This window comes from Nycticebus coucang, chromosome 12 (genome assembly GCF_027406575.1).
Source record: "Nycticebus coucang isolate mNycCou1 chromosome 12, mNycCou1.pri, whole genome shotgun sequence".
In the NCBI taxonomy this organism is placed as follows: domain Eukaryota; kingdom Metazoa; phylum Chordata; class Mammalia; order Primates; family Lorisidae; genus Nycticebus; species Nycticebus coucang.
This window is the reverse complement of record NC_069791.1, coordinates 52,148,619-52,220,707: the sequence shown is the minus strand read 5'-3', so window position 1 is coordinate 52,220,707 and position 72,089 is coordinate 52,148,619. Positions and strand designations below refer to the sequence as shown.

The 72,089-nt window shown below is 37.2% G+C and overlaps 2 protein-coding genes and 1 pseudogene across 2 annotated transcripts; 2 read left to right on the top strand and 1 right to left on the bottom strand.

Annotated features, from left to right (window-relative positions):
• The first annotated feature begins 6,705 nt into the window (after nt 1-6,705).
• LOC128561738 (Krueppel-like factor 10) lies at nt 6,706-8,143 on the top strand (annotated as a pseudogene).
• Nucleotides 8,144-40,480: 32,337 nt separating this feature from the next.
• Nucleotides 40,481-46,318, top strand: CLEC4E (C-type lectin domain family 4 member E). Its single transcript, XM_053556630.1, has 6 exons — nt 40,481-40,682; nt 41,504-41,596; nt 42,226-42,315; nt 43,300-43,451; nt 44,323-44,438; nt 46,014-46,318. The coding sequence occupies exons 1-6, from the start codon at nt 40,646-40,648 to the stop codon at nt 46,162-46,164; spliced, it is 639 nt and encodes a 212-aa protein (XP_053412605.1). The 5' UTR covers nt 40,481-40,645; the 3' UTR covers nt 46,165-46,318.
• A 2,849-nt stretch (nt 46,319-49,167) lies between these two features.
• On the bottom strand, nt 49,168-59,127 carry CLEC4D (C-type lectin domain family 4 member D). Its single transcript, XM_053556777.1, has 6 exons — nt 59,100-59,127; nt 56,679-56,768; nt 53,368-53,472; nt 52,450-52,601; nt 51,093-51,208; nt 49,168-50,353 (listed from the first exon to the last, which is right to left on the bottom strand). Exons 1-6 carry the CDS (start codon nt 59,125-59,127, stop codon nt 50,206-50,208), a joined length of 639 nt encoding a protein of 212 aa, XP_053412752.1. The 3' UTR covers nt 49,168-50,205.
• Between the last annotated feature and the right edge of the window lie 12,962 nt (nt 59,128-72,089).

The window sequence follows — 72,089 nt, the reverse complement described above, 5'->3', positions numbered from 1 at the left end:
AAAAAATGAAAATAAAAATATCTGCTTCACAGAGAGTTTGTGAAGGATATTAAGTTAAATAATATGTGAAAGCCTTTCACATCTACTTGAGGCTTAGTCTGTCAAATAGAAGGTGTGTTCCATGGGTATAATTTGAATATGTTTTAAAATGGTTTGGAAGGGATACAGAAGAAAAAGAATGTGTTGAATATAAGTTAAGTGACCTAATAAAAAAGCCTACGTCGAATGTATTTGTTTTCATTCGTTTTTTTGTGAGGTTTTTGTTTCTGGTCCCTATCTTAAACATTGTTATTGTTGTTAAAGTTTAAGCCTTTTTAATTTTATGAAGGCAAAAAGTGGAAGCCTAATGAACACATGTATATGAGAAAATAAAAAATAAAAAAAAAGCCTACGTTTACAAGTCCATGAGTGAACCTATGTTCAGTTTAACTATAAAATAGTAAGAACACCTGTATGGGTAATGGGGGAACAAGGAAAAATTGTTGAAATTAATTTATCCTTACCTTCAATTCCTTTAGGCTAGATGCTGTTTTTATACGTTTATCACCTTACTGGTTCTGTGTTGCTCAAGGTCACTGGAAGTCTTATCCATGGGTTACTGCAAAAGTTTTGAGACAGATTTCACTTCCAAGAAACCCAGTTGATAGCATCCTTTCTGATTCACCTGTGCAAGTTTCAATTTGCTGGGCTTATTGGTGTTGCTGGGAGGACTTCATTTGTTTCTGTCTGGGTGGGTTTTACATTTTTTTATTTTTACATATCTCAGAACTTTCATGATGACCTATATTTTAGGTTATCCTCCTTAATAGATCTCCTTCTATCAAAAGCCTATTATTTATTCTGGATCTAGTTCAAATCTTACTTCTTTCATGAAATCACAACTTACTATGCCAATCTCCTTTTTCTTTGCACTCAAAACAATTTCTTTTCTGCTTCTTTGGAAACTTACAGTATCATATAATGGGGAGAAAATATTTGAAATAAAGCAGAAAATTTATATTTAAATTTTGCTTCTATCATGTAATAGCTATATAGCCTGGCCTCTTGTCTACTTTGATTATAAGTAAGCTGTTGAACTACCTTCAATATTCTTTTTGTATTTCTGACTTAGTAATCACTAATATCCTGGCTGATTTTTTAAGAATCCAGAGAAGAAAAGAAACTAAAACTTCTTATGTAACTATTGTCAACTGTTTCTTACATTTATCTTTTATAAGTAAAGAGTACAAGTTCAATATCATTTTATACCAGCCTTCCTTATCTATAACCTTGAAGAAAGGAAGTTCTACATGTCAGAGCTTACTGAATCCCGCCTCAGCAAAACTTCTCTGGCTTCTGGGTTTCTGCATCAGCCCCTCAGTTCCAGTTGAATAGATAACCATCCAAAATGGAAACAGAATTATTCTATTAACAGCAAGAAAAGTAATTTATCTGAAAGGGATGTTTTATATAATGATAGAATCATAAGGAGTTGGAAGAATATGTATGACCAAAGATTTATTTTCTGTGTGAAAACTCTAACTCCCAGAAAGATGAAGTCATTTTACTCAATGTGTCACTAGAAGCCTCTAGAACAGTGGTTCTCAATCTTCCTGATGCTGCAACCCTTTAATACAGTTCCTGTGGGTTGCGACCCACAGGTTGAGAACCATTGCTCTACAATATAGAAAAATAAAGGCTACCTGAGTTGAATCAGAGAAATTTCCGATACTCTGTGATATTAGCCAAAAAATTTAAATTCTCTCAGTTTTATTGTTTTTAATTTCAGATTAATATAAGGGTACATTATACAAGATTGGGTTACATTATTTGCATTTGTCAGCTAGCATCCAAGTTGTAGTTGAGTCTTTCACCCCGTAGATGTGCCATATACCCCTCCATAGTACTTAATAGTGGGGGCTTACTGAGCTCTTTTCCCTCCTTCCCCATTCCCTTCTCCCCAATTTTTGAATTTGATTGTGTTTTTCCACTCATGTAGGCTGTGGTTGTTCATCTATTAATTTCAGATTAGTATTGAGTGCATAGGGTGCTTGTTTTTCTATTCTTGAGACACTTTACTAAGGAGAACATTCCTTAACTCCAGGTAAACATAAAAGATGTAAAGTCTCCATCTTTTTGTGGCTGAACTGTATTCCATGGTATATATGCATATATATATATATATATACACATATATATATATAAAATAACTGCAATCCATGGTATACATGTATGTATATTCCATGGAATATAGTTATCACAGTGTATTAATCCATCCATGGGTTGATGGGCACTTGGGTTATTTCTACCTTTTTATAATTGTGAACTGAGCTGTTTGAACATTCAAGTGTAGATGTCCCTGTGATAAAATTATTTTTCTTCTTCTGGATAGATACCGAGTAATGGGGTTGTGGGATCAAATGGAAGGTTGGCTTTTAGTTCTTTGAGGATTCTCCGTATTTCTTTCCAAAAAGGCTATATTAGTTTTCAATCCCATCAATGGTGTATTAAGTGTTCTCCCTTCTCTCTACAGCCATGAAGCCATCTGAAGCTTTGGGACTTTGTAATGTGGGCTATTCTCACTGGGATTATATAATAGCTTAAGGTGGTCTTGATTTGCATTTCTGTGATAATTAAGGACAATGAGCATTTTTTCATGTGTTTGTTGGCCATTTGTCTATTTTCTTGGCAGAAGATTCTGTTCATGTCTTTTGTCCAGTGATTAATTGGGTTGTTTGCTCCTTTCTTGTTGATTTGCTTGAGTTCTTTATAGATTATGTTTATTAAATCTTTGTCAGAGAAATAACATTCAAATATCTTCTCCCATTCTAAAGGCTGCCAATTTGCTTTGTTTATTGTGTCCTTAGCTGCACAAAAAGGCTTCATTTCTTAATCTGTAAAATGAAACTAGTAATACCTTTCTAAAACAAAATACCTACGTGAATGTTAGTTTACTTACATCTGTCATGTGTATATCTGGCTATTGACAAGGGTTAGAAAATAATTTTTGTCTCATGACTTTTCTTTTTCTACTGTTGAGTTCAACTTTACTGGGGTCCCACCCTGGGGGCAGGATCCACTAAGACCTGTGGAACTGGCACGACCCACTGAAGAAATATAAAGTTAGGAACAATGATTAAAAAAGAGACACAAGGCACAGAATACAATTTTCGAAGGTGGGAGCTCAGGGGACCACCACCCATTAGTGGGATTCTGGCAAGAGGTCTAGAGTGTCTGTTCCATTCAGCTTTTATTCAAATCTCTTTGGTAAACTGAGGGAAGGAACAAAGACACCAGCAGTTTCTCTGAGTGAGTATATCAGTTCCTATTGTTATTATTATTAACTTTAAGGATTTGAGCAGTTTTGAGAAATCCAAAACTTGAGCCTTGTATGGGGGCAGCCTCCTGTCTGGAGTCACACACAGTTTCCTAGGGAGCTGTTAAACTCCGCTAGTTCACTGCGGAATAAAATGCCACTGGTATTAATCTCCTCTGAGGAACTGGTGGGAGAGAGGCATTTTCCTCTCATCACCAACCACCACAGAGAATTCTCCTCTGCGATAAGGGATATAAATGCTCGCCTGTATCTCAGGGCTCAAGTTGTTCCATTGGTCTCTGCCCCAGTCAAATGTAAATCTCCACAATGGGTATTTGCTTTGTCTGTTTAACGGGCAGGAAATGACCTAGATGATGTATCTTTTCTAGCTATTGCCACAGCCTCTTGTGTTTTTCCTCAGAGTGTTCACAGACTCAGCAGGGTTATGTGTGTAAGTTGTACCCTCAATAGGCCAGAGTTTCAGGAAAGGCCAGAAACTTGTTCACATAAGAAATTTAGCAATGGCTAGCTTAAAGGTAAACTAGCTGACTTTTCTTTGTTCCAACTCCTTCAGCTTACTTTTTAATTTTCCCTTTTTCTGGGGGTGCCCTCCCCTGCCAAGAATGGGGTCTTCAGCCTGCAAACTTAATTTATGCAAAAAGATAAATACTTCTTTTGCTTTATTTGTGTCCTAGCTCATGTTTTAAAGGCATCTTTCCTCACTAAATTCACATTCTACTATCTCAGGATGATTGAAAAGATACTTTTTTTACATTTAAATTATGTGCTTTCATGAGTGGAACCTTAAAAAGTACAAGAAAAATCTATGTATGTTTTCTTTTAAATAAATATTTTGTTGTTTTTTCCCCCAGTTTATGAAATCATTTCCCAACACCTTGAATTACAGTGGTTTGTGAAAGGAATTGTAATCAAAAGTCTCAATGACAATAATGTTCCATATGAAAGAAACAACAAATGATGATACAATACACCTGATTTGTATTTATCTTTCTTTTATTCATAGGAAAGTCTCTACAAAAGCAGAAATGTCTACAAGTTTATAGAAAATCCATCACTATGAGTCAAGTCATATTCAGTTCAGAGGTTATGCAGAAAAGTAATCTGATTGAGAGGAACATATGTTAACCAGAGGAATCTGAGTCAGTATATGCCAAAGCAGGTTTCACTAGAGAAATCTTTATATCCTACCAACCTACTTGTGTGGCTGACATTTCTACAGTTTCTTGGATTGGCTTTTTGATGCCTTACAGTAAATAGGACATATGAACTTTTTGTGTCTGTAATAGTGAAGGACACCTCCACTTAATCAGAGGACACAGGCCTGGAAGGAACAGTATGCAATCATAGGACCTGATGGAAAGTGCTGTGGAGGACTGAAGCAAAGGGTGTTGCCCTGAAAGGCAAGGCCTGCACATCCACAGGCATTAGAAAGGCATAGAGCAGAAACAGAAAGTCTCCATCTAAGGCTAGGAAAACAGTTTCTAACAAAGCAGTGACAAGTGATGTATACTGCTGAAACAAACTTTAGTAACTTCATAATTGCACCTAAGAATAGGCCTCCTCTGAGAGTTTATTTAGCATTAGCTGAAAACTAATGCAAGAGTTGGTACTTCCCATCAGGCCTATAACTTTCATCATTATTGATGAAAACTTTTAATTATTTCATTAACTTTGCTCTCTTTTTTTCTCCCTTTCAACTTCAGAAAAAAAATTATAGCCCTTCAAAAGTTACTCCCCTGTAGCTCTGCACCTGCCTCCAATTAGAACAGAACAGTGAATGAAAAATATGTTTGGATACTCCAAAACCTCTAGAGGCAGGAAGCTGCCTTGAGCAAATAAGAGGCCTGGAGAGAGTTGTGAGTGGGAATTCCAACCTCTCCTCCCAAGCTTCAAGTCCTGTCTGGGCAAGGCCTAAAGTTTCAAAATTGCTGCCTGGAGTTTAATGGTGAATAAAGTCAAAAGGTCATAAAGTACAAGTTAAAGGCTAAAAACTTTGTCTCACTAAGCCAAAACCATGAATTCATTTAATAAAGTCAGTTAAAAAGTTGTCAATCCAGTAGAAAATAAAGCCAAAAACAAAACTAGTCAAATACTTTTTAGACTGAATTATTCATCTTTATTGATTTGTAAGTTTATTCCAAACCAAGGAATCTGCCCAGATACTATTATAATTGAACAATTCTTTAAACACAAATTGTTATAAACACCAATTCTCTTCCACTTTGAACAACAACAAGACTATTAAATAAGACAATCTATTTTCTCCCAATCCCTCAAAATATAAATTTGAAAAGAAAAACCTTGAGATTTTTAATTTGCTGCCCTCCCCCCCAAAAAAACTAGCCAAAATTTTCTGTACAAAACCAGATACAAAGAGAAACCTATTTAGGTTAAATTATTACTTGGCATAAATTAACTAAAATTTCACAATTGGAGAAACATGGTTGAAGTCCTAATGACTAAGTAAATGCTTCCTTCAGTGCTATAAGTGAAGAATTCCCATAGAACTCATTCGTTTGTAGTGGCCAAATAACTAAAATTTCACTATTAGAAAACTAACTCTTAAGAAGAAAGTAATTATCTTTGGGAAAAGTATAATTCATTTCAGTTATGAAAGAAGTCAGGGCATCACAAATATTAGTAACTGAGCATCTCAAAAAAAAAAAAAAAAAGATAAGAGGGACTGAAAGGAAAGAAAAAAAGAAAAAAATTACCTCTTTACACTTTGTCCAGAGTCCTGGAAACAACTTGTGGGCAAAGGAATGATGAACTCTTATGTAATGGGGATTTGAAAATATTACTAAACCATATCTTGAAATTTTAGAAAGTAAAAAAATTGTTTAAAATCCATTCTGCTATAAGAGAGTTTTTCTGTAATAAATAATTGGAAGTTAGTAGCATTAATTATCATAACAAAAGGAAAATAAGAAAACAAAGAATTGTTTGGATTCAAACCTGACTTCTGAGCGTGTCAGGCTAAGTGATAGAAGCCTGCTGACCAAGGAACCCGGCATTGTGCTTGTTAAAAGTCCATCGTGATCCAGTTGAGCATTCTTAAATAAACATAATTAAATGTTCATATTTGAAATATTTATATATAATCACCTTGTCATAGGAATGGCACAAGCACAGAATAAGAAGGACTTATGAAAATACTTGGAAAGTTAAAAATCCTATAAAAACATAAGACATATTGTTCTCAACATTAATAATAATGATTAAATATATTAAACCCTTACACAAACTACTTCATTTAATCCCATAACAACCTGATAAGAAATGCAACATTGTTAACCTTGTCTTTAAAGTAAAGGAACTGGCGGAGCGCGGCGGCTGCAAGAGCCACGGCAAATGTCTCTGGGCGCCAGTCTGTGGCCAAGCAGCCAACCATGCTCAACTTTGGCGCTTCTCTCCAGCAGACTGCGGAAGAAAGAATGGAAATGATTTCTGAAAAGTCCAAAGAGAGTATGTTTTGCTGGAACAAAACTGCAGAGAAAAGTGATTTTGAAGCTGCAGAAGCACTTGTGTCAATGAGCTGCAGTTGGAAATCTGATTTTAAGAAATGCATTTAAAACAGAACTGTAACCCCAGTATCAGATATGTCAGAGGAAGAGAATCTACTTCCTGGGACACACGATTTTCATGCAATCCCAGCATTTTGTTTGACTCCATCTTACAGCCCCTCTGACTTTGAACCCTCTCAAGTATCCAGTCTGATAGCACCAGCGCCATCTACTGGACATTTCAAATCACTTTCAGATACCGCCAGTCTGCACATTACTGCACCTTTCAAAGAGGAAGGAAGGAGCCCAGTGTCTGCCCCCGAACTCCCCAAGGCTCAGGCAACAAGTGTGATTCGTCATACAGCAGATGCCCAGCTATGTAACCACCAATCCTGCCCAGTGAAAGCAGCCAGCATCCTCAACTATCAGGACAATTCTTTTCGAAGGAGAACCTACCTAAATGTTGAGGCTGCAAGAAAAAACATACCATGTGCTGCTGTGTCACCAAATAGGTTCAAATGTGAGAGAAACACAGTGGCAGATGTTGATGAGAAAGCAAGTGCTGCACTTTATGACTTTTCTGTGCGTTCCTCAGAGACAGTCATCTGTAGGTCTCAACCAGCTCCCTCGTCCCCCCAACAGAAATCAGTGTTGGTCTCTCCACCTGCAGTATCCACAGGGGGTGTGCCACCTATGCCAGTATCTGCCAGGTGGTTCCCCTCTCTGCAAACAACACTGTTGTGACAACAGTCGTTCCCAGCACTCCACCCAGCCAGCCACCATTTTGCCCATTTGTGGTGTTCATGAGCACTCAGATGCCCAGAGGTGCTGTCATATTTGTGGTGCCCCAGCCCCTTGTGCAGACCCCAAAGCCTCCAATGGTGAGCCCAAATGGCACCAGACTCTCTCCCATTGCCACTGCTCCTGGGTTTTCCCCTTCAGCAGCAAAAGTCACTCCTCAGATTGGCTCATTTAGCATAAGAAGTCACATCTGTAGCCAATCAGGATATTGCAAGACATACTTTAAAAGTTCCCATCTGAAGGCTCACACAAGAACACATACAGGGGAAAAGCCTTTCAGCTGTAGCTGGAAAGGTTGTGAAAGGAGGTTTGCCAGTTCTGATGAACTGTCCAGACACAGGCGAACCCACCCGGGCGAGAAGAAATTGCCTGTCCTATGTGCGACCGGCTGTTCATGAGTAGTGACCATTTGACCAAGCATGCCTGGTGCCATCTGTCAGCCAAGAAGCTACCAAACTGGCAAATGGAATTGAGCAAGTTAAATGACATTGCTCTACCTCCAACCCCTGCTCCGACACAGTGACAGCACGGAAACTGAAGAATCAGAACTAACTTTGGTCACAGCTGGGAGCCAGTGGTGATATAAAAACGTTTCCACTGCAAGTCTGTGGTCCTCCAGTGAGGGCTTAAAGCAGAAGCCCCACAGCCTGGTGTGAAGGCTCAGCCTGGGGTAGATAACAAGAAGGGCTTTGGCCACAGGCAGGTCACAGAATAGCAGGTTTAATTTCTTTTCTTTTCTTTTTTTTTAATTAAATCATAGCTGTGTACATTGATATGATCATGGGGCATTATACACTAGCTTCTTCCACATTTACCAAGTTTCACATATTCCCTTGTAAGATGCACCACAGGTGTAATCCCACCAATCCTCCTCCCTCTACCCACCCACCCCTGCCCCTCCCTTTACAACCTAAGAATAGCAGGTTTCATTTCTTATCACATAAGAGAGATGAGAAAGATTTATTCCTTTGAATATTTTTTGAAGGTTTCAGATGAGGTCAGCACAGGTTTTGAATTTATGTGCCGATTTGTTACTTTACTTTTGCTGTATACTTGAGACCAACTTTTAAATGTGATTCTTGTAAAGCACTGGTTTCAAGAATATAGAGACTGGAAAGAAACATTATGGTACGGAGATGTAAAATCAGTTTGCATTATTACAAATATTACCATCTTTTTCTAGAGTTATCTTGTTTACTATTCCTGGTCTTTCCAGTCAGCTTTGTGGATATAGTTATTAAATATATCTAGAACTATCATTCTTACATTATTGTTAATATTTAGAATTAAAACGCTGTATATTGCTATGAGGGCCCAAAGAATTGGAATCCTCCTTAATTTAATTGCTTTGAAGTATAACCACAATTTTTTTTTGCAATTTTGTTTTGAAAGTTTAATAAATGACTATATCTAGGCATTTTATTATGCTTTGAACTTCAGTTTGCCTTCAGTTTCTTGTGTAGATTTGAAAATTGTATACAAATGTATTTTCTGTAGATTCTAAGATACATTGCACTTTGTTTAGAACAAAAATCTGAGGATGAAAATATATATTGTAAAGAAGGGATATCAAGAATTTTAGATAACTCCTTGAAAAAGATGGCTTATGTCAAGCAAGAAAAGAACAAGTGATCCCATCACAGGCTGGGCAAGGGACTTGAAGAGAAACTTCTCTGAAGAAGACAGGCGCACGGCTTACAGACATATGAAAAAATGCTCATCATCCTTAATCATCAGAGAAATGCATATCAAAACTACTTTGAGATATCATCTAACTCCAGTGAGATTAGCCCATATCACAAAATCCCAAGACCAGACATGTTGGCGTGGATGTAGAGAAAAGGGAACACTTCTACACTGCTGGTGGGAATGCAAATTAATACATTCCTTTTGGAAAGATGTTTGGAGAAATCTGAGAGATCTAAAAATAGATCTGCCATTCAATCCTATAATTCCTCTACTAGGTATATACCCAGAAGATCAAAAATCACATCATAACAAAGATATTTGTACCAGATTGTTTATTGCAGCCCAATTCATAACTGCTAAGTCATGGAAAAAAGCCCAAGTGCCCATTGATCCACGAATGGATTAATAAATTGTGGTATATGTACAGCATGGAATATTATGCAGCCTTAAAGAAAGATGGAGACTTTACCTCTTTCTTGTTTACATGGATGGAGCTGGAACATTTTCTTCTTAGTAAAGTATCTCAAGAATGGAAGAAAAATTATCCAAGGTACTCAGCCCTACTATGAAACTAATTTATGGCTTTCACATGAAAGCTATAACCCAGTTATAACCTAAGAATACAGAGGGAAGGGAGAGAGGGGGAGGATGGTTGGGGGAGGGTGATTGGTGGGATTACACCTGCAGTGCATCTTACAAGGGTACATGTGAAACCTAGTAAATGTAGAATATAAATGTCTTAACACAATAACTAAGAAAATGCCAGAAAGGCTATGTTAACCAGTGTGATGAAAATGTGTCAAACGGTCTATAAAACCAGTGTATGGTGCCCCATGATCACATTAATGTACACCTATGATTTAATGAAAAAAAAAAAAGATGGCTTATGTCATCAGTAAAGTACCCTTATATTATGAGGATATAATGTGTGTTTTATTGAATTAGAAAGTTAGTGACCATTATTCACAAGTGGACAAATGTTGTGTCAATTTATAGGAGTTCTGGGGGGATGTGGAGGTAAGTAGGTAGAAAAATTAGAGCATTCACTTTGTTAACAGTATTTCTCTCGTGTTTTGTTATATAGTGGATGATATACACAACGGTAAAACAAAAGTAAATTGTTTAAAATATATAGTAAAAAGTGTTACTATATCTTCCCATTTAACTTTTTTCTGTATATTGAGTGTAGATTTTCTGACATCAAAACTTGGACCCTTGGAAAACAAAAAAAAAGTTCTCTTAATTAAAAAAAAGATCCCTGTGACTTAAAATTTGAAAAAAAAAAAAAAAGTAAAGGAACTAGGGTTAGATCTGAGGTTTGTGAAACATTACCAAATACATAACACTATCATTTAAGTAAGAAATTAAAGTGACATTAAAACATACATATCTCAAAAAGAAGTATTTATAATAGATAAAATTTTGTTCAAGAAATCAATCTATATGCTTGAAAATAATTTTCTTAATTCAATTTCACATATATAGTATATATGTATGTAGTTGTATATGTGTGTATATACAGAGTAGAATTCCTATAAGTTGAGCACCCACGGGACTATAACAAACTGGTTGACATACAAAGGTGGTCAACTAAGGAACAAAGCCTACAGTAAAGGTCAAAGTCAAAAGGTCATAAAGTACACGTTGAAGGCTAAAAACTTCATCTCACTAAGCCAAAACCATGAACTCATTTAATAAATTCAGTTAAAAAGTTGTCAATCCAGTAAAAAATAAAGCCAAAAACAAAACTAGTCAAATACATTTTAGACTGAATTATTCATCTTTATTGATTTGTAAGTTTAGTACTTACTACTACTACTGTAGTAATGTGTGCATATGGTACATATCCAGTCTATGAAAATTAGGTCAAGTGAAGGAGGTGGTCAAGAGAGAGCTGGTAAACTATGGAGTTCTACTGTCTTTTTATGCCAGTGCCATTTCACTTTGATTACTAATGCTTTGTGGCAAGTGTTAGAATCTTGATATGTGAGTCCTTGAACATTATGCTTTTAGAAGATTGTTTTGGATATTATGGGTACTTTGATTTCCATATGAATTTTAGGATCAACTTTTAAATTTCTGAAAAGAAAAATCAGGTAGCTAGAAATCTGATACAGATTGTACCAAATCTATAAATCAATCAAATTGGGGAAATATTGGCAATTATACAATATTCAGTCTTTCAATCATAAATATGAAATGTCTTCCCATTTATTTAGAGATTTTTTTAATTTCTTTGAACATAACTTTGCATTTTTCATTGTATATATCTTGTACTTACTTTATTACATTTACAGTTGTATTCTTTTTAATACTATTATAAATGCAACTTTTAAATTTTATTTTATAGTTTTTTATTGCTAGTTTATAGAAATAGAATTGAACTTTTGTGCATTGATCTTTTAATCTTCAACCTTGCTGAACTCGTTTATCAGTTTGAATAGTTTTTTAACATATTCCTTAAGATTTTCTATATATAAAGTTGTGTTATTTGCAAATAGAGATAATTTTACTTCTTTCCTTTCTACCTAAGTGCCTTTTATTTCATTTACTTGTCTAATTGCCTGGCTAAAGTCTCCAGAAAAAGGTTGAATAAAAGTGGCAAGAGCAAATATCACTGTCTGGTTCTTCTTCTCATAGGGAAAACATTCCGTCTTTCATCAGTATGAAGGAGTTAGTTGTGGGGTTTTTACAGATACTTCCCATTATGTTTAGAGAGTTCCCTTTTATGCGTAGTTTGTTGAGCTATCATAAAGGCTATTGGGTTTTGTCACGTATCTTTTATTCATAATTGAAAAAGTCATTTCTCCATTAAGTTGTTAAATTGCTAATGCAATCTTTTTACTCTTCAACCTATTTTAATTTTCTATTTCTTCTTGAGTGAGTTTTGGCAACTGGTCTTTCTAGAAATTTATCCAGTTAATCTGTTATATAATTTTTTTGTATACAGTTCTTTGTAGAATTCTGTAGGGATGTTTCTGTAGGGATGATTCTGGTAGGGATGTTTCGCTCTCTTGCTTATTCTTTCTCTGTTTCACTAAATATTTGCAATTTTTTTTTAATCTTTTCACGAAACTATTTTTTGGTTTTATGATTCTTTCTATTGATTTCTATTCTTGTTTCATGTATTTCCATTCTGATCTTTCTTATTTCCTTCCTTCTGTTTACTTTGGATTTAATTTGCTCTCTGTTTTCTAGTTTATTAAGGTGAAAAGTTAGGCTATTTATTTCAGATCTTCCTTTTTTTAATATAGGCTTTTATAGCTATGAATTTTCCTCTAAGCTCTGCTTTAATTGTACCCTGGAATTTTTGATATGTTGTATTTGTTTTCTTCTTCTCAAAAACATTTTTCTTTCTTTTGATAATGTTTTGTTTAATGCTTGTCTCCATTTGTTTTTTTTTGCTTAATTAAAAAAATAAAATTTGTACATATTTTTAGTACATAACATGATATTTTGAAATTTGTATACATTATGGCTAAATGGCTAAATTACACTGTTGCAGGAAGACAAGGCCCAACAGAGAGAAAGAGCATCCAAACACCACGTTTATAAGAGGAAGGGCTTTATTCACCAGCTGGGAGCTTACGGCATAGAAGAATTCCAAATGGCTGCACTCCCCAACTGCCTTGCTCTTTCCCATTTTACTGACAGTCAAAAAGTTCCACCCCACAGGTACCCTTCTCATTGGCCAGTTTGAATCAGGTGGGAGATGCTATTCCCGCCCCTACAGAACTACAGGATTTCACAGAACTTGGAAATTTCCAAGTTTCAGGAAGTTAAGTTTACAAATTCCCAAAAGCTGAGTCACCGTGGAGAGGACCCTGCAAGTGTATCCTTATGGTCTCCTTGAGAAGACCTGTTCTTCTAGACCTCACCCTTCTTGGGTATCCTCTCTCATTCCTCCCTTTTGAGACTCCAATATATTTTAATTTGGGGTCTCAATATCAGCTTGTTTCTGCAGGGGCCAATATTAATTACTTTTCAGCACTGAGGTTTTAGGGACTGTGACTCTTCTTGGGTTCTTTACTCAGGCCTTAATAGTACCATGGTGGTGGGCTAATATATAGTTTTTACTTTTCCCTATAACATTTCCTCCCTTTTCCCAAAGTTCAAAGTCCAATAAAGACAAGTCCCTGGAGGAGTTTCCTCAGGCTTCAGCCATGCGTTGACCAACCAGCTCCCAGTATGTGGCTGGAGCAGGCCATGCTGATTGTCTTAAAAGTTACCTTTACTTTTCAAGGGGCAGTGAAGCCCTATTCAGCCAGCTGTGATGACTCCAGGTAAGGATTCTTTCCATTTTCACTGCTGTGCATGTGGTCAGAATGATGGTGTAAAGTCCTTTCTACCTTGGTTTCAGGGGGACCAGATTCTGATTCCAGACCGAGACTTGGTCCCCTTGATCTTCCAGAGAGAAAAGAAGTACAGACACAAAAGACTAAACAGAACACAGTTAATTACCCCAGTGGAGATTTTCCTTGTTACTCTTTCTAGGTTTTTGTCTATTTAGTTTAGTCTTTCCCAGTTCTTTTAGGGGTTCCTGCTAAATTGCAGAGAATTGACAGAGGCCGCTTTGAAGAACACCAGTGGCAAGGCCTGCATCCAGTTAAGCTTTGCTTCCTGGCAGAGTTTACCAATTTCTGCTTTTATGGTCCAGTTCATGCACTTTACCCTGTCTAAGATTTGAGGCCTATAAATTATTTAAAGTTTTAGCTTATTATTTGCACTAATTCTGTTATGAAGGCTAGCCCATTGTCAAATTTAAAACAGAGTGGCAACCTAAACCATGGGACGATTTCTCTGGGCAATATTTTTATTACTTTAGGAGTCCTTTTTTATCCCAGTGGGGAAGGCTTTTACCTATTCCAAGTCTGATAGACCATCACCAGCCAGTACTTGTTCCCTCTACACCTGAGCATTTCAGTAAAGTCTACCAGGAAGTCCTCAAAGGGCATTGCTCCATACGACTGGATTCCTGGGGGTACTGCTGGTTCTTGACACATGTTGAACTGGTTCCAGTGACACATGGTAGACTGACAGTTTTGGCCAGGGCTGCCAGGTGGGAGATGTAGAAGTACTGGCCCAGCAACTTCATCAAATACTCCTGTCACCACGGTGGCTCCTAGAATCTGGGGACTGCTACTCATTGTCCATCTGGCATCTTTATTCATCCTCCCTCTGCTTCCTGGCTCCCCTCCACTGCCAACCATTCTTTCTTCTCCCAGGAGTAGATAGGGGTGAGCTCCAGAACCCATGGGATGAGGGGGCCACTTGTGACATCTGGTATGGCTGGGAGGCAGCCCTCTTTGCCTCAGTATCAGCTCTGGTGTTCCCCTTAGCGATGGTGGAAGCATCTCTTTGATGTCCACAACAGTGTATCACTGCCACTTTCTGGGGTTTCTGTACTGCCTCTAGCAACTGAAGTTATCTCCTGCTGATACTTAATGTCCTTTTTCCCAGAATTTAATAGTCCCTTCTCCTTGTACAATGTCCCATATACTTGGACAGTTAGAAAAGCATTCAAATTTTTCCCTTGACTTAGTTTTAAGGCTCCAGTCAAAGCAATTAACTCAGCCTTCTGAGCCAATGTTCCTTAGGGTAAGGGCTTAGCCTCTACAGTCTCTGTTAAGGTAACCACTGCATACCCAGCCCACTGCTCACCTTGCGCCATCATGTAACTGCTTCAGTCTACATAAAAGTCCCAGTTTGCAAATGTCCAGGGCTGGTCACACAAGTCAGGTCTGCTAGAATACACATTATCTATAACTTCCGTACAGTCATGCTCAGTCTCTCTTCCATTGACTGGAAGGAGCATGGCTTGGTTCAGAGTGTTGCATTAGAGAGCCAAAAATGTCCCTTAGTGTCCATTAAATTGAATACAGGGTGCGGTGCTTTCACTCTGAGATCCCGCCCTAGAGTCAGCTTATCAGCTTCTTGCACAAGGAAAGCAGTAGCAGCTAGAGTGTGTAAGCATGGTGGCCATCCTTTTGCCACTCTATCCAACTGCTTAGAGAGGTAAGCTACAGGCCTTGGCCAGGACCCAGCCAGCTGGATTAACACACCTACAGACATCTTTCCTCTCTCTGGGATATACAGAGTGAAGGGCTTGGCCAAGTCTAGTAGCCCCAGTGCAGGTGCATTTATCAGCCTCATCTTTAGCTGGGAGAAGGCATATTCTTGTTCTTCTCCCCATTCTAAGGGCTCTCCTTCCTCTCCTTTAGTTGCCTCATACAAGGGCTTAGCCAAGACAGCCAAGATGGCAAAGTTGGGAATCCAAAGGTGACAGAAGCTGACCAGGCCTAAGAATTTCCAAACCTGCTTTTGGCTCCTGGGGCTGAGGAGGCAATTAATGACCTGCCTCCATTTCATGCTTAGATACCTGTACCCCTGCTGGATAGTAAATCTTAGATAATGTACTTGCTGCTGGCAAATCTGGGCCTTCCGTTTGGATACTTTATAGCCACATACCTCTAGATGTCATAAAAGACAGTCCATGCCTTGGGCACAGCCCTCCTGTGTAGGGTGTCCTGAAAGGAGGTCATTGACATATTGGAACAGCACACATTCTAATTCCTCAGCTGGGAATTTCTGGAGGTCACGAGCCAGTGCTTCTCCAAAAATTGTGGGTGTTTTGAACCTCTGTGGCAACCTGTTCCATGTGCACTGGATCACAGTTTCCATGTCTGGTCTCTCCCACTGAAAAGCAAACCGCCTCTGGCTTCCCAGAGTCAGCCTTATACTGAAAAGGGCATCTTTTAAGTCCCGACAAGTGGGCCACTTGGCTTCTGCTGGCAGCAGACTCAGCAGAGTATATGGATTAGGCACAGTAGTATGCAATGTTACAGTTACACCATTTACTGGGAAATTCTAGATTACATTTAATACTGCACAAGTTTTTTCCAGTGTAGCCAACAGGTGACCTTTGTTGAGTCTTAAGTCTTCAAAGTAAATATAATTACTGTATATAATTCTATACTCTGTGGCCAGTCTCTTAGTCCCATTTAACAGATCAATTTAGTAAAACAGTTATGTCTCATTTTACGAGTTAACAGTGTAGACAAGGCTGGGATTTAATACAGGTAGGCCACAGCCTCTTTTCTCTTTGAATCATTTTTCTCTCTCCAATTTTTCTCTTTACTAAAGGCAAATTATAGTAGAACTAACTTATTTGCCAAAATAAACTGTACCCTCGGTATACAGGTCTGATTATTTGCATAAAGTGCAGTAAGAATAATTGATTATTAGTCATCTAGGCTCTTCTTTTCTTTAAAATTGGCTTTGCTGGAACCTTTTATAAGGAATCTCAGGCTGAACTTTCTTGAAAGCCTTTCAGAGCCCAGGTTTCATCTGTGCCATTAGATACCTGTATGCATTGGGTAAATCCCTCTTCTCTGGAGGTCCCCAAGCACATTTTGATTCCTGGACCTGTCAGCAAGCGACCTTCGTTACTTACCAAGATCAGGAAATGTTACTGATGGGTATCTGGCCAGTTTTCCAAAGGGCTTTTTTATTGGCCTTATAAAGTCAACCTTAATTCCTTAACACAGTCTGGACACCTCTGGAAATGCTATTCCAGCCAAAGCCTTGGTAAAATAACCAGTGCCTTCATCATATCCTATAGAACAAAACAGATTCTTATTGAACTTATGCAAATAACTGTATTGTCAGAAATTAATAATACTTACAAATGGCTTTCAAATTCTGGAGAAATGAAGGAGAGAGAAAAATACATGTTTCAAACTCTGCTCATAATTACATACATTGCTTAAAAAGCTACAAATAGCTCAAAAGACAGAAAATTATTTTCTTGACTCCTGAAAAACAGAACACAGAAAGAATCAACAATATTTCTAACAAAAAGCCATTACAAACTAACTCAGTTCCATGTAACTGATTTCTGTTCTATTGAAGTTAGGTTAGCAATACTCATAGACATGTTAACTTTCCAATGAAAGTTCTAAAAATCTGCTTTTAGGGCCGACCCAGAGAGGTGTTCAGACGCAATTCTCCAGCAGCAAAGACGTTTGAACTCAAAACAGCCCGTCTCCTGTAGGCGACGACAAGAACAGAGACAGAACCTCACAAAGTTGTCTGTTCTGTTCTGTTCTGTTAGCAGCATGCATCAGGGACGGGGCTAAGCCTGAGTGAACACCTCCTTCCCATCACCTGCATCAAACACTCAAAGATGTCAGGCCCCATCTCCTCCTGCTAGATAGCGGCAGTCTGCGGGGGCCTGGCAGACTTCCTTGTGATTCAGGCAGGTGCAAACCCCTGGAGTGTCTGTTCACTGCAGGCAACTGGGTTAGCCATCTGCAGAGATACCAGTGACTGGGTCCGACGGAGGGGCAAAGTGGGGAAGGAGACGTCAACCTTCCCAGACTGCTCTGTTTGCTGGGTGGCTCCTCCTGACTCCACGCTGCACTGGGGTGAGCCGTGTCAGAGGAGTCACCAGGCCCCTGTGATCCAGTTCCCAGAGACCTCTTGAACCCTTCCACCCGAGACAAGTGCCGATTGAGACAGTTGATTCGGACCTTTTGAACTGGGCTAATAGACTGAGGACTCTTCAGGCGGTGCCCTGGGTGTACGATTGTAGGAAGGTTTGATTCTCCTTTTCCAACTGGGGCCAGAGGTGGGCAGGCGGGGTGACTTAATTGCTGATTTTTCCACACAGCTGAGACTTCAAGCCAGAGTAGAAGTTGCAATAGGATCGAACAGAAACCAGCTGAAAACAAGACAGAACCACTTTGCTCCACCACACCAGACAGGGCCCCAGTTTCTCAGGCCACAACACTGTACGGGCCCTCGATAAAACTCCAGGGGAAAAACCAAAGGGAGTAAACCATGGGGCGGAATCAGCGGAAAAACTCTGGTAACATGAATAACCAGAATAGATCAACCCCCCCAAGAAAAGATACGGCAGATGTGATTGAAGATCCCATTCATAAACAACTGGCTGAGATGTCAGAAGTCGAATTCAGAATTTGGTTTGCAGACAAGATTAATAAAATGGAATTAGGAATTCGAGGAGAAATTCAAAAATTGTCTCAAGAATTTAACGAATTTAAAGACAAAACCACCAAAGACTTAGACACACTGAAACAAGAACTTACAGCCCTCAAAGATATGAAAAATACAGTAGAATCCCTCAGTAACAGAATGGAGCAAGCAGAAGAAAGGATTTCTGACATTGAAGATAAAGTCTTCGAACGCTCCCAATCTCTCAAAGAGGAAGAGAAATGGAGAGCAAAAACGGATCACTCACTCAGAGAGCTCTCAGATAATTCGAAAAAAAACAACATAAGGGTTATAGGAATTTCGGAGACTGATGAAGTAGCTGCCAAGGACACAGAGGCCCTTCTACATGAAATTATGAAAGAACATTTTCCAGACATGCCTAGAGAATCTGAAATTCAGATAGCAGACAGCTTCAGAACCCCAGCACGATTCAACCCCAATAAGCCATCTCCCAGACATATCATAATTAGCTTCACTAAAGTTAACATGAAAGAGAAGATTCTCAAAGCAGCCTGGCGAAAGAAAACTATAACATACAAAGGTAAGAAAATTAGAATAACTGCAGATCTCTCTGCTGAAACTTTTCAAGCAAGAAGAGGCTGGTCATCAACTTTTAATCTCCTAAAGCAAAAAAACTTTCAACCCAGGATCTTGTATCCAGCTAAACTGAGTTTCATCTATGATGGAGAAATTAAATACTTCAATGACATTCATATGTTGAAAAAATTTGCCATAAGTAAACCAGCTCTTCAGGATGTTCTCAGACCTATCCTCCACAATGACCAACCCAATCCTATACCACAAAAGTAAACTCACTCAGAATCTTCGGATCAAACTCCAACTTCCACACTGGCGAAAGGATTAAAAATGTCCACTGGACCTTTGAAAAACTCGATACCCAAAATTCCACCAGACTTATCAATACTCTCCATCAATGTGAATGGCTTAAACTGTCCTCTAAAGAGGCATAGGTTAGCTGACTGGATACAAAAACTCAAGCCAGATATTTGTTGCATACAACAGCCACATCTCAACTTAAAAGACAAATACAGACTCAGGGTGAAAGGATGGTCATCCATATTTCAGGCAAATGGTAATCAGAAAAAAGCAGGTGTTGCAATTTTATTTGCAGATACAGTAGGCTTTAAACCATCAAAAGTAAGGAAGGACAAGAATGGTCACTTCATATTTGTTAAGGGTAATACTCAATATGACGAGATCTCAATTATTAATATCTATGCACCCAACCAGAATGCACCTCAATTTATAAGAGAAACTCTAACAGACATGAGTAACTTGATTTCCTCCAGCTCCATAATCGTTGGAGATTTCAACACTCCCTTGGCAGTGTTGGATCGATCCTCCAGAAAGAAGCTGAGCAAAGAAATCTTAGATTTAAACCTAACCATCCAATATTTAGATTTAGCAGACATCTACAGAACATTTCATCCCAACAAAACTGAATACACATTCTTCTCATCAGCCCACGGAACTTACTCCAAAATTGATCACATTTTAGGTCACAAGTCTAACCTCAGTAAATTTAAAGGAATAGAAATTATTCCATGCATCTTCTCAGACCATCATGGAATAAAACTTGAATTGAGTAACAACGGGAATCTGCATACCCATACAAAAACATGGAAGTTAAATAACCTTATGCTGAATGATAGCTGGGTCAGAGATGAGATTAAGAAAGAAATCACCAATTTTTTGGAACAAAATGACAATGAAGACACAAACTATCAGAACCTCTGGGACACTGCAAAGGCAGTTCTAAGAGGGAAATTTATAGCACTGCAAGCCTTCCTCAAGAGAATGGAAAGAGAGGAAGTTAACAACTTAATGGGACATCTCACGCAACTGGAAAAGGAAGAACATTCCAACTCCAAACCCAGTAGAAGAAAAGAAATAACCAAAATTAGAGCAGAATTAAATGAAATTGAAAACAAAAGAATAATACAACAGATCAATAAATCAAAAAGCTGGTTTTTTGAAAAGGTCAATAAAATAGATAAACCTCTGGCCAACCTAATCAGGAAAAAAAGAGTAAAATCTCTAATATCATCAATCAGAAACAACAAAGACGAAATAACCACAGACTCATCAGAAATCCAAAAAAATCCTTAATGAATATTACAAGAAACTTTATTCTCAGAAATATGAAAATCTGAAGGAAATAGACCAATACTTGGAAGCACGCCACCTTCCAAGACTTAACCAGAATCAAGTGGAAATGTTGAACAGACCCATATCAAGTTCAGAAATAGCATCAACTATACAAAACCTCCCTAAAAAGAAAAGCCCGGGACCAGATGGTTTCACGTCAGAATTCTACCAAACCTTTAAAGAGGAATTAGTACCTATATTACTCAACCTGTTCCAAAATGTAGAAAAAGAAGGAAGACTACCCAACACGTTCTATGAAGCAAACATCACCCTGATCCCCAAACCAGGAAAAGACCCAACAAGAAAAGAAAATTATAGACCAATATCACTAATGAATATAGATGCAAAAATATTCAACAAGATCCTAACAAACAGAATCCAACAACACATCTTACAAATTATACATCATGACCAAGTTGGTTTTATCCCAGGGTCTCAAGGCTGGTTCAATATACGTAAATCTATAAATGTAATTCAGCACATAAACAAATTAAAAAACAAAGACCATATGATTCTCTCAATTGATGCAGAAAAAGCTTTTGATAATATCCAGCATCCCTTCATGATCAGAACACTCAAGAAAATTGGTCTAGAAGGGACTTTTCTTAAACTGATAGAGGCTATCTACAGCAAACCCACAGCCAATATCATATTGAATGGAGTTAAATTGGAATCATTTCCACTCAGATCAGGAACCAGACAAGGCTGCCCATTGTCTCCATTGCTTTTCAACATTGTAATGGAAGTTTTAGCCACCGCAATTAGGGAAGAAAAGGCCATCAAGGGTATCCATATAGGGTCAGAAGAGATCAAACTCTCGCTCTTCGCAGATGATATGATTGTGTATCTGGAAAACACTAGGGACTCTACTACAAAACTCCTAGAAGTGATCAAGGAATACAGCAGCGTCTCAGGTTACAAAATCAACATTCATAAATCAGTAGCCTTTATATACACCAACAACAGTCAAATTGAAAAAGCAGTTAAGGACTCTATCCCATTCACAGTAGTGCCAAAGAAGATGAAATATTTGGGAATTTACCTAACAAAAGATGTGAAAGATCTCTATAAAGAGAACTATGAAACTCTAAGAAAAGAAATAGCTGAAAATGTTAACAAATGGAAAAACATACCATGCTCATGGCTAGGAAGAATCAACATTATCAAAATGTCCATACTACCCAAAGCAATATATAATTTCAACGCACTCCCTATTAAAGCTCCACTGTCATATTTTAAAGATCTTGAAAAAACATTACTTCGTTTTATATGGAATCAGAAAAAACCTCGAATAGCCAAGACATTACTCAGAAATAAAAACAAAACAGGAGGAATCACACTACCAGACCTCAGACTTTACTACAAATCGATAGTGATCAAAACAGCATGGTATTGGCACAAAAACAGAGAAGTAGATATCTGGAACAGAATAGAGAACCAAGAGATGAATCCAGCTACTTACCGCTATTTGATTTTTGACAAGCCAATTAAAAACATTCAGTGGGGAAAAGATTCCCTATTTAACAAATGGTGCTGGGTGAACTGGCTGGCAACCTGCAGAAGACTGAAATTGGACCCACACCTTTCACCATTAACTAAGATAGACTCTCATTGGATTAAAGATTTAAACTTAAGACATGAAACTATAAAAATACTAGAGGAGAATGCAGGGAAAACCCTTGAAGAAATTGGTCTGGGTGAGTATTTCATGAGGAGAACCCCCCGGGCAATTGAAGCACCTTCAAAAATACACTACTGGGACTTGATCAAACTAAAAAGCTTCTGCACAGCTAAGAACACAGTAAGCAGAGCAAGCAGACAGCCCTCAGAATGGGAGAAGATATTTGCAGGGTATAACTCTGACAAAGGTTTAATAACCAGAATCCACAGAGAACTCAAACGCATCAGCAAGAAAAAAACAAGGGATCCCATCACAGGCTGGGCAAGGGATTTGAAGAGAAACTTCTCTGAAGAAGACAGGCGCAAGGCCTTCAGACATATGAAAAAATGCTCATCATCTTTAATCATCAGAGAAATGCAAATCAAAACTACTTTGAGATATCATCTAACTCCAATGAGATTAGCCTATATCACAAAATCTCAAGACCAGAGATGCTGGCGTGGATGCGGAGAAAAGGGAACACTTCTGCACTGCTGGTGGGAATGCAAATTAATACATTCCTTTTGGAAAGATATATGGAGAACACTCAGAGATCTAAAAATAGATCTGCCATTCAATCCTGTAATTCCTCTGCTGGGCATATACCCAGAAGACCAAAAATCACAACATAACAAAGATATTTGTACCAGAATGTTTATTGCAGCCCAATTCATAATAGCTAAGTCATGGAAAAAGCCCAAGTGTCCATCGATCCACGAATGGATTAATAAATTGTGGTATATGTATACCATGGAATACTATGCAGCCTTAAAGAAAGATGGAGACTTTACCTCTTTCATGTTTACATGGATGGAGCTGGAACATATTCTTCTTAGTAAAGTATCCCAAGAATGGAAGAAAAAATACTCAATGTACACAGCCCTACTATGAAACTAATTTGGGACTCTCACATGAAAGCTATAACCCAGCTACAACTTAACAATAGGGGGAAGTGGGAAAAGGGGGGGTGGGTAGAGGGAGGGGAATCGGTGGGATCACACCTGTGGTGCATATTATAGGGGTATTTGCGAAACTTGGTAAATGTAGAATGTGAATGTTTTGGCACAGTAACTGAGATAACGCCGGAAAGGCTATGTTAACCACTGTGATAAAAATGTGTCAAATGGTTTATGAAGTGAGTGTATGATGCCCCATAATCATATCATTGTATACGGTTATGATTTAATAAAAAAATTTAAAAAAAAAATCTGCTTTTAGTCTGAAGGTATTCAATTTCCAAAGACATCAGGAATTTGAATTCGAGAGAATTCATCAGCCTCTCTTAATATTTCTTTTTCTTTTTAGGATAAACTTTGGACTCAGCCAGTTACATAAAAAACACTTTCTTTTTTAGGTGAATTAAAATTATTACCAACAATATATGTTAGGACAGACCAATGCTTTATAATATTGGAACATATATATAACCATAATCCACACAAAATTAATCACCATTTCATATTTGACAATGTTTTCTATATATTTTTAATAAATCAAATAAGTTTAATTTGTTTTCCATGACTTTCAGTGGTCTTAATATTTCAAGAAGAACAAATTTAGAGTTGTGTTTTGTTTTGTTTTTGTAGAGACAGAGTCTCACTTTATGGCCCACAGTAGAGTGCCGTGGCCTCACCCAGGTCACAGCAACCTCCAACTCCTGTACCCAAGTGATTCTCTTGCCTCAGCCTCCCGAGTAGCTGGGACTACAGGCGCCCGCCACAACACCCGGCTATTTTTTGGTTGCAGTTTTGGCCGGGGCCAGGTTTGAACCCACCACCCTCGGTATATGGGGCCAGCACCCTACCGACTGAGCCACAAGTGCCACCCAGAGTTGTGTTTTGTTGTTGTTGTTGTGGTTTGTTTTTGTTTTTGTTGGCTTGGGCCAAGTTTGAACCCACCAGCCTTGGTGCATGTGGCTAGTGTTGCAACCACTGCCCTATGGGCACCAAGCCCCAGATTTAGAGTTTTTATTTTGGAAGGTTTGTCAAATATCAAAGGCCTAAGACATTCGTTTAAACAAAATTACAAGCCAAAAGATTTTTTTTTTTTTTTTTTTTGTAGAGACAGAGTTTCACTTTATTGCCCTCAGTAGAGTGCCGTGGTGTCACACAGCTCACAGCAACCTCCAACTCCTGGGCTTAGGTGATTCTCCTGACTCAGCCTCCCGAGTAGCTGGGACTACAGGCGCCCACCACAATGCCCGGCTATTTTTTTGTTGCAGTTTGGCCGGGGCTGGGTTTGAACCCACCACCCTTGGCATATGGGGCCGGCACCCTGCTCACTGAGCCACAGGCACCGCCCCGACAAGCCAAAAGATTTTAAAGAAAATACATAGTCAACTGGATCACGTGTAAATTCTTTCACAAATTCTCTTTTATGAGCTTCATTTAACCTGCACAGACCATCTACAAACACTCTAAACTTTCTTTAACTTTTGCCCTGTCTTCCACTTTCTTACACAAACATTCTGTTTCAGGACAAAATTTATCACACAAGATTCTTTCTTTACACAAAGCCATTCTCCTTTCTGTCTAGTTTCTCTTACTCTCAAAAACTCAGTTCCCACAAAACAGGATCCCAGTTTACCATGATGTCACCCATTCACTCAGCCAAACTGATAATTAGAAGGTTTAAAAGGCAAGAATCTTATCCTTTGACAAAGATTCAGTTTCCCCAACAATTTAAACAACAAAATTATTACATTTTACAAATAAGAGACATTTTATGAGATGTAACATTGATACAGGATTTTCCCACTCAGGGATGGACAGGGAACCCCCATTTTTCAGGCTCAGGTGAGCTTAGACATCGGACTCCCATCTCCAGGCACAAACCATCTGAGCCCTAGCAAGGTCATGGACAACATGCCCGAAACCTTTTGGATGACTCCACCCTGACTAAGGAGCAGACACCCTAATCCCCTCCCCAGACAAAAACTGCAGCAAAGACCTAATAACCTTGTCCAGGATGAGGCACTGCATTCATTCATTTGCTAGAATACCCCTTCAGTTTGTAAAGGTATTTTTCCATCTACCAAGTCCTGGCCAAAATTTCTCTCAGGGCCAATTATTTACCCCTAGAAAAAGGACTTATGCAGGAAACCTCTGATCTGGGCCTCCTCCCCACTTCCAGAGGCTGATCACCTTGGAGACTTGTTGCTTAAATGGATACAGCCTTGTCCAGCACGAGATTTACACTCTCTTCCCCAGATTTTCAAGGGCCATCTAGAGCTCACTGCACTGCCTGAACCACAAAACTTTCCAAGGCACGACCCCTCTGCCAATAGCTCTGGCACTCTCCACTCTCTCTGCTTGCCCCTCAGTACAACAAAATGCCATTTTGTCACTGATCTGTGGCCCATGGGCTCAATTCTCAAATTCCTGAGACCAAACACTCACTGAAGAAATTCCAGTAACAAAACTACAACAACATTCTTTCTAATGTCTTTTCATTTTCCCCCAAGACCCACATGGCCATGTGGCCGCCACCAAAGACAGAAAGTGGAAAACCTGGAACTTCCAGTTTCTCTCAGAATAGCCAGGGGGGCAAAGTTGGAACAGAGAAGAAGGGCACACTCACACATTTGTTTCACCCCATGAATGGAGACGGGGGGAGAAACCCCACCTATTGTTACCCATCTCAGTCATTCTCAAAGCACTCACAAGCACACAATCCCAACTCACTTCTTAACCTGGGCAGCCTTGATTTCCCACTCAAGCTGCCACTTAGCCATAGGAGGCAAACCAACACTCCCCTAGGCCCTGTGAAGGGAGGTTCAACTCCACCCTCGAAGTTCTCTCAGTTACACCACATCCACACACTCTCACACACCTCTCAACAGACCTACGGGCAATCTAATGCCCAAGGAGTTGATCAGGCTCCTTCTTCCACTAAAACTGTAGTGGGATCCCCTTATCAATCATACCTTGCCTTAGACATCTCCCTGTGTAGGTACCTGTTCCCGCATACCAGTTCCTCCTGGTGTTTGACTCCTTGAAGACCCACTGATGGGGTCCTTTCTCAGCCCAGTCAAGGAGGGAGGCCAAACTGCCTCCCTGGTGTGCTCAGTGGTTCATGTCACCCAGGCTGGTCAGAAACAGAAAAAAATTAGGTTAAAAGTCATATTTTGGTGGAAATTCATTTCCTAGACTATAGAATGAGATAAAATTTTACTTTATGTGAATTTCTGTATTATTATTTTATGTTAATATATAAATATATCATGGCATTTCATAAAAAGTACCCTAAATTCCAAAAAAATGTATCAATAAATGATTTGGCAGCAATCTAGAGCCATAAGAGGGCACTATTACTCTAGTTATGAGCCTAATAATGTATATTAAGAGGCAGTGTTTTATCTGTATTTGTTTATCCTCTTATCATAATGTCTATTTTGTTTAATTACATAGCATTCATAGTTCTTAAAACATTGTTTGTCACATGGTAAATGCTGAATAAATATTTACTTACTCTGTGAATAAGTGATTGGATTCACAATTATGTCTAATTGAAAATATTGAACCAAAGTTAAGAGTTGATTCACTCTATGAAATTTAGATTTCCCAGTTTCTGTCCCCTAATTCATATAGAAAATACAACACAACGAAACAATAGTGGAGAAGAAAATGGTGCAGTCACACTTGAGGCCTTGATGACCCTGTGGAAAGGAGACCACCACTATAGGGTGCCACAACCATGTAGTATGTGGCTACAGTATGAAGTAGCCACATAGGGTTGTGGCACCCTATAGTGGTGGTCTCCTACTGTCTGAGCCTACCAGACATGTACCTGTCCAAAATCACCACAGTGAAGTTCACACTAGCAGGGAGTCTTGTGTAACCACAGAAATCTTAAAAATGGAGATTATACCCTACCCCACTGAGGAGTCAAATTTGAATATCATGTCCATTTTACAACAGGTGGTAGTGGACAGTTTTTATACCAAGGAGACAGATTTCCTAACCCTAAACATTGCAGTGCTAGATTTTGTCAGGACCCATAGTGGGTTTTCTTCTTTTCAACAAGATGACTGGTTTTTTCTTAATTCTTAATGTAAGACTACAACCACTGAGAATAGAAACATTCTTTTCACCATAATAGAGGGTTGCCAGATTTATCCATTTTTATCTGAAATTCAAACTTAATTATGAGTCTTATTATCTATGTAGTAACTCTCCTATCATCTCACCTTTTAAGATTTTGTCCTAATTAGAGTATGAAATTGAGAACAGAATAAAACCAAAATCACTTCGTGCCAGATACTAGCTAGCAAATTGGGTATAAAAGAGTAGAGCAACAGAGCAGGCAAATCTCTCAGTACCTATAAGCAATGAACACCAAAATGAGGTTAGAGTAAATATGGTAGGTTGAAATGAAATGTTCCTGGCTAGTTTTCCCAAACATTGCATACTACCACTCTAGTAAAATACCTATTTAATTTATGCATGTATTCAGACTTCCAGCATTTATTAAGAAACAATTATAAATAAGACAGTATGATAAAGGTAGGTATTGCAGCAATGAAGAAATAGACACTGTCCTGCACTCATAAAGTGTATATTCTAGCAAGTAAAATACTTTTTACAAAAATGTAAATTTTACAAGCAATGTTTGCAAAATTAGTTATAGCTGTGATTAAGTACCCTTACACACATGCACAACACAGGTATAAAAGCCTAAGAGTATGTTTTAAGAACATACTCATCTATTTGAAGCTATTGAACTCATATAACATATGATATAGAGGTAGGTACCTTAAAAAGGATAGATAAATAAATAAATTTCTACCATGTTACAATAACTCTAAAAGGTATGTGTGAAGAAATATACTGAAGACTGTTATTATTATTTTTCTTTTCTTTTTCTTTCATTTCTTTCCTTTCGTCCCTGTACCAAAGGGCTGTTTTGACCTTTGCACAGAGACAAAGAAGATTAAGGGGAAGGAGAAAGTGAGAAAAGTAAGTAGGGAAAGGAAATAAAAAATCACACATGAGGAGGAATCAACAAAAGAATTCAGGCAACATGAAAACTCTGAGCAGATCAATCCCCACGAGGGATCACAATACATCTACCACAGAAAATCTCATTTACAAAGGAATCATGGAAATGACAGAAAGGGAATTTAGAGTACAGTGGCAAAAATAATGAAGGAAATTGTAGGAAAAGTGGAAAACCACCAAAAGGAAATCCAAAAATTGACCCAAGAAATGAATGAAAATTAGAAATTAGGAAGGTTATAACAGAGCTTAAAAAATTGAAGAAGTCCTTTGGGGGGTTTCAAAATGTAATAGAAAGTTTCAACAACAGATTAAACCATGAAAAAGAAAAAATCTTAAAGCTTGAAGATAAGGCTCTTGAGCTAACTCAGTTATTTAAAGGAAGCAGAAAATAAAAGAGTAAAAGCAGAGCAATATCTTAGAAAATTATGGGACTACATGAACCATACAAACATGAATTATAGGTATCCGGAAGGAAAAGAGAGACCCGATGGCACGTAAGTCCTACTGGATGATATCATAACTAAAAATTTCCCAAGTATTGTCAAATATTCAGACATACTCCTCTTATATGGCTATTAATTCACACAGAGCATCACCTAGACACTTTGAAATTAACTTGGCCAATGTTAAATGGAAAAGAAAATTCTGCAAGCTGCCAGGCATGAGCACCAACTGCACTACAAGGGAAAATCCATCAGGGTAACAGCAGACTCCTCAGCTAAAATGTTACAAACCAGAAGAGAGTGGGCTCCCACTTTCAATCTATTGAAACAAAACAACTGCCAGCCTAGGATTCTGTATCCTGAAAAAAAACTAAGCTCCATATTTAATGGAGAAATCTAATCTTTTGCTGACAAGCAAACATTGAAGAAATTTGCCACTACAAGACCTGTTCTGCAGGAAGTACTCAGACCAATACTACATGGAGACCAACACAATGGACTACCAGCAAAGTGAAGTCACTTGGAAACTAATAGACAAACTCTAGCTTCCACAATTGCTCAGGCAAAAAAGGCAATAGACCTCCATACAAGATTAACAGAACTTCTCCTTACTTTCCAATACTCCCAAGAAATGGAATGGTATGAATCCTACACTGAAAAGGTATAGGCTGTCTGACTGATTAAAAAAATACAAGACAAGTATTTGCTGCCTTTGGGACACACAGTTAACTTACAAGGCAAAATCTAGACTCAGGTGATGGGCTGAAAAACAAGATTTCTGGTGAATAGAAACCACAAGAAAGTTGGAGTTGCAATTCTTTTTTTCTTTAAAGCCACAAAAGTAATGAAAGACAAAAAGGGTCACTATATACTGGTCATGGGAACAATAAACAAGTGGACATTCAATCCTAAATATTTGTACACCCAACATTAATGCTCCCAGATTTATAAAATAAGCCTTACTTGATTGAACCATATGAATTCTACAACACCATAATTGTCATGGACTTCAACACACCACTGTCATAGTGGGCAGATACTCTATACAGAAACTAAATCCATTCCACCTCACTACCACTGAATATATGTTCTTATCATCAGCTCATGGATCATTTCCCAAGATAGATTATATCCTAGGACACAAATCAAACCTCAAAAAATTTAAAAGAATAAAAATTATACCTTGTATCTTCATAGACCACGACAGAATAAAAGAATTCAATTCTAACAGAAACATACATTCCCTACATAAAGTTAAGGAAACTAAACACTCTTTAGCTGAATAATAGCTGGGTCAAGGAAGAGATAAAAAAGAAATCATTAGATTCCCTGAACAAAATGATATTGAAGCCACAAGCTATGAAAACCTGTGGGATACTGAGTCCTAAGAAGGAAATTTAATGCATTAAATGCACACACTAAGAAGATTGGAAGAGCATAAATCAGCATTCTAATGAATCATCTCATGGAACTGGGCAAAAAAGAGCAATCCAATCCCAAATTAAGTACAAGAAAACAAATAAACAAAATTAGATCACAATTAAATGAACAAATTCGTTTTTCAAAAGATTTCAGATTAATGATGCAAAAAATTAGTTCTTTGAAGAGATAAGTAAAATTGATAAACCTTTGGCCAGATTAACAACAAATAGAAAATTAAGATCTCAAATAACTTCAATCAGAAATGAAAAGAAGAAATAAAAACAAATATCTCAGAGGTACAAAAGATCATCACTGAATATTACTAAAAATTCTGTGCCCAGAAATTTGACAATGTGGAAGAAATGGACAAATTCCTAGAATGACACTACCTCCCTAGACTCAACCAGGAAGAAATAGACTCTTCAACAGACCAATATCAAGCATTAAAATTGTAACAACAATAAAAAACCTTCCCACAAGAAAACCCTAGACCAGATAGGTTAACACCAGAATTCTACCAAACTGTCAAAGAACTCATACTGATATTGCAGAACCTATTCCAAAGCATTGAGAAGGAAGGAACACCCCCCAACTCTTTCTATGAAGCAAATATCATCCTAATACCAAAACCAGGAAAAGATCCAATAAAAAAGAAAACCACAGACCAATATCATTACTGAATACTCAAAAATACTCAATAAAATCCTAGCAAATAGAATTCAGGTACACATCAAAATAATAATAATACATCATGACCAGGTTGGCTTCATCTAAAGGATGCCCATCTGTTTGAACATATGCAAATCTATAAACATTATTCACCACATAAACAGAAGCTAAAACGAAGACCATATGATCCTGTTAATAAACACATTTGATAAAATTCAGCATCTTTTTATGAGAACACTTAAGAAAACAGGCATAGATAGGACATTTCTTAAACTAATGGAAGTCATGTGCAACAAACCCACAGCCAATATCATGTAAAGTTTAAAGTAAAATTTAAAGCATTTCTGCTTAGAACTGGAACCAGAGAAGGATGTTCACTTTTACTGCTATTATTCAACATAGTGCTGGAAGTTCTAACCAATGCAATCAGGCAAGAGAAGGATATTAAAGGTATCCACATGGGGATAGAGGAGGTCAAACATTTACTCTTCACAGATGATACAATCTTATACTTAGAAAATTCAAAAGACTCAACCACAAGATTCCTAGTAGTGATCAAGAAATACAATAATGTCTTGCAAAATAAAATCAACTTCCATAGATTAGTAACCTTCATATACACTAACAACAGTCAAGGTGAGAATCAAATCACAGACATAATATCCTTCACAGTAGCATTAAAGAAAATGAAAAGCTTTGGAATATACCTTACAAGGGATGTGAAGGATATCTACAAGAGAGAACTAGAAAACTCTAAGATAAGAAATATCAGAAGACATTAACAAAAGGAAGAACATACCATGCTTATGGCTAGAAAGAATCAACATTGTTAAAATGTTTATACTACCAGAGCAATCTACAGATTTAAATAAAACGCCAATGTCATGCTTTAAAGAACCTGGAAAAATTGTTCTTATTTCTTAGGGAACCAGAAAAAATACCTAAATATCAAATGCAATTCTACAAAATAATAATAATAAAAAAAAAATCTGGAGGCATCATGTTACTAGACTTCAGGTTATACTACAAGTCTATAATGATTGAACCAGCATGGTATTGGCAAAAAAAAAAAATAGAGACATATCTATGGAAAAGAATAGAGAAGTCAGAGGTGAAACTAGCCTCATATCACCATCTGATATTCAATAAACCAAACAAAAGAATACCCTAGGGAAGAGAATTCCTATTTAATAAACAGTGCTGGGAGAACTAGTTATCTGCATATAAAAGACTGAAACAAGATCTGCCACTATGCACCACTTACAAAAGTTAACACGGGGAAGGGGAGGGAGAGGGATGGGGATGAGGTGGGAGGGATTGTAGAGGATAATAGGGGGACCACAACTATGGAGCACATTGCAAGTACAAGTTGGTTCTATCATGTGTAGAACACAAATGTCCTAATGCTATAATTGGGTAAATGAGGTGAAAGCTATGCTGATTAATATGATGTAAGCACTCCAATTTGTACAAATAATCAACACACTGAAATTGGCATAAATGTATTTATGATTTATGTACAAAAGACAAAAAAAAAAAAGAACAATAAATATGAAACAAAAGAAGTGAGGGGAAGCCAATAAAGCAGACACCAGAAAAAAAGAAATAGTTGCCAGAGACTGAGAGGTAGGACAAAGAGGGAGTTCTCAATGGGTATAAATTTTTAGTTATGTTAGATGCATAAGTTATAAAGATCTGCTGTATAACATAGTGCCTATATAGTTAGCAATATAGACTTCAAAATTTGCTCAGAAGGTAGACATGTTCAATATTTTTATGACAAAATACAAAAACAAGGCGCCTGTGGCTCAAGGAGTAGGGCGCCGGTCCCATATGCCGGAGGTGGTGGGTTCAAACCCAGCCCCAGCCAAAAACCACAAAAAAAAAAAAATACAAAAACAAAAGCAAACAAAAACACACACTGGGACACAAAGAAACTCTGGGTAGAGATAGATGTTAATTATCTTGATTGTGGTGATGGCATTATGGGTGTTTATATATGTCTGAACTTATGAAATTATATGCATTAAATATGCACAGTTCTTTGTATGTCAATTCTACCTCAATAAAATTGTTAAAAAAAAAAGTTAACTCATGCTGGATAAAATATTTAAATCTAAGACATGAAATGATAAAAACTCTAGCAAAAAGTGTGGAGAAAACTCTTAACAATATGTGCCTGGGGGAAGAGTTTATGAAGGAAGCCCCACTGGCAATTGCAGCAACAACAAAAATAAATAAGCGGGACCTGACCAAGCTAAAAAGCTTCTGCACAGCTGAGGACACAATCAATAAAACAAAGAGACAGCTCCAGAATGGAAAAGATATTTACATGTTATGAATTTGACAAAGGCCTAATAATCAGAATCTATAAAGAACCCAAGCAAATCAACAAGAAAAGAGCAAATAACCCCATCAATCACTGGGCAAGAGACATAAACAGACTCTTTTTCCAAGAAGACAGACGCATGGCAAAAAATACATGAAAAAATGTTTATCATCCTTAATCATCAGAGAAATGCAAATCAAAACCACTTTGAGATACAACCTAACCCCAGTAAGAATAGGCCACATCACAAAGTCCTAAAGCTGCAGCTACTGGCGTGGATGCAGAGAGAGGGGAACACTAATGCATTGTTTGTGAGATTGCCTTTTTGGAAAGACATATGGAGAATTCTGAAAGAGCTAAAAGTAGACCTTCAATTTAATCCCACAACCCATTATCAGATATGTACCCAAAAGAAAAAAAAATCATTTTACCATAAGGACATTAGCATTCAGATGTTATAGTGGGTTCCGTTCACAATTGCAAAGATGTGTAAACAGCCCAACAGTCCATCAACCCATGAATAGATCAATAAACTGTGGTATATGTATACAACAGAAAACTATTCAGCCATAAAAAAAGATAGAGACTTTGCATCTTTTGTGTTTACTTGGATGGATTTAGAGAACATTCTAGTTAATAAAGTATCTCAAGAATGGAAAAGCAAGCATCCCATGTACTTAATACTAAGTTAAAACTAGTAGGTTAACAACTACAAGCCACACAAAAGAAAACACAATTAAATTCAAGAGGGGGTGAGGGGGTTTATAAGTTCCCACCTAACAGGTACAACATAGGGGTAATGGCACACCTCCCAGGTGAAAGACAACTACAATTTAAACTTTACCTTACAAATGCACACAATATAACCTAATCATATGTACCCTCATATTAATCAGAATTTTTTTAATTTGATATTTTAAAGTTTGACAATACCAAAAGGTGTTGTCAAGAGTTTAAATAAATGGATATGATATATACTATTAGGTGAACATGTAATTTGGAATGCAATTTTTAGATGCCAATGTATTATCATCTATTATAAATTTTAAATATGCATGCATTTTAATTTGGCAATTTTTCTGTTAAACTGCCCCTCTTTGTAGATGGCATGATCTTATATATACAAAGACATAAGATTCTATAAAAAAACCCTTAGGACTGATAAATAAATTTAGTAAATTGCAGGATACAAAATCATATATAAAAATCAGTAGCATTTCTTTGCATCAATAACCAGCTTGCTAAAGAAAAGATATTTAAAAATCAATCTCATTTATAATAGCTACAACAATAATTAAATAACTAGGAATAATTTGACCAATGAGGTAAAAGATCTTTACAATAAAAACTATAAAACCCTGATGAAAGAAATCAGATGACACAAGGAGTGAAGACATCCTATGTTCATGGATTTGAGAAATTAATATTGTTAAAATGAACTCATTATCCAAAGCAATACACAGATTCAATGCAATTGCTATCAAAATGCCAAAATATTCTTAAAGAAATACAAAATACAATCCTCAAATTTGTATGAACTGCAAAAGACCCAAAATAATCAAAGTAATATTGAGCAAAAAGAACAAGGCTACAGATATCACTCTACTTGGCTTCAAAATATACTACAAAGCTGCAATAGTCAAAACAGCATAATAGTAGGATAAAAACAGATATGTAGACTAATGGAACATAATAGAGAACCCATAAATACATGCACATATTTGCAGCCAACTGGTTTTTGACAAAGGTGCCAAGAATATGCATTAGGAAAATGACACCCTCTTCAATAAATGGTGCTGGTAAAACAGGGTATCTATATGCAAAGGAATGAAACTAGACTGCTATCTCTTACCACATACAAAAATGAACTCAAGGCTCGGCACCCAAAGCACAGTGGTTACGGCGCCAGCCATATACACCAAGGCTGGCAGGTTCGAATCTGGCCTGGGCCAGCTAAACAACACAGCTAAACAACAATGACAATTTCAATAAAAAGTAGCCAGACCTTGTGGTGGGTGCCTGTAGTCTCAACTACTTGGGAGGCTGAGGCAAGAGAATCACTTACACCCATGAGTTTGAGGTTGCTGTGAGCTGTGACGCAACGGCACTCTACTGAGGGCGACATAGCGAGACTTGGGTCTGAAAAAAAAAAGAAAAAAGAAGTCAAAATGGATTAAAGACTTAAATGTATTGCTTGAAACTACTAGAATAAACTACTACAAAACTACTAGAAGAAGATATGAGGAAAATCCTTTAGGATATTGGTCTAGGTAAGGTTTTATGGTTAAAACTTCAAAAGCACAGAAGACAAAAACAGGAACAAAAACAAATGGGACACATCAAAATAAAAAGCAAGGAAATAATCAACACAATGAAGAGGCAATCTCTAGAATGAGATAAAATATTTGCATATTATTCATCCAAGAGACTGATATCTAAAATACTCAAGTAACTCAAACAACTGAACGGCAAATAAAAAATAATCCTATTAAAAATAAGGAAAGAATTTGAATACACATTTCAAAAAAGAAGATGCAAAGATTACCAATGGGTATATGAAGAAATACTCAATGTCACTAATTATTAAGGAAATACAAATCAAAACCACAATGAGATATTATCTCACTCCAGCTAAAATGGCTATTACTAAAAAAAAAAACAAACTATAAATAAAAATAATGAAGAAGATGCAGAGAAAAGGGAGCTCTTATACACTATTAGTGAGAGTGTAAATTAGTATAGCCTCAATGGAAAACAGTATAGAGATTTCTCAAAAAAGCTAAAAATAGAACTACCATTAATCCAGCAATCCCACTCAGAGTATTTACCCAAAGGAAAGGCAATCAGTATTTGGAAAAGATATCTACACCCTCATGTTTATTGCAGCACTATTTACAATAGCCATGATATGTATTATATCCAAATGTCCAACAATAAATAAATGGATAAGGAAAAGGTGGTACATATACATATATATATACACACACACACATACACACAACAGAATACTATTCAGCCAAAAGAAGAATGAAATTCTGTCATTGGTGGCAACTCAAATGGGCCTGGAAGACATTATGTTAAATGAAATAACCCAGGCACAGAAAGATAAATACCACATGTTCTCACTCATATGTGGGAGCTAGGAAACACTTATCTCATAAAAGTGGAGGGTAGAATTTTGGTTATTAGTGGCTGGAAAAGGGAGGGAGGAAGGGAGATTAGGGAGGGGGTTATTAACACAAAAAGTTACAGCTACATAGGAGGAAAATTCTAGAATTTAAAAGATTGTAGGGTGAACACAGTTAACAACTTATTGTACATTTTCAAAAAGATAAAAGAGAGGATTTTGACTGTTCCCAACATAAAGAAATAACAATGTTTGAAGTGGTGGATAAGTAAATACCCTGGTTTTAGCATTAGCCATTGTATACATGTATTGACTGAAACATCATTCTGTACCCCATAAATATTATGTGTCAATTAAAAGTAAAATTAAAAATTTAGAGTGCCATAAGAAGAACAAAGAAGTTAGCCTAAGGGAAGAAACTATTAGCTAATTTTGTCAATTCAAACATAACAAAAAATTTTAAATTATAATTAATTAGAACAATTTAAGCCTGTAAAAATCAGGTGTTTATAATGATACTCAAAAATATTTACATTTTTCTTCATAAAAAACAAATGCTACTTGTCAAAGTCAAACAGAGGGATGAATCTAAAAAAAATCATTGAAACTTGTATTAAGATTTGGTTTTTTTAAAAGATAAGTAAAATCAACAAACCCTTACCTAGACAAACTACAAAAGAAGAGTGAAAGCAAAGAAATAAAATCAGAAGTGAAAGGAGTCATTACAGATGGTGCCATAGAAATAAAAAAGCTCATAAAAGATCATAGAAGAACAAATTGTTATACATCAAAAGTATGGACAATCTAGAAGAGACGAGTAAATTTCTGGAAACATACAGCTACCAAGATTGAATCAAAAAGAAATAGAAACTCTGAATAGAACAATTACAAATATTAAGACTCAAAAGGTAATCAAAAACTATACAGCTCTGTATGACAATCATACCGCAATAAAACAGCTTTTAAAAAGTAAAATCAATAAATGCAAAATTTATATAGTAATTCTAGTCTTTGTAGAATACCTCTTTTAGACATAACATTTTTAAATAATGCCTTTTTAGTTATTTACTATTCATTTCACCTATAAACCTCTCAATATAAATCCTATTTGGGAGCCAGGCGCTGTAGCTCACACCTGGTAATCCCAGCACTTTGGGAGGCCAAGGTGGGTGGATTGCCTGAGCTCAGGAGTTTGAGACCAGCCTAAGCAAGAATGAGACTCAGTCTCTAAAAATAGCCAGGCATTGTGGCAGGTGCCTGTAGTCCCAGCCACTTGGGAGGCTGAAGCAAGAGAATCACTTTAGCCCAAGAGATTGAGGTTGCTGTGAGCTATGATGTCCCAGAACTCTACGTAGGGCAACAAACTGAGACTTTCTTAAAATAAATAAATAAATCCTATTTGGGATTTTTTTACACCTTACACGGATACATTAACAGAATATCAATCTTTCTATCTCGTAATTTTATAAGACAGAAAAATTTTAAAAGCTTATTCAACAAAATCTACAATAAATTATATTTGACACAAGGAGAATTTTTATTAAGAAAGGATGAAAGAGGGTGAGGGGCTCTTCTACACATGGAACTTTGCCTTGGCTGGCCTCTTTCATCACTCCATGAACAGGGAGGGAGGACAAGTAGGATTTTTTTTTTTCAATTTTTTTATTGTTGGGGATTCATTGAAGGTACAAGAAACCAGGTTACACTGATTGCGTTTATTAGGTAAAGTCCCTCTTATAATCTGTCTTGCCCCCAAAAGGTGGAGCACACACCAAGGGGACAAGTAGGATTTTTATAGAGCCCACCAGCACTGACCTCCGCACCTTCTCTTTGCTCTTTACTAACCTAATTATCTACCTTGCCACTTAGCGCTGCCAATATCCCAAACTTATAAACTTGATTTCATAAAAATCTGGGGTTTGGCCTGCTCAGCCCTCCATCTTCCTACCAGATTAAAAAAGGGCGGTGGGGGCTAGGTAATCCAGCTGGCTCCTTCCTGTTTCTGTCCTTCTTTCCAGGGGAAGTGAGAACAATGTAACCTAACTATTGTACCCTCATATTAATTTGAATAAAGTTAAAAATAAAAAATAAATTCTCCGTAAGGGAAAAGAGAATTGAAGAAAACAGTGTGGAGTGAAGAAAAGAACAGTGAATCAGTAGTCAGTCAATCAAGACCTGAAATCCAACTATGAGATTTTCTGAATGGCACTTTGATTCTCTGAGCCTCAATTTCTTCTTATGTATAATAAAATGAGAATTATGACTCGGTGCCTGTAGCACAGTGGTTATGGCGCCGGCCACATACACCAAGGCTGGTGGGTTCGAATCCAGCCTGGGCCAGCTAAAAAACAATGGCAACTGCAACAAACAAAAAAAAAGAGAGAGAATTAATACAAAAAAAATAAAAAAGAAAGAAAGAAAGTTAAAGAGAAATGAAGTACATATCCAAAAATGTCTTGTTTCTCTATTCCTCCACTATTAAGAGCAAGTACTTATTCTGTATGGGAAAACTGAAGCATAATTATCAGTAAAATAATTTATCAGCTGCTCTGCTAATTATTTTTTCTATAGTATAATGTCATTGTGTTACATTTACCTAATAAAGTTTTAAATATTGAATAGCAATGGAAATTTCCTTCAGACAAAATTTCAGATTTATTTTTGTGTTCTATAATAACATTGTATGCTGACAGCTCAAGTCAAATATTGATTTTAACACTTGGTCATTTATACAGTAGCCAAAAAGTGTACACCCCAAAATATGTATAAATATAGTTATTAACTCATTTGTTAGAGGCCAGGGGAACTAGATTTAAATGATTTAAATGTCTTTCAAAAGCACCTGGGTTATCAAATAATGAAAAATCTATTAAGACCGATTTCTAAGTACACTGATGAATATAAGTGTAATTTTCAAAACATTAAAGTATGCAACGTATAAGGCTATTTATGTAAAATAATAAAAAATACATTATGCATACTGCACTTAAACAAGCCTAGAAAATAAGTAGAGAAGGGTGGTTGACTTTGGAAGAATGCACTTAACATACATGGTAGGTTTTACTTTTCATACTCTTTTCATATCATTAACCATAAAAAAATTACTTTTATAATTTGGAGAAAAAGTGATAAAGCAAAGGGCTAAACATATACATATTTTGGCTGCTAAAATATTAAATTTTTAATATAATTCATCCCCCAGACAATGTCTCTTTTTTTAATGGTCAAAAGCCATTTGCTAATCACATACATATTAAATATGTTTATATTATATAATATACACATAAATAATTTTAAAACATTTTAAATAAATCTGTATTACTGTAAAATGGAGAATGCAGAGAAAATTAAACAATGTATCAAAATAATAAAAAGTCCCTTTGAGAACAAGGATATTTTCTAACACATGGAAAAATCTGTGAGTCACTGGGCGTGGGGATTACCAAATCATGTATATTATACTTAAGCCTTCTGACAGTCATGGACTTTTATCAGCTGAGACCGATGTGACCTTATTCTTAAACATCTTTAAGGAAGGTGATGGCTCCTATCTAACTTTCCACAGAAGCATTAAATTCTAATGTCTGGAAAAAAATAAAAATAAAAATTCTACTGTCTGATTGAAATTGCTTCTTCTAACATTCAAATCCATTTTTCCTAGTGTAGGCTATAATATAGAACTAAGATCCCCAAATAATTCAGAACAAGAGAGTTAAACTACCTGCTGAGTCTCCGAGGCTTCAGTAGCTATGTTATGTTGTAAAAAATTAAGGTGAGTTTTAAAGTGGTCAAATCACCTGAGGCTGTTCTGCTAAGATGAACCTGCAAAACAGCCTAATAGTACTTTGATAAGAGGGATGTAATCCCACAATACTAGAACGTTCAAGAGCTGCAAATAAATCGAAGGAGAAAGAAAAACATATAAAAGTTAAAAAAAAAAAAATCATGTTGCTTTGTCATAAATGCATACACTATATGCCCAGCTCTGTGCTAAGCATTATTTAGGTCTCCTTTCAGTATCAAATGTGTGGATGGTACAGATCAAAAGTGAAACTGGGGGGTGCAGAGGGCTCCACATTGTCAAGGAAAAATTAGGGAGTAAATTAGGCCTTGAAGAAAGTAGAGACATTTTATCCAACAAAATAAAGCAACATTTTGTCTAAGTCTCTCAGACTTCCCCATGGTCAGCCTGCTTGTGTTGATAGTTACCATTTTGTAATTTCCTTCTTTTGTTGTTTTTGAAGTGAGTACTGAAATGTGCAGTAAACTCCCTTGTCCTTCTGATGCAAGAAAGGAAATCCTGGCCCAAATGCAGGCCCAATCACAAAACAAGTTGCTACTCTATCTATTAGAAATGGACTTCCTAAAAAACAGAGAGTGTTCACCTTTCAGATTCATTTTCCCTGGATATTATCAACAAAGCACTCCTGGACTCAGAAACTGAGAAAATAGAAAGAAATCAAGAAGAGGGGAGAGAGGGAGAGAGACAACAAGAGAGAAAGAATGAATTCATCCAAATCACCGGCACCATCATGCCCAGGTAAATCTACAACTCTCCTTTCTCCCCATATTTATCATCTGTTCTCACATTTTTGAAACAGGTGATAAATATGGTGCGATCATAAAGAAAAGTATTTAGCGAAGTAAAAAGCGGGGGAGGGAAAAAGAGAAAGGAAGAGAGAAAAACTGATACTAGAAAACTATATGTCATACTGGAAAGTTTGCTGGACTTGAGTTCAAGGGAGAGCTGTCAGACTGCTGTTTTACCCTTTCTGTAACACGTACACTGTCATTTCACTTCTACAGAAATCACTTTTTTTGTCTATAAATGCATGTTGGAAATAAAAGAGGAACTACCAGATAATTGTCAATTGTTATGTAATTTACAAAGAGCTTGAAAATGAGACCCTGAAGAGAGTAGTAGAGAACGGGAAAAGCAGAGGGATGGTGGAGAAGAAAAGGAAGAGAGAAAGAACAAGAAGGGAGAAAAGCCTTAGCAAATATGAAAGTTTTTTTTTAATTGAGAGACTTGAAAAGGAAAAATTGTATATCCACGTTCATGTGTCTTAAAATTAGTAATGGATGACTTCAGTGTTTCTAAAGGTGTGGTCGAGACCAGCAGCATCAGAAGCTCCTGGGAACTTGGTTCCATACAAGCTCTGCTGAATTACTAATTCGGGGGGTGAGGCTTAGAAATTTGTGTTTCAATAAGCCCTCCAAAGTGATTCTGTCATATGCTTAAGTTTGAGAATTATTCATTACAGGCAAGCCAAGTAGAAGGAAATAAGCGAAGATGAACGAGAATCTGTTCTCTTTTGCCTCTAGCTTGGGGAAGATTAACCATGTTTGTGTCTTCCACAGATAGAGGATGTTTCTCTTCCCCAGTGTTCATATGGACCATTGCTGGCCTCTCCATCCTTTTTCTCAGTGCCTGTTTTATCACCAGATGTGTTGGTGAGTTTTGAAGGTCAAATTAGATCTAATTCTCTCTGATGAATATTAGAAGTAAATACTTTCTTGCAGTCTATAGATTGTCTTCTCCTTCAAAGGATCTTTCTATCTCAATTTGTTTTATATTAACCTCTAGCTTACTCCTCAAGCCAGAAACCTGTTACCAAATTTCAGTAATTTCTGACACATTTTTCAAGATATAAATTTTAATCTCCTTGCCTGGCCTGAGTGCCTCCCTCCACCCTCTGTACCTCTATTATCCACTGTTACCTTCTCTAGGAGACCCTATATTAGAGCTTAAGCCCACGGATCAGGACCAGAGACACGTCAAATGACTTTTTGGAAGGAAGGGTGGAGAGGCTTAGACTTGGCATAAGAGGGTGTGCTGACATATTTATTTTCTCTGGGTGTTTGGGCGTGATATAAACTGTATTTTTCTTTACAAATTGGGAAAACCATGGAATGAGAATTCCCTCTTCTTTCTTTGGGTAAGCCAATCCCAGTGCCCTGGCATGTGGAAGAAATAAATATCATGGTAATTATTGGCACTTTGCTATGAATGCAAAACTAAGGAAATCGGGGTTTTTATCAAAAAATGGTAAAAAACATTAAGTGTACCAGTTTCCTTACAGTGACATATAACATCTTCCAAATCTGTGATAAGAAAAAGATTCAGCTGCCAGAGAATCTCACAGAGGTGTCCTGCCACAGTGATGGATCAGGTATGACAGTCTTCAACACTGAACACTAGGATTCATATATCAATATTTTCTGGCTTCTAGATTTACTCTGGAATAGGTACAATATAGTTAAATTGGGTTCCATTTTTCAAAAGCAAATTTAAAATCCTGTATGCACTGTAGGAGAATGATGAGGAGTGGTTAAGAGTACAAGAGTAGAACTTTGGAAATGCACTTAGCACTGGGTCAGGAAATCTTGAGGACATTAGAGTAAACTTCTATAATGAATTTGAGGCATGTGTCTTAACAGTAAATCCAGAAGTTGAAGGTGTTATTCCCAGGAGTGTACTTTTTTTTGTATTCAGCTGCTTCCCAAATGAGATGAATAAAACCAAGAATGCATAGAGTAGGGAATTTGTAAATACCACAGGAATAACTAATAGTCCCCATGCTCTTAAGTATCATCCAGTCCCAAATCTTAGAAAAAATGCCACACGATGCTGGCAAAGTGAGTGTCTGCCTTCTCTGAGCTATTAGTATAATTTTCTTATCATTAAATTGAGAAATGTTACACTATTTAAGAGATTTAAAAGGCTGAAATTCTGTAATTTTAAGAAATCTATCCATACACCGCAGTTTGGAGATTTGATGAAGGTGACATTGTTTAGGCAGCATAAGAGATGGCTGCGTAGGGATCATCAAATAAAATACATAACTTTCTCTGACCTGGCAGTCTAAGAACAGAGAACGGGGCTCCATCTCGAGCATAATTGAGATAGATGGCATATATTGTTGCATTTCTTGGCACTGGCATCTAGAAAATAACATTACATTCAAAAGACAAGAAAATTGTTTTTTATATGTATTGACACTGGAATTATCTAAAGTTGTAGACAGCAAGATGTGGGTTATGAATAAGGGATTCCAGTACCTCTGCCTGTAAATGAGGACGTATGAAGCTTTATGTTTCTTATGTTTTCTTACTCAGGTCACTTGTGACACTCGCTGAAACTTCTCTCCTCCTAGGTTCAGTCAAGAGTTGCTGTCCAGGGAACTGGAAACATTTTCAGTCTAGCTGCTACTTCTTTTCTACTAACACTCTGACCTGGACATTAAGTTTAAAGAACTGCTCGGCCATGAGTGCTCATCTCGTGATTATCAACACTCTAGAGGAGCAGGTAAGTGGAGAACAGGCTCCTCCAGTGTGGATGTGACATTCTCATAGGGTTCATCTCCTTTTTCCATAGCAGTGTTCAGCCCTCAATGACTGTTTATTAAACAGATGTGCTGAAATGCACGTTGTTCTGCATTCTATAAGTTACCATCTATTTTACTATTTATCTACTAAAATAGATAGTAAGTTACTATCTATTTTAATTTATTTTCCTTACTAGAAGAACCTAAGAAAAATACATGAAGTTTTTTTATTTAGGGGGAAAAGAAAGGTTGGTCATTAGGTTTAGAATGATCATTACATTTATGAGCATGCATATGAACATCACATTTATGAATATATGAAAGAAGGCAAGTGAATAACAAGTCTGTTATCTTTAAGCTGTGATTAATAATGTTTTTTCCTGGATATATAAAGTAGATTTGGTTATTGATAAGAGTAGGTAAACTTTGTAGCCGGGCATTGCGGTGGGCACCTGTAGTCCCAGCTGCTCGGGAGGCTGAGGCAAGAGAATCACTTAAGCCCAGGAGTTAGAGGTTGCTGTGAGCTGTGTGACGTCATGGCACTCTACCCGAGGGCGGTACAGTGAGACTCTGTCTCTATTAAAAAAAAAAAAAGAGTAGGTAAACTTTGAAGGAATTATTGAGACTCTCCTCTGTTGAAGGTTATTGTTTGCCAGCTTAATTTGATGTTATGTATATTTTACCACAAGGAAAAAAATCAGCAGTTAATGACCTATGATCTTATCATTTCAGGCCCATTTATTTATTGTCTTCAGTACAGATCCTACTTTGCTTCTAATAATAATGACCTTCAACATTTGATCAGAATTGAAATAATTGATCTCCTATTTATTGACTGTGTATCTTTCATAGGAATTCCTTTTCCACATGAAACCTAGAAAGAGAGAGTTTTATATTGGACTGACAGACCAGCTGGTGGAGCGTCAGTGGCAATGGGTGGATGGCACACCTTTAATAGAGTCTCTGAGGTAATTATGCTCTTGTCAGAGAATTCTAACACTATCCCAAATCCTAAACTAACTCACAGTTGAAGAGTAGGTCACAGAACCTCCCTCTGTGATATGAAATATACAAAGTCATTTACGTTTCAAAGTCATTTTCAGCCAACTCATCCTAGAAAAGTACTGCATGCCTCATTACTGAACATCACTACCGTCACCTCAAGGCATTCCCATTGGGAAGCTATGCAGTGACGCCAGTGCCTAGTCCACCCTTCAAAGCCATTTGGGAACTCTTTTTCTGGAATGGCCATCAAAGCTGTCATCACACACATACATGGGCTGACAATTAAGTTCTCAAATTCTTCCTATAAAAAGTGCTACATACCTCATTGCTGAATATCACTACAGTCACCAAATAACCAAGGGAAGTACTTTGAAGGTGACTGTGGTAATATTCAGCAGTGAGATATGTAGCACTTTTTCAGATCTTGGATAATGACAGTTCTGCTGGCCACTCCAGAAATGGAGTTCCAATATTGCTTTGAAGGGTGGACTAGGCACTGGCACCAGTGCATAGCTTCCCAAGAGGAGTAACTTGAAAGTGACTGTAGTGATATTCAACAATCAGGTATGTAGCACTTTTTATAGGATGAGTTTGAACTTAATTGTCCAACTTCATAGTCGAGTCTATCCTTGGTGTTAGACGTAGGAATAAGAACAGCTGGTATAGAACAGAGAAAAGAGAAGTGCAAGCACCCACTGCTGCCATTTTCTCAGGCTGTCCCAAGAATAAGGGGGAAATAATAGATGAAAATGAGAAGAGGATTAGAATTTAAGAATCATTCATTGAAAGTGAAGATGAAGCAAAGAATGGAATTAAGAGTCTTAAGCTCCAAGCTCTAGTAATATGAAAAAAAAAAAAAACTGACTTGAAAGACAGTAGATTCTTACAGAGTGAAAGTGGAAATTCCATGATGTCTCTTTTCTCTACTGTAATGGCCTTAATATTGTTAGAACTCAGCATTTTGGAGTTTTCAAAGTTTTTTCTCATTCATTATTTTATTTTAACTAAATTACAGTTACATCACTATTATTGAGTCAGAAGGATTAAATGACTTACATAGCTAATAAGCAACAGTTTTAAGAGGATAGTCTAAATACTTAGGTACCTGAGAAATGTTGCTTCACAACACTGTTACCTTGTTATAGCACATCACTGAAGGATGCACTTAAGTTCACACTTCTGTGCAGAATAAAGGGAATCAAATCTGAGATGTGAGTGCAAAGGAAACAAAACCATCAGGGTATCAATCCTTCCCGTAACTTCTCAGTATAGGTCTAAAACCATGAAGGATCATGACCAAATATAAAATCAGAAAGACCCAGTTTGGCTTCAATACTCACAAACTCTATGAGTTAGACAGATGATTTAGTTTCTCCAAGATTCCTTTTCTTCATCAAAAAAATGAAGATTTTAATACCTACCTCACAAAATTATTGTGACATTAAATAACACAAATACAATTTGCCTAGTATAGTAGATGGAGTCACTTTGCCCCTTTTTTGCTGGAATTTAAAATCTCCTATGTCACTCTTTCTCAGCTTCTGGGATGAGGGAGAGCCTAACAACCTAGCTACAGTAGAGGACTGTGCCACCATTAGAGATTCTTCCAATCCAAGGAAAAATTGGAATGATGTACCCTGTTTCCTCAATATGTTTCGGATTTGTGAAATGCCAGCAGAAATACGTTGAACAAAGAAAAATATCTTCAGAAGAGAAGACACAACTTAAACGTATAAAGGAGAAGGAATAAAGAGTGTGGCCCATACTCACAACTCCATTAGGAGAAAAGCATACAATGCACTTCAAAGGACATTTTTATGTCTTTGTTCTCTGATAAAAATAAATAGTTTTGAATATTATAATTCATGATAACTGACTGAAGTGCATTTTTTCTCTACATTAGTCTCAGATCCTCTTCCCAGAATTACTAGCAAATGCCATGGGAAGAAAGGAATGCTCCTTTCGGTCCACGTGGCCATTTTTGAGCATTTATATGAAAGTACAGGACATAAACCAAGTGCAGAGTCCAACAAAGAGGAGGATTTTGGAAAGTGCTTTTGAACAGTCACCTGAATTCTGACTCTGGGTCAAGTTCTTTTCTTTCTAGCTTCTGAAAAGTCTGCCTTCTCTTCCTCATTTCACACTGTTTTTATCTCCTTCACACCCACATATCCTCTCTATCCTCTCCTATAGAAGAAGGGGAGGATACTTCTATAGGAAAGAAACTCCTCCAACTCAGGGAACTCACTTGTACTCAGAGACAGGTGTGCACTTCTGGCCACAGGCCTTCACTGCACCTCTTCAGAGAAGACCATGCTGACCTTCAACTCCGAACAGACTGCAGTGGAGTCCATTCAACTCTGGATCTCCCTTTGCTGTCTATTCTCATTGACTGACTGGATCTCACCTGAATTTGCATTTATTGCTCAGTTAGGATCAGAGTCCAATAGTCAAACTATTTTAGAGAAGATTCAGCTTCACACTTTCTTATCTCAAGCAAATGCATTTATTGCATAACATTGTATCAGTACTGCTAAGACTACGTAAATATCATGGCAGCTTTTACAACCATGTTTCTTGTATACAATGCCATAAGAAGACCCTCAAAAATTCATGTATTAGAATTAACATATAATCACTGAACAAGGAAATTCAACTAACAAGTGACTAGGTTAACTTTCTTTACAAAAGTTCATTTCCCTTAGCCATCATGACAATCTGGTTCTGAAATCAACATACTTTCAAGCCAAACATCATCAATCTAAAAGTAATCCAATGAACATAACTTCTACTTTCTTTTTCTTTGAGGGTTTTTTTTTTTTTTTTTTAGTTTTTCAAATTAATATGAGGGTACAATTTTTAGGTTACATTGTTCTCGCTTCCAGGGTAACTTCGACTTTCTAATTCCCTTTTCTTAAATCATAAATATCAATGAGAAACATTGAAAGACAGATGAAGATTTTTTGTTTTTTGTTTTTGTTTGTTTTGTTTTGTTTTGAGACTATGTCACCCTCAGTAGAGAGCCGTAGCATCACAGCTCGCAGCAACCTCAAACTCTTGGGCTTAAGTGATTCTCTTGCCTCAGCCTCCCAAGTAGCTGGGACTACATGTGCCCACCACAGCGCCCAGCTTTTTTTTTGTTGCAGTTGTCATTGTTTCGCAGGCCTAAGCCAGGTTTGAATCTGCCTGGCTCTGTGTATGTGGCTGGCACCCTAATCGCTGTGCTATGGGCGCGGAGCCGGGATGAAGTTTTTTTGTTGCTGTTCATTGGTGTTTCTTTGCTGGAGGTTATAATTTGATTAAATTTCATTTCTATACTGTAAGACATGTGGAAATATTATTCCACATTATTTCCCTATATTTGGTTATAATTTAAGTTATAAAATTTAACTTTGTCTTCATAGTTTGTCAAGAGAAGAAATAATTCCTAGGGTTTTAATGGTTAAAGATCATTAGAACCCAAATTATCTATTTGAAAAATTGTTTTTTGAGAAGTAGATCATCCACTTGAAATTGTTTTAAAATATGATATTTTATAAGCAGGGTTACACAAATACTTAATCACTTTAGGCACCAGAAAACCCAGAGATTTACAAAAAAAAAAGGTGATTAATCATACATATACGCCCAAGAGCATATTTCCAAAATAAACTATTGTTAAGATTTAAATACTACTACTGGGGGGAGGCAATTTTTTTAAAGAAAAATCACTCTACTGTATTTTGTAAAAATGATACGTATTTATTATCAAAAATTCCTACAGAGCACAATTATATAAAAAAAGTTTTTTAAATCCCAAGTTGAAAAATAATTACCACAAACCTTAGCTGAACATCATTCCAATCACTTCTTGGGCTTTTGGCTATTACATGTGTGTGCATGTATGTGGGGTGGGGAGTTGAGGGGGCCTGTGTTTACCCCTCAGGGACTTAGAACCTGAGCTGGCCTGAGACAGCTGTAAGGGGAGGGAGGGACTTGGAGGGAGGAAGACAGCATAAGGATTCAGCCCCCAACGGGGTCAGGTGGTTATCCTGGCCAAGGGGTGGACTGGCCTAAAGTCTCAAAGCCTAGGCTCAGATCAGTAGGATGTCCACACATTTAGTGGCCCAACTAGGATATCAGAACCCAAGCAGGAAACCTACTACTGGTGAGTAGTAGGGCTAGGGGCAGGGTGAGGTAGGTGTGTCCACGCAGCTCTCTCAGCACAGAGTGAGGAGGCAGAGTCTGAGTAGGTCAGCTTACATGTCTTGCAACCAAATTTAAATGTTCTCCAGAAAATGTGCACATTTGGCCAAGTTTATTCTTGAATAGCTTATCATTTTATTGCTATTGTAAGTATAATATTTTATCATAGAATATATTTTCTATATTTTACGGGTTATTATATTGTTGATTTTTGTATAATGATAATTTATCCAGAAACATTGTTGAACTCTCCTCTTTTTTTTTTTTTTAATGTTTTGGCTGTACAGTCCCTTGCATGAGACTACAGTATAATCATCTACACTGTTCATTAGCCAAGAGGCCAAGTCATCCCCAGGAACGGTCCTATAATACCAAAGGAATATATTTCCTCTCTAATGAAGCACAGATCTGGGCCACAGTTCTGGTCCGTCATGAACTAGCAACATGAGGGCCAGTCCTATGGCTTTCCAAGAATTTCATTTCCTTGGCTGAAGGATTGAAGGAGTTTGGTTAATGTGGCCTGTAAAGGACTTTTCCACTCAAAACCAAATTAAGTCAGCTTAAGACTGTCTGCTTTGGGAAGAGTGGAGTCAGAAGTACATTTTTAAAAAGATATACATTTATATTTTTGTACATGTGCAATGCCATAATTCAGAACTGCTTATACTATTGACCTAAAAAATGTGCTCATGGAATGACAATATGATGACTGATACTATTAAAAAGTCTGAAATAAAGCATCAAGCAATAAAAATGTCTAAAATATTTAATGTGTTTGTGATATTTGGGTTAAAAAAATGATATACCACTACCAGTTAGAACATCCCACCTTTGAATTTTAAAAGCTAAGAATCTGAGCAGGGGGAACATGACAAAGAGACTGTATTATTCAATCCATTCTGTTAGAAAGTAATCAATACATCTAATTGAAAAGTAAACATTTTGAAATATCATCAAGAAAACAAAAGCTAATAAAAACTGGTTTCCACAGAAAATATGATTCCTTTCACCAAAACACCATCCAAAACCATATTGTCTTAACACATGCACACAGCAAACACACACACACGTTATTTTGAGTGAATTGGACAAAAATAATAAGACCATCATGATTAAAAATGGTGTATAACCCAGCATGAAATAGCTTTCTCTATTCCGATGATGCATATACATTCTGCACTATTCTAATTGGTTCTTCTTTTCCATTTCCATTATAAGAACCATTTCAGCTTGGTGCAGCAGCTCACACCTATAACCCTAGCACTCTGGGAGGCTGAGGCAGGAGGATTGTTTGAGCTCAGGAGTTTGAGACTAGACTGACCAGGAGCAAACCCTGATCTTTACTAAAAATAGAAAAATTATCTGGACACTGTGGCATGTGCCTGTAGTCCCAGCTACTGGGGAGGCTGAGGCAGGAAGATTGCTTGAGCCCAAGAGTTTGAAGTTGCTGTGAGCTAGGCTGACACCAGGGCTCAGGGCTAGGCTGAATGATAGAGTGAGACTCTACCACAAAAAAAAAAAAAAAAAGACCCACTTCATAAGTTTCTAGTTGAATGCTATTGCAGCTGTCTTACAAATTCTACTTCTCTCATAGTCACAAGAAATATCATTCCAGGACCATTTATCTTCTGCATAAACAAGAACAGCACAGTTTTCTTCCTTATAGTTGTTGGGTTCATCCCTATGCCAGAACCTGAAAGGAAATAGATAGATATAAATAATATAGCTATAGGTAGGTATCAGAGGAAAATTCAGAGAAAATATCCTGAGACTGCATTTTAGAGCTACATTGTCTAATACATTAATCACTAGCCACATGTGACTACTGAGCCCTTGAAATGTATTCTCTGTATTGAGATATGCTTTAAGTGTTAAGTATACACTGCATTTTGAAGATTTGTCATAAGAAAACATGTAAAAGATCTCAGTAATAATTTTATATTGATGACATGTTGAAATGATAAGATTTGAATATATTGGATTAAATATATATTAATTATTAACACATTATTAAAATAATTTCACTTGTTTTTTTATTTTCTTACTGTGGTCTGCTAAAAAATGTTATATTACACATGTATCTTTGCATTATATTAATACTAAACAATACTAGAGTCAAAGATAAAAATGGCAAACTTATAACCCCATTTCAAAAACAATTTTTATCCCTATGTTAGTCTAAGAAAATTTTTTTACATCACTCTCATGTTCTCTGTTCTTTCATTGACATTATGTAAATACACTGAAAATTTCACTCAAGTCATAGGATCGTTCTGTAACTGGGATAGAGCATATAGAAGTTACTAACACAGATAGTGCTCTATTCTAAGCAACATTTTCACATAACTATGCTCTACCCAAAATGAATTCTTGCTACCTTCTCCCCACCTTTGCCCTTTATAAAGCCTCTTGATTCCGCCTGATATACTCACACCATGCGCGGGTTAAATGGTGTCTGGTCCACCCAGCGCCATTGACCTTCAGTGTCCTCATGTGTAAGTCCCAGGAAATATGAAAACCGTCTATCCAAAAACTGAATAATAAAGTTCTGCGTAAAAAGATGTAAATTTTTTTAAATATATTTTCACTTATCAAATGATGGCTGTTTTGTTGGAGATAAAGGAAAGAAGTCAAATAGATCAGCAGTTAAGCACAAAAGCTTTGGCATCCTACTTTCAAATCCTCCCAGTAATGTTGTTAAGCACTTTAATCTCAGCAACCCTCAATTTTTCTCAACTTCAGAAAGGACAATTCCACTACTTCACAGAATTACTATGAAGATTAAATAGATAATACTTGCAGCCCTCTCCGTATAATGCTTAATAAGATTGTATTTTTTAGGAGCTTTTGTTTTTAAAATTGCCTTTCTAAATTGTATACGAATTACATTAAATTCCATTTTACTCATAAAACAAACATCACACATACTCACTATTAAAATGAGTACACGAGTACATTTCAGTGAGTAAAATGATCCCAATTGAGATGAGCTCACATGTACACAGAGAGAAGTAAATCTCAGTGGAAATCAAGCAGGGGGAAGGAAGGAAAAAAGACCTGGGCAAAAGCCTACTTAATGGGTACAATGAACACGACCTGGGTGATGGGCACACTTACAGCCCTGACTCAAGAATTACAAAAACATTTGTACCCTCATAATATTTGAAATTTAAAAATGAGTTGATTTTGAATCATCATACATTACATGAGGAAATAAAATTTAGCTTTCGAAGAATTGAATTTACCTTAAGATTTCTTGTTTTGGCTCTTAGAATTAGAACCAAACATTTGAACTCTTTTTCCTATACTTTAACCTGAGAAGATATTTTAGTCCTGATTAACCATTCATTTATCAAGACCCAATCAATGTGCCTGACTGCACAGGAAGGACACTGGAGGTGCAAAGATGAGCAAAGCATGGCCCCAGCCCTCCACCCAGCAGAAGTCACTGGAAGCAATGGGGAAGTGAACAATTATAGTACACTGGAGGAAATGCCATGATCTCACTGTGCACAAAGTACCAGAGAAGTCCCTCTAACTTAGAATAGGAAGGGTGGAGAGGGGAAGGTGGTCAGGCTCACTTTCTGGGTGAGATAAAACAGGAATCAAATCTGGGCAGACCAAAAGCAGTTGGCCATGGGAAGAAAAATGGGAGCGGAAGAAAAGGCTTTCCAGCCAAAAGGAGCAGGTGAAGCATAAGGGGCAGAGGTATAACAAAACAAGAGAGATTTCTCTTTCTCTACAGAGATTCAAACCAGCAGAGAAACTGATGTGATCCTCCAGACACACCTGCTCAGCTTCCGTGCTGATGGTCACCAGATGAGCCCCCATGCCTGAACAGTTTCTTTCACTCTCAGCCCACGTATTGTTAACATTAAGAGGAAGATAACAATGAGACTGGAAGGCTCTCCAGCCAACAGGACAGCATTTCCAGACGCTCCCTTGGGTGAAAATTAAAATGGAAATTAGTAACAAAAGAGTATTTCATCAGTAACAGACTGCACAGCTAATCCACTAGCTAATATCTAATGAGCACTTGTGGGAACAATGCCAGGAATACCAAAATCATTGTTTCCCTTCCCCCTCACAAAAATACTGAAAAATCACATTTCTAAATATGTTCTAAATGTAAGTATTGGAAGTAACATAAGAATTACCAAAAAATTATAAAGCATTCTCTTAAAAGACATTATTATTCCATTCCCATACATCTATTTACTTTCATATTTAATGTGTTTCCATAACAAAGCTTTACTCGGGATATTTTATCTGAATGGGGCAAAGAATCTGCTAAAATTCAAGCATTTCCCATGCTCCCAAATGAACTTTATAAATTCCAGAATAAGAAAAGAAATAAAGACACCTCAGTAAAGTTATGCACTGTAAAAGAAAATTGTCCTTATAACATAACAGGTCTGAATCAATGGAAAATAGAATTAAATTGATGTTATTTGGGGATGTCAAAAATATCCCATTAATTTAGTTATATTTTTCAGTTAGTCAACCGATTATAGTCCTAAAAAATAATTCTATTTTAATGTACTGATGTTCATTCCTGACTCAGATTCTCATGTCATTTTAATCTTTCTTAGGTTACTACTGATATCCTTTAAATCAGCATATGAAAAATGAAAAAACATCATATTATGAATTTGAATAGAAATGCAAATTAGAGAGACATTTCCTCAGTCTCTCTGTCATCTGTACCTTCCAGTTCTGAAGTCTCTCTGATGCATGTTAGCTTTGTATGGTACTCTAGTAACTTGTGCATTCTGGTGCCTCCCTTACAGCGTAGAAAGTTGTGATGAGTTACTGTCAAGGAGAAAAAATAGTTAGCTCATTTTCTTGTATAAGCACTTAATTAGGAAAATGGGGGCAGATCTCTCGAATCTTTCTCTTACTAATAGTTAAGGTCCTCACATTCTCTTTTCTTCCTACATAGTTCTTTTGTTCTAGCTCCAAGTGACTTGGTTGAAACTGTTGAAAATTAATATTGTATTTTTATTATCATATTGTTAATTTTGTGCTTCATAGGAGTAATTTTATAAACTTTTGTGTGCACATGCTTTTAAGCATGTATTTCTATCAAAATTTGTGTTAGAGTGGGGAATTTTGTGAGCACTGTGATAGTTCTTCAAAGATTTATAAGCTGTATACTTTTTAAAAAATATTTTTACTTTAAAATATAACCAAATGCAAAAAAGTGAATAACATAAATGCATAGTTCAGCAAGTTGTTGTCAAGTGAACTCTCCAGGTAACAACTACCTAGCTCAAGAAACAGAATACTATCAACACCCCAAATGCAACCTTTTTTTTCTCCCTTGAATATAAAAATTTTGTGGCTTTTAAAGTAATACTCCTCACAATTTTACCACTTAATAACATATCCCAAAGCCATGGAGATCAGATTGCCTGCTTGTGAACTTTCTATAAATGCAATCATTTGGTATGTATTCTTCTGATTCTATCTTCTGCTCAGCATTGTTTCTAGAATTTATCCAGGTGGTTGCATATAACTGTAATTCATCCATTTTCATTGCTAGAAAGTGATCTATTGCCTTCATGCAATAAAACATATTTACCTAATCTACTTCTGGTGTATATATGCATTGTTTCCAGTATCCGGCTATTGTGAACTATGCTACCCTGAGCATTTTTGACCATGCAACCTAGTACACATCGCAGGCATTTCTGTAGGGTACAGATCTAGGAGTGGAATTGCTGGTAATAGGCTATCCATATTGAAAACTATGATACCAGTGAACTTTTCCAAATTTCCCACCAGTAGCAATTCATTATAGGGGCAGTTGCTCCACAGCATTATCAATATTTGGTAGCACCATACCTTTTTTTCTTAGAGTCTCACTCTATTGCCCCAGGCTACAGTGCTGTGGTGTCAGCCTACCTCATAGTAACCTCAAACTCCTAGGTTCAAGTGATCCTCCTGCCTCAGCCTCCCGAATAGCTGGGACTACAGGCACCTGCCATGATGCCTGACTAATTTTTCTATTTTCAGAAGAGACAGGATCTCACTTTTCTCAGTCTGGTCTTGAACTCTTGATCCTCCCATGTTGGCCCCACAAAGTTCCAGCATTTGCTATTCTGTAATGTTTGCAATGGCATCTCATTGTAATTTGCATTTGATTTCCCTGATAACTAATGAGGTTGCCCTTTTTGTGTGCATTTGTTACACATTCCATTTACTCTTTTCTGTTGTGCTTATTTAGTACTTTTTCTTTTTTTTTAATTTCAAAATGTTAGGGAATACAAATGTTTTTGGTTACATGGGTAGCTTTGTAACATTGAGTAATGACTATAGGTGTCTGTATCACCCAAGGTTCACTGTATCCTTTGGTAAGTTTTTGCCCCTCCCCTCTTTCTCTGCTTGACTTCCACTGAGTTTTACTTCCCTCTGCACACGTGTGCTAACTTGTTAGTTCCAATTTAATAGTGAGTACATACAGTGTATGTTTTTCCATTCCTGAGATACTTCCCTTAGGAGAATGATCTCCAGTTCCATCCAAATGATTGCAAAAAGCATTAAGTTATTCTCTTTTATGGCTGAGTAGTACTCCATGGACTATATATACACACCACATTTTATTAACATCCTCATGAATCTGTGGGCACTTGGGTTGATTTCACATCTTTGAAATTATGATTCGTGCTGCAATAAACATTCAAGTGCAGGTGTATTTTAGATAGAAAGCCTTCTTTTCTTTGGATATATACCCAGTAATGGGATCGCTAAATCAAATGGTAGGTCTGGTTTTAGTTATTTGAGGTATTGCCGTACTGTTTTCCAAAGAATTTGTACTAATTTGCAGTCCAACCAAGAATATGTAAGAGTTCCTTCCTCTCTGTATCCCTGCCAGCATCTATCTTTTTTGGACTTGTTAGTGAAAACCATTCTAACAAGGGTAAGGTGATATTCTTATAATTTTACTCCTGTCTATTTGTCTTACACCTATACCACAGTACTTAAATTATAATAACTTTATTTTAGATTTTGAAATCAGAAAGAATGCATTCCTACCATTTTGATGGTGGTGATGGCTTCAGGGGTATATACTTATTCCTGAACTTGAGATATAGACATTAAATGTGTGCAGCTTTTTATATGTTAAACCTCAAAAAAAAGAGTTTCAAAAAGACAAAAGAAATAATAATAAGTGTTCCAACCTTGTTCTTTTCAAAGCCAATCTGTCTTAGAGTTACCTTTTTTTTTTTTTTTTTGGACGGGCTGAGTTTAAACCCATCACCTCCGGTATATGGGGCCGGCGCCCTACTCCTTTGAGCCACAGGCACCGCCCAGTGAGAGTTACCTTTTTTGCCGCTTACTCTTGGCTCATAAGACACAGCCCTTTGTAATACCAGTCCAAAATAGGGGACAATGTACTATACTCATCGCTAAGATCCAAATTTCATGTTGAAATATGATCCCCTGTGTTGGAGGTGCAGCCTGGTGTGAAGTGTTTGGGCCAAGGAGAAAGATCCCTCAGGAATGGCTTGGTGCCCTCCCTGTGATAATGAGTAAGTTCTTACTTTACTAGGTTGTTTAAAGGAGGCTGGCACTTCCTTCTGCCTCTCTTGCTCCTGTTCTCTCCATGTGACACACCTGTTCCCCCTTCTCCTTCCTTCCTGACTAAAAGATCCCTAAAACCTTCACCATAAGTAGACACTGATGCCATGATTATACAATGGGAATCCTGAGCCAAATAAATATCTTTTCTTTATAAATTACACAACCTCAGGCATTTCTTTATAGCGGCATAAAACAAATTAATATACTAATCAAATTTTATATATACAGAAAATGATCTAAATTCCATCTTTTATCTCATGACATAAGGCAACACTCTCAAAAAACTAGGAGGTAAAGTGTACAATTTTAAATCCAAGACTTTATAGTTTGACTATGTTGGGAAAATCAAGATAGCTAAGGCTTAGAGCAACTTTATGAAAGTTGTTTGGGAAAATAATTCAAGAAGAGTGGCACTTTGGCTAACAACTTACCCAGACAACTAGCGATAAAACAGGCCCCAAGAAGTGAAATGCAAACAATAGCAACAGTCCAAGGGATCAGCTGGGAAGGCTCACCTCCTTCTATTAGGACAAAAAGAAAAATAAAGAGGTGAACTTCTCTCAGCCACAGGCTAGGTACACCAATTCTACCAAGAAGCAAGCTAAATATGGAAGCATCCAAAATATTTTAAATCTAGAAGAGAGCTAAAATATTTCCTCTAAATAAAGCAATTTTAAAGCTTACGGAAAAACAAATTAATAAATAAGAAAAATATAAACAATTTTTTTGTAATTTTGAAATAAGGAAGGCTGTCATAAGTAAGACAAAAACTCAAAGCCATAACAAATTAATAACTTGGGTACATAAAAATCAAACATGTAACATAAACAATGTTAAAAGACAAGGAACACATGGAAAAAGAGTCTAGAACACAGAATTTCAAAAATCAACTTGACAACTGAGCAAAACTTTGAGCAGGAAATCTGATAAAAATTAATTCCTTGAAATTATAAACGGCCATTAAACAAAACTATGTTTAATCAGGGAGCTGTAAACTAAAAGATTATGGTATTGTTTTTCCATATCAGAAGTAAATTTAAAATGTACAGTGTTGACAGGCTGAGGGATAATAAGCACTCTCGGTGAGAAAACAAATGTTGTTGCTGAGACTATAAATTAGAAATGGCTTTTATAAGGAATTTAGTAGCACTGATAATTTTTTTTTTACTTTTATTTATTTATTTTTTTGAGACAGTATCTCATTATGTCACCTTCAGTAGATTGTGGTGGTGTCACAGCTCGCAGCAACCTCAAACTCTTGGGCTTAAGCAATTCTCTTGCCTTAGCCTCTCAAGTAGCTGGAATTACAGGCGCCCACCACAACACCTGGCTATTTTTTTGTTGTCATTGTTTAGCAGGCCTTGGCTGGGTTCGAACCCACCAGCCCCAGTGTATGTGGCTGGTGCCCTAACCACTGAGCTACAGGCACCGAGCCCACTGATCAATTTTTAAATGCATAACAACCACAAAAATTTCAGTTACAGTCATGTATCCTATGGGAATAACAACTTACTTGTGTTAAAGGCCATACATTGCAGTACTTCAGAAATTAAATAAAAACATTGGAACCTAATATTTACATGTGTATTATCAATAGTAGAAATTCTAAATTATGGTGAATTCATATAAAGAAATTCTATATAGCAATTAAATAATCATGTATAGTGGTATGTACTAGGATAAAAAATCTCCGACGCATATTATTGCATAAAAAGGTGCTTTTCAGAACTTTGTACTGTGCGATCCTATTGAAGTTTGCCATGGTAGGATGAATAGATGAAACAAAACTTTAATTTTAACTTTACGTATTTCTTCATTTATGCTATATGTTTCTCAAAAATATCAATGTTTTTGCAATACAAAACCATTAGTATCATTTAGTTCAAATTCAGTCAGAACCTCTAATATATCATGAGACTAAATTAGCTTCCTTTCTTTTCTTTTCTTTTCTTTTCTTTTCTGAGACAGAGTGTTACTGTGTTGCCCTCAGTAGAGTGCTGTAGAGATAGTACCTCCATCTCTTGGGCTTAAGCAATTCTCTTGCCTCAGCCTCCTGGGTCTACCTGCACCTGCCACAACACCTGGCTATTTTTTGGTTGCAGTTGTCATTGCTGTTTAGCAGGCCCAGGCCAGGTTCGAACCTGCCAGCCTCAGTGTATATGGCTGGCGCCCTACTCACTGAGCTACAGGCGCAGAGCCAAAGTTAGTATGTTTTCTACATCTTCCTTTTCCTCCTCCCTTTAAAGTAATCTCCCCGGCCAGGAGCAGAGGCTCACACCTGTAATCCCAGCACTTTGGGTGGCCGAGATGGGCAGATCTCCTGAGCTCAGAGTTTGAGACCAGCCTGAGCTAGAGCAAGACCCCATCTCTAAAAATGGCCAAGCATTGTGGTGGGCACCTGCAGTCCCACCTACCCTCCCAGAGGGTGAGGCAAGATAATCTCTTGAGCCCAAGAGTTAGAGGTTGTTGTGAGCTATGACATCAGGGCACTCTTCCAGGGATGACAAAGTGAGACTCTGTCTATAAATAAATAAATAAATAAATAATCTTATTTATTAAGATTTATTAATCTTATTTATTAATCTTTTTATCTTATTTCTCTTTTATATTCTTAATCTCCTCTCTTGGTTCAATCTACATTTTATAAAGAAGATTCTGTTACCCAACTTATTTGAATCTATGTCCTTCCTCTTGGCCAAATTCATCATCATTTCCTTCCACCTCTTCCTCCCCATCATCATCATCTACAATCTTTAAAACCACACTCAAGCTTTATGAGCTGCAGTCATATCTTTAAATTTGATCATTATTCCAACTGCCTCTTTGAAATTGAAATGAGAGAAAGTACTCACGTTTACTTTGAGATTCTTCTAGCCCCATTGTGGATTATTGTCTTCTTGTTCAGTGGTCAGGAAAAACAGGAACTTCTTATTTTTTTCCCCCGAGCATATATTTCTGTGGATAGAGAAATATATTGAGAAATATTGGAGACTGAGCACCAGTTTTACCTATTCTGAGATCAGAAAGTTCCAAATATAAGTGAGGTAACTCAAAAGAAGAAATCTCTTCAAAGACGAGGATTTACCTTGATTCACTCTGGGAGATGTGGCAAGGAACAAAAAAGGAAATTGAGAAAGCAATACCTCTAAAAAAATTTTTTTCAATAGAAACTTCCATAAGTATATTTAGAGCACTAAGTCAGTGTGTCATGTGCAATTTCTCAATTTGCTTTTGAGTCACTTAGACAGAAAATTTAGCAATTTCCTAAAAAATAATAATTATGCACAATAAAAATTTAACAAACATCCCCCATCTTTCTCTTTTATTGTATATTATGTTTTCAAAGGCAATTATTGGCTTGAGATAAGCTCCGCCCTAGAAAGTTCTCTAAGTTGAATGAGAAGTTGAGCACAAGATGGCAAATGACAGTTTTGAACAGCGAACAAACACTTTTAGTATACGCATTATATGTACATTGTACATGAAGACACAAAAGCTTTGTTTTGGAGTAGAGGAAGAGATGAAGCTGTTGATTGAATCCCAAGATTCTCCTAGGAGAGAAAATAGGCTTGTTAAGGCAAAGGAAAAGAAAAAGTATGATTCTGTGATAAAGACACCATCAGTTCTTTGACTTCTCTTACCATACTGCTATGGAGTGAGCCATTTGTGAAGGCCCTAATCCCCAGTGAAATGTCATTTGGAGGTGGAATCTTTAAGCAGTAATTAGGTTTTGATAAAGTCATGAGGTTTTTAGGATAGGATTAGTGCTTTATCAGAAGAGATCAGAGAGTTCTCTCTCTCTCTTTCTCTGTCATGTGAAGACACTCTGCAACCATGCAAAAGAACCCTTACCAGAACACGACCATGCTGGCACCCTGATTGTAGACTTCAAGACTCCAGGATGTGAGAAATAAATGTGAGAAATAAACTCACATAGACTAAATGAAAGGGATAGAAAAAATATTCCATGCAAATGTCTGCTGATCATGCTACCTACTCTATAATATTTTGTTACAGTGGCCCAAGCTAACTAAGACAAGTACTCAGCCAATTAGAGATCCTTCTTAAAATCTAGTTTCCAGAATGTGATCCATTCCCTGAGTTATTCCTTAAACTACAATATTACTTTAATTATATGTGCATGTATATATTCAGTGATCTTGAATGAAATGGTGGAAGCAGGTAAAATTATGAATTCAATAATTCATCTATTTTCTAACGCTGTCACTAGGGGGCACATTCTCATTGCAACACTAGCACTTAACCCACAAACTCCCATACACAACCCTAGAAACCAGATTTTTGTGTAAAATAATATTTGTTTTTAATAAAAGGATCTAGAACTCCTAGAAAAAATATAAAACTTGCTTAGAAAAGAACAAAAAGAACAGATTCTGCACCTCCTATTGTTCTCAGAAAGCAAGCATAATTTCAAAAACATGAGAAACATGTTCCAGAAAATTCTCTGAGCTGTGCAAGAATAGTAAAGATTGAAAAAGCTCTATTAGCTGTTGTTTCTGAGTTGAAGAAGAAGTGATGGAGGTGTTGACTAAATTCCAAGTTCTTTTTAGGTAATAAAAAGCAGACTTATTAAGGAAAAAAAATAGACATAGGTTGAATGTATGAAAAACACTACCAAATACTGCCTCCAGAAAACCATATCTAACTCATAAGAACTCACATAGACTAAATGAAAGGGATAGAAAAAATATTCTGTGCAAATGGAAACCAAAAGAGAGCAAGTGTAGCCATTCTTGTATCAGATAAAATAGATTTTAAATCAACAATGGTTAAAAAAAATGACAAAAAAGAAAAGGTCATTACATAATGGTCAATGGAGTGATTCAACAAGAGGACAAAATAATCCTAAATATTTATACACCTACCAAAAAAGCTCCTAGATTCATAAAGGAAGGTCTATGAATTAAAGCAGAGAAATAAACAGTAACATCATAATTTGCAGGGACTTCAACACCCCACTGACAGAACTGGAGAAATCACCAAAGCAGAAAATAAATTTTAAAAATATTAGACTTAAATGTGACTCTAGAACAAATGTACCTAATAAATGTTTATAGAACATTCTTCTCCAAAACTACTGAATATGCATTCTTCTCATCAATACATGGGACATTTTTCAAAATTGATCATGTGCTATGCCAGAAAACAAGTCAGAACAAATAAACAAATCAACATCACACCATATATCTTGTCAGACCAAAGTGGAATAAAACTAGAAATCAATTCAAAAAGAAACGCTCAAATCTACACGAAGTCATGGAATTTAAACAACTTTGAATGATACTTGAGTCAATGATGAATTACAAAAACCTCCATGCACACAAACTAGAAAACCTAGAGAAAATGGAAAAATTCCTAAAAACATGCATCCTTTCAAATTTGAGTCAGGAAGAAATAGAAATCTTGAAGAAATAATAGTAAAGATCAGCTTAGTTGGTTAGAGTGTGATACTAGTAAGTAGTGAGATTGAAGCAGTAATTAAAAATATACCAATAAAGACGTCTCTAGACCAATTCACAGCTAAATTCTACCAGACTTAAAGAAAATGGAAACTGTCTTACAGAAATTATTCCATAACATCAAGAGGAAAGAAATCTCCCTAATTCATTGTACAAAGCCAACATGATCTTGACACCAAAGTCAGAAAAAGCTGTAACAGAAAAAGGAAAACTTCAGACCAATATCCCTTACAAAAATAGATGTAAAAATCTTCAACAAAATACTAGCAAACCAAATTAAACAGCACATGAAGAAAGATAATTTTCCATAATCAAGTAGGTTTTATCTGATGCAAGGATGCAAGGATGAGGGATGCAAGGATGCTTCAACATATGCAAATCAATAAACATGATTCACCACATAAACCAAAACGAAGATCATCTCAATAAATGCATAAAAAGTATTCTATAAAATCAAGTACACTTTTTCATGATAACCCTTAACAAAGTAGGCATAGAAGGAACATGCCTTGAAATTATAAAAGCCATGTAAGACAAACCTACAACCGACATTTTAATGAAAGAAGAGGAATTGAAAGCATTCCCCCTAATATTAGAACAAGATAAGGGTGCCCACTGTCACCACTTTTATTCAACATTGTACTGGAAGTCCTAGCCAGAGCAATCAGGCAAGCCAAAGAATTAAAAAGTTTCTAAACCTTGATCACCTTTCTTGCCTGATTGCAATGGATAAGACTTCCACTGAAATGTTAAAAAGCAGTGGAGACAATGGGAAACCTTGTCTGGTTCCTAATCTGAGTGGAAATGTTTTCAATTTTACTCCACTTAATATGATATTGGCCATGGGTTTGTTGTAGTTGGCCTCTATCAGTTTAAGAAAAGTCCCTTCTATAGCTATTTTCTTCAGTTTTCTGATCATGAAAGGATGCTGGATATTGTCAAAAGCTTTTGCTCCATCTATTGAGAGAATCATATGGTCTTTGTTTTTTACATTTGCAGATGATATGATTTTATACCTAGAAAACCCCAGGGACTCAACTACAAAACTGTTAGAAGTGATCAAGGAATAGAGTAGCATCTCAGGATACAAAATCAATACTCACAAATCAGTAGCTTTTATATATACCAATAATAGTCAAGCCAAAAAAAAACAGTCAAGGACTCTATTCCCTTACAGTTATGCCAAAGAAGATGAAATTTGGGGGAATTTACCTAACAAAGGATGTGAACGATCTCTATAAAGAGAATTATGAAACTCTGAGAAAAGAAATAGCTGAAGATGTTAACAAATGGAAAAACGTGGCTAGGAGGGATCAATATTGTTTAAATGTCATACTACCCAAAGCAATCTACAGATTTAATGCAATCCTTATCAAAGCACCACTGTCATACTTTAAACATCTGGAAAAACTAGTACTTCGTTTTATATGGAACCAGAAAAAAAACATGAATAGCCAAGACATTATTCAGAAATAAAAACAAATCAGGAAGAATCACACTACCAGACTTCAAACTATATTATAAATCTATAGTGATCAAAACAGCACAGTATTGGCACAAAAATAGAGAGGTAAATGTATGGAACAGAATTGAGAACCAAGAGATGAACCCAGACACTTATTGTCATTTGATCTTTGATAAGCCCATCAAAAATATAAATTGGGGGAAAGATTCCCTATTTAACAAATGGTGCTGAGAGAATTGCCTGGCAACTTGTAGAAGGCTAAAACTGGACCCACACCTTTCACCATTAACAAAAATTGACTCTCGCTGGATTAAAGATTTAAACTTAAGACATGAAACTATAAAGATTCTTGGAGAGAGTGCAGGAGAAACACTTGAAGAAATTGGCCTAGGAGAATACTTTAGGAGGAGGATCCCCTCAGGCAATTGAAATACATTACTGGGATTTGATCAAACTAAAAAGCTTCTGCACAGCCAAGAACACAGTAAGTAAAGCAAGTAGGCAGCCCTCAGAATGGGAGAGGATATTTGCAGGTTATGCTTCTGACAAAGGTTTGATAACCAGAATCCACAGAGAACTCAAACTTATTCATAAGAAAAGAACAAGTAGTCCCATTTCATTGTGGGCAAAGGACTTGAACAGAAGCTTCTCTGAAGAAGATAGGCTCATGGCCTACAGACACATGAAAAAAATGCTCATCATCTTTAATCATCAAAAAAATGCAAATCAAAACCACTTTGAGATATCATCTAACTCCCATAAGATGGCTCACATAACAAAATCCCAAAACTACAGATGTTGGAGTGGATGTGGAGAAAAGGGAACACTTCTGCACTGCTGGTGGGAGTACAAGCTAATACGTCCCTTTTGGAAAGAAGTATGGAGAATACTCAGGAATGTAAAAGAAGACCTACTGTTTGATCCTGTAGTTCCTCCACTAGGTGTATATCCAAAAGACCAAAAATCACTTGGCAACAAAGATATTTGCACCAGATTGTTCATTGCAGCTCAATTCATAATAGCCAAGGCATGGAAGAAGGCCAAGTGCCCATCAACTCATGACTGGATTAATAAATTGTGGTATATGTACCATAGGATATTACGCAGCCTTAAAAAAGTTGGAGACTTTACATCTTTTATGTTTACATGGATGGAGCTGGAACATATCCTACTTAGTAAAGTACCTCAAGAATGGAAGAAAAAATATCCAATGTACTCAGTACTATTATGAAACCAATTTACAATCACTCACACTTTCATATGAAGAATAGATCACAACTATGGCCCAAGATGAAGGAGGGAGGAAGGGGGATGGGAGGGGAAGGGGGAGGTCAGATTGAGGGATGGTGAATGGTGGGATCACACCTAGGTGTATAATGCAAGGGTACATGTCAGATCTATTAGTATAGAGTATAAATGTCTTAACACAATAATTAAGTAAACGAGATGAAGTTTATATTAACCAGTGTGATGTAAATGCTCCTAACTCTATATGAAATCAGCATGTTGTAACCCATAAATGCATTAGGGTATACGCGATCTATACATTTATGATTTAATTTAAAAAAAAAAAGAAGAAGAAGAAAGTTACAAGGAAAAGAAAATACATTTGCTATTCTATAAGTGAAAAAGGACCATTATAAATAACTTTATCCTCATCTTCTTCATGTTAGGTAGATTTAGAGGTTGGTCTTGCTGTCTCAGGTGTGGCAGACATGGAAGAAAATCTGTGTGTAAGTGAACCCATCTGTTCAAAGGCCAACTGTGTAGACAAATACAGAATAATGAGATACTGCCATGGCAGTATATAAATTAATGTTGAGCCTAATATAAAAGTTAAAATCAAAATGTTACAAATATTCAAATCACAAGAAATTCGTTAATGCATATACTAAGTATGTAAAAAGAAATAAACTCTTGTGGGGGGGCAAGATGGCCGACTGCAAGCAGCTTCCGAAAGAGGCTCATCTCCAAAAGGGAAGATAACATCCAAAAACAGCCCAATTAAGCTGAAGACTGGGAGCCCAGCTGAGACAGAAATGATAACTGTAGGTTACCTCTGCTGAGACAAGCTGCGACTCCAAGAAACCAACCCTCAGGCACAAAATTCATCAGAAAGGAAAAGTGTCCGTCCCCTCCCCCAAGAAAGCTGTGGTCTTTTTGTTATTCTGTCTCCTTTCTTTTTTCTCTTCATCTGCTCCTGTGGGTTTTCTACAGACAAACAGTGAACTGTGGACCTCTTGTCTCACCCCACGGGTGAGTGCTGTGGGAAGTGGGGACTACTTCCTCAGAGGGACCCTGCTGTGACTCTGAACACTCTCTCACCAGGCAGAAAAACTGAACTAAAGTCTTCCCTGCAATTCAGAACTTCCAGTACACCCTTCCCCTTTACCTGATGAACCAGAAGCCTAACGCCTGCTGAAACTGAGGGAGGAGATTCTTGAGTGATGGCCCCCTCCCTGTCTGCTGGACAAAGTGCTCCCCCAGCAAGAGACTCCAGGGGCCACACTGAGTCCCCACAACATCCCCCTAATCCCCCCCCAAAAGGGACTCCGCCAGCAGGCATGACCCAGCGACCCGCGCCAGCCCCAGCCAAGGGACTCTGCTGATGCCCATGTGACCCAACGACCTGTACCGACCTGGCTCAGGGGACTCCACCAGCAGGCGTAACCCAGCAACCCGTGCCCACCCCAGCCAGGGAACTCTGCCGGCACCCACGCAACCCAGCATCCCATGCCCACCCAGGCAAGGGGACTCCACCGGTGCCCATGAGACCCAGTGACCCATGCCTGCCCCAGCCAGGGGACTCTGCCGGTGGCCATGCAACCCAGCACCTCATGCCTGTGCCCGCTGGGCCTCCCCATTCCCGCCCTAGCCAGAGACTCTGCCAACAAACCCAAGGCCCCAGCCCCACGCCCATGGAGGGCGCCTACCAGGCCCACACCCAACTCGGCCAAGAACTCCAGGAGCTGCTCAAACCACGTCCTCCCTCCCATACCTTCCCTGCCTCCGCACCGGCCCGCCAATCTGGCCAGGGACTCTGGTAGCCGCGCGCCCCGCGCCCACCCTCCAGAGCCCTCTCTGCCTATGCATGGAGCCCCCTTCCTGGCCAGAGACTGCTGGAGCCTTCAGCTCTCTGTGCCAAAGTCACCAGGCACCAGGTACTAACAGAACTGTGTGCATCATCCCCCGCGCTGCTGCTGAATCAGGGTGTGCCACACTCCAGAGCTGCTCCCACAGCCAAAACTCTCTGGTTGGGGCAGTCCCAAAGGAGCTACACAGGGTCACTCCCTACAAAGATCCAGCAATAATAGAGTGATCCCACGGGGTCTAATCTCAGAGAGACACCTCCCCAACTCTGAGAATGGCCAGAGGCAAAGATGAAAAGCAATCATGAGGCAGAATCAATGGAAAAACTCTGGTAATATGAATAATCAGAGTAGATCAACTCCCCCAAAGAACAACAAGGCAGACACAGTACAAGATTCCATGCATAAACAAATGGCTGAGATGTCAGAAACTGAATTCAGAATCTGGAGAGCAAATAAGATCAAATTAGAATTCCAAGCAGCAATCCAAAAGATGTCTCAAGAATTCAACAAATTCAAAGACCAAATGACCAAAGATTTTGACACATTGAGACAAGAAGTTGCATCCCCTCAAAGACCTGAGAAATACAGTAGAATCCCTCAGTAACAGAATGGAGCAAGTAGAAGAAAGGATTTCTGACATTGAAGACAAACTTTTTGAACACTCCCAAACTTTCAAAGAGGAAGAGAAATGGAGGGCAAAAACACATCATTCTCTCAGAGAGTTCTGGGATAATTCAAAGAAAACCAATATTCACTTTATAGGGATTCCCGAAAATGACGAAGTAGCTTCACAAGGCACAGAGTCTCTTCTTCATGAGATTACGAAAGAGAACTTTCCAGACATGCCAAGAGATTCTGAAATTCAGATAGCAAACAGTTTCAGAACTCCAGCATGATTCAACCTGAATAAGACATCCCCCAGTAACATCATAATCAATTTCAGTAAAGTTAATATGAAGGAGAAAGCAGCCAGACATAAAAAAATCATAACATACAAGGGAAAGAATATTAGAATAACTGCAGATCTCCCTGCTGAAACCTTTCAAGCCAGAAGAGGATGGTCATTGACTTTTTTTTTTTTTTTTTTTTTTTTTTTTTTTTAATTTTTTTATTAAATCATAAGTGTATACAATGATATGATTATGGGGCATCATACACTCACTTCATAAACCATTTGACACATTTTTATCCCAGTGGTTAACATAGCCTTTCCGGCGTTATCTCAGTTACTGTGCCAAAACATTTATATTCTACATTTACCAAGTTTCGCAAATACCCCTGTAATATGCACCACAGGTGTGATCCCACCGATTCCCCTCCCTCTACCCACCCCCCCTTTCCCACTTCCCCCTATTGTTAAGTTGTAGTTGGGTTATAGCTTTCATGTGAGAGTCCCAAATTAGTTTCATAGTAGGGCTGTGTACATTGGATATTTTTTCTTCCATTCTTGGGATACTTTACTAAGAAGAATATGTTCCAGCTCCATCCATGTAAACATGAAAGAGGTAAAGTCTCCATCTTTCTTTAAGGCTGCATAGTATTCCATGGTATACATATACCACAATTTATTAATCCATTCGTGGATCGATGGGCACTTCGGCTTTTTCCATGACTTAGCAATTATGAATTGGGCTGCAATAAACATTCTGGTACAAATATCTTTGTTATGTTGTGATTTTTGGTCTTCTGGGTATATGCCCAGCAGAGGAATTACAGGATTGAATGGCAGATCTATTTTTAGATCTCTGAGTGTTCTCCATATATCCCTCCAAAAGGAATGTATTAATTTGCATTCCCACCAGCAGTGCAGAAGTGTTCCCTTTTCTCCGCATCCACGCCAACATCTCTGGTCTTGAGATTTTGTGATATAGGCTAGTCTCATTGGAGTTAGATGATATCTCAAAGTAGTTTTGATTTGCATTTCTCTGATGATTAAAGATGATGAGCATTTTTTCATATGTCTGAAGGCCGTGCGCCTGTCTTCTTCAGAGAAGTTTCTCTTCAAATCCCTTGCCCAGCCTGCGATGGGATCCCTTGTTTTTTTCTTGCTGATGCGTTTGAGTTCTCTGTGGATTCTGGTTATTAAACCTTTGTCAGAGTTATACCCTGCAAATATTTTCTCCCATTCTGAGGGCTGTCTGCTTGCTCTGCTTACTGTGTTCTTAGCTTTGCAGAAGCTTTTTAGTTTGATCAAGTCCCAGTAGTGTATTTTTGAAGCTGCTTCAATTGCCCGGGGGGTTCTCCTCATGAAATACTCACCCAGACCAATTTCTTCAAGGGTTTTCCCTGCATTCTCCTCTAGTATTTTTATAGTTTCATGTCTTAAGTTTAAATCTTTAATCCAATGAGAGTCTATCTTAGTTAATGGTGAAAGGTGTGGGTCTAATTTCAGTCTTCTGCAGGTTGCCAGCCAGTTCACCCAGCACCATTTGTTAAATAGGGAATCTTTTCCCCACTGAATGTTTTTAATTGGCTTGTCAAAAATCAAATAGCGGTAAGTAGCTGGATTCATCTCTTGGTTCTCTATTCTATTCCAGATATCTACTTCTCTGTTTTTGTGCCAATACCATGCTGTTTTGATCACTATCGATTTGTAGTAAAGTCTGAGGTCTGGTAGTGTGATTCCTCCTGTTTTGTTTTTATTTCTGAGTAATGTCTTGGCTATTCGAGGTTTTTTCTGATTCCATATAAAACGAAGTAATGTTTTTTCAAGATCTTTAAAATATGACAGTGGAGCTTTAATAGGGAGTGCGTTGAAAGTATATATTGCTTTGGGTAGTATGGACATTTTGATAATGTTGATTCTTCCTAGCCATGAGCATGGTATGTTTTTCCATTTGTTAACATTTTCAGCTATTTCTTTTCTTAGAGTTTCATAGTTCTCTTTATAGAGATCTTTCACGTCTTTTGTTAGGTAAATTCCCAAATATTTCATCTTCTTTGGCACTACTGTGAATGGGATAGAGTCCTTAACTGCTTTTTCAATTTGACTGTTGTTGGTGTATATAAAGGCTACCGATTTATGAATGTTGATTTTGTAACCTGAGACGCTGCTGTATTCCTTGATCACTTCTAGGAGTTTTGTAGTAGAGTCCCTAGTGTTTTCCAGATACACAATCATATCATCTGCGAAGAGCGAGAGTTTGATCTCTTCTGACCCTATATGGATACCCTTGATCGCCTTTTCTTCCCTAATTGCGGTGGCTAAAACTTCCATTACAATGTTGAAAAGCAATGGAGACAATGGGCAGCCTTGTCTGGTTCCTGATCTGAGTGGAAATGATTCCAATTTAACTCCATTCAATATGATATTGGCTGTGGGTTTGCTGTAGATAGCCTCTATCAGTTTAAGAAAAGTCCCTTCTAGACCAATTTTCTTGAGTGTTCTGATCATGAAGGGATGCTGGATATTATCAAAAGCTTTTTCTGCATCAATTGAGAGAATCATATGGTCTTTGTTTTTTAATTTGTTTATGTGCTGAATTACATTTATAGATTTACGTATATTGAACCAGCCTTGAGACCCTGGTATAAAACCAACTTGGTCATGATGTATAATTTGTTTGATGTGTTGCTGGATTCTGTTTGTTAGGATCTTGTTGAATATTTTTGCATCTATATTCATTAGTGATATTGGTCTATAATTTTCTTTTCTTGTTGGGTCTTTTCCTGGTTTGGGGATCAGGGTGATATTTGCTTCATAGAACGTGTTGGGTAGTCTTCCTTCTTTTTCTACATTTTGGAACAGGTTGAGTAATATAGGTACTAATTCCTCTTTAAAGGTTTGGTAGAATTCTGATGTGAAACCATCTGGTCCCGGGCTTTTCTTTTTAGGGAGGTTTTGTATAGTTGATGCTATTTCTGAACTTGTTATGGGTCTGTTCAACATTTCCACTTGATTCTGGTTAAGTCTTGGAAGGTGGCGTGCTTCCAAGTATCGGTCTATTTCCTTCAGATTTTCATATTTCTGAGAATAAAGTTTCTTGTAATATTCATTAAGGATTTTTTGGATTTCTGATGAGTCTGTGGTTATTTTGTCTTTGTTGTTTCTGATTGATGATATTAGAGATTTTACTCTTTTTTTCCTGATTAGGTTGGCCAGAGGTTTATCTATTTTATTGACCTTTTCAAAAAACCAGCTTTTTGATTTATTGATCTGTTGTATTATTCTTTTGTTTTCAATTTCATTTAATTCTGCTCTAATTTTGGTTATTTCTTTTCTTCTACTGGGTTTGGGGTTGGAATGTTCTTCCTTTTCCAGTTGCGTGAGATGTCCAATTAAGTTGTTAACTTCCTCTCTTTCCGTTCTCTTGAGGAAGGCTTGCAGTGCTATAAATTTCCCTCTTAGAACTGCCTTTGCAGTGTCCCAGAGGTTCTGATAGCTTGTGTCTTCATTGTCATTTTGTTCCAAAAAATTGGTGATTTCTTTCTTAATCTCATCTCTGACCCAGCTATCATTCAGCATAAGGTTATTTAACTTCCATGTTTTTGTATGGGTATGCAGATTCCTGTTGTTACTCAATTCAAGTTTTATTCCATGATGGTCCGAGAAGATGCATGGAATAATTTCTATTCCTTTAAATTGACTGAGGTTAGACTTGTGACCTAAAATGTGATCAATTTTGGAGTAAGTTCCGTGGGCTGATGAGAAGTATGTGTATTCAGTTTTGTTGGGATGAAATGTTCTGTAGATGTCTGCTAAATCTAAATACTGGATGGTTAGGTTTAAATCTAAGATTTCTTTGCTCAGCTTCTTTCTGGAGGATCGATCCAACACTGCCAAGGGAGTGTTGAAATCTCCAACGATTATGGAGCTGGAGGAAATCAAGTTACTCATGTCTGTTAGAGTTTCTCTTATAAATTGAGGTGCATTCTGGTTGGGTGCATAGATATTAATAATTGAGATCTCGTCATATTGAGTATTACCCTTAACAAATATGAAGTGACCATTCTTGTCCTTCCTTACTTTTGATGGTTTAAAGCCTACTGTATCTGCAAATAAAATTGCAACACCTGCTTTTTTCTGATTACCATTTGCCTGAAATATGGATGACCATCCTTTCACCCTGAGTCTGTATTTGTCTTTTAAGTTGAGATGTGACTCTTGTATGCAACAAATATCTGGCTTAAGTTTTTGTATCCAGTCAGCTAACCTATGCCTCTTTAGAGGACAGTTTAAGCCATTCACATTGATGGAGAGTAAGGATAAGTCTGGTGGAATTTTGGGTATCGAGTTTTTCAAAGGTCCAGTGGACATTTTTAATCCTTTCGCCAGTGTGGAAGTTGGAGTTTGATCCGAAGTTTCTGAGTGAGTTTACTTTTGTGGTATAGGATTGGGTTGGTCATTGTGGAGGATAGGTCTGAGAACATCCTGAAGAGCTGGTTTACTTATGGCAAATTTTTTCAACATATGAATGTCATTGAAGTATTTAATTTCTCCATCATAGATGAAACTCAGTTTAGCTGGATACAAGATCCTGGGTTGAAAGTTTTTTTGCTTTAGGAGATTAAAAGTTGATGACCAGCCTCTTCTTGCTTGAAAAGTTTCAGCAGAGAGATCTGCAGTTATTCTAATATTCTTACCTTTGTACGTTATAGTTTTCTTTCGCCGGGCTGCTTTGAGAATCTTCTCTTTCATGTTAACTTTAGTGAAGCTAATTATGATATGTCTGGGAGATGGCTTTTTGGGGTTGAATCGTGCTGGGGTTCTGAAGCTGTCTGCTATCTGAATTTCAGATTCTCTAGGCATGTCTGGAAAATTTTCTTTCATAATTTCATGTAGAAGGGCCTCTGTGCCCTTGGCTG

Bases quoted from the DNA above. Each gene is read 5' to 3' on its own strand.
- CLEC4E (XM_053556630.1), top strand. From the start codon at position 40,646: ATGAATTCATCCAAATCACCGGCACCATCATGCCCAG. The intron at 40,683-41,503 runs GTAAATCTACAA...TGTCTTCCACAG, and splicing joins ACCGGCACCATCATGCCCAG to ATAGAGGATGTTTCTCTTCC. The intron at 44,439-46,013 runs GTAATTATGCTC...ACTCTTTCTCAG, and splicing joins CCTTTAATAGAGTCTCTGAG to CTTCTGGGATGAGGGAGAGC.
- CLEC4D (XM_053556777.1), bottom strand. From the start codon at position 59,127: ATGGGGCTAGAAGAATCTCAAAGTAAAC. The intron at 56,769-59,099 runs GTGAGTACTTTC...TTGTCCTAATAG, and splicing joins AGAAGAATCTCAAAGTAAAC to AAGGAGGTGAGCCTTCCCAG. The intron at 53,473-56,678 runs GTAAGTTGTTAG...TCTCCTTGACAG, and splicing joins TTTTATCGCTAGTTGTCTGG to TAACTCATCACAACTTTCTA.